Here is a 72,089-nt window from a genome sequence, read left to right as displayed (position 1 = left end):
ATATGCATAATTAACTTGATTGGAACGACACATAAACAAGATAATGTCAACACGATAGGTTGTAAACCTCAAGTCGTGTGCTAGTGATGTTCGACAAGGTTTATTTTGATTTGTTCTTGAACCCTTTCACGACCATTAAGACTCCCACTGACTCCTTGACATATAAGATTCTCTTGTCAATAAACATTTCTTGACAAACAAATATTCAAGAGTTAGTGTGGATTTTATTAACACTTCACAAAATCGGTCCTCGTTGGTCTTTGTCTAATCCAAGACATCACAACTTACCAATTTCAAATGTGCAAGAATAAGAAAACCTTTTCCCAAATTCTACATTTGATGAATGTTATAAACCTTCTTAAGACTTGTCACTCAATGTCACAATCTTAACTCTAAGACTTGTTTTGGAACGACGTATGATTGACTTCTTGATTTAACCATTTCTCCAATTCTTGATTCCTCTTCTCAGACATACAATTGTACTAAGACTCACTTAGAGGATCAACTGAGATATGGTTCTTAATCATTAACACCTATCACAAAACATAATAAAAGGTACTCTCCCTTCTTCTTAGAATAGAGAAACTTTTATCTTTCTGCCTACTTGATTCTTCTTATTCGTTCTGCTATTGATTTAAACTTTTTTAATCAATTCAGAATTACACTTAATCTTATAAGTATAATCATATTTACTAAAACTTTTAGTAAATCATGACGAATATCTTTGTTACTTTTGTGGTGGACTTGATCAACACACAACTTTGTGTACTAGATCTCTTAGTCCTTCACTTGACACTTTATCAATGAATTAGTCTAATTTCCAAATATGAAATTTCTCATTCATCGTGCAACCAAGTTGCATGATTCCAAGTTTCTGTCCAATTGAAACTTGGGCGATGAGAAACTCTCCCTATTTGGTAAATTCTCGACATTTCCACAAATAACATAATTAAGAATCAAATCCATTATTGCTAATAATAGAAACCTTCAAACATCAATTTTTCATGCATGCCATTGTAAGGATAAATAAATAATATAAAAAAAAATTATTTTATTGCGGAAAAATTTGTCCTTATAATGCAACTCATCGAAAAACTATGTTAATACATATTTCTTAGCAATCTTTTCTAACTCTAAGTAGTAGCTCAAGAATCCAATCTTCAAGCAATGCGATCGAAATCCATTTCTTCACGATTAGATTCCGCTCACTTCTTCCCTTAAGCTTTCTCTCTTTTTCTTTGATCCTATAAAACATCAATTGTAATCTTATCACATCATGTATTAAGAATCTAGAATAGGAACTTAAAAGAGTTAGTTCATGGATTTTACCTAAAGCAGAGCCATACGTTTTGACTCTCCCATGTCTTAGATCTCTTAGGTAAATAGGGCAGCTTCGTCTCTAATGCCCCTTCTCTTGGCAATAAAAGCAAATTGACTCTTTTGGAACAGCACATGGAACTACTTCAGACTTTTCCTTTCTCTTATGATCAAACTTTTTGATCATGGCATGTCTTTCGTTGCCATTGCCTATATCCATAGAGGTCTGTAAGTCAGATTCACCAATCAACTTTGCTTTTCCAGTGCGCCAAATCATTGCTGATTCAACAGCAATAAGCATGTAGGTGAGATCTATAAGGGTCACGTCGTGGTTTACATTATAGTACTTTCTTACGAACTCACTATATGAATTTGGAAGTGACTGAAGAACCCAGTCAACAGCCAACTCCTCACAGACAACGGATCCCAACATTCTTAGCTTATCAATGTGTGACTTCATCTCTAGGACGTGTGCACACATCGACTTTCCTTCTTCATGTTTACTTGCCAAAAGGGCTTGAGTGAGCTTGAACTTTTCAAGCCTTCGAACTTGTGGGTTAGGGAGAATAATTAGAGGAGGTGGAGGAAGTGAAGCATGATATCTTGTTCCTTGATCGAATTGTGGAATATCATCTTCATGTGGAAAGCTTGTTCCACGGGATTTGGGAATACCATAGTTTTCATACATTGACATCTACAGAATGGGAGAAAACAAATTCAAGTTAGTTGATTAGATTCCTCGATGTGACACCCAAATGAAACATCGAGGCTAGGATCCAACACAATACAGTACAACCTAGGAAGGGATGCCGTAATCTAGTTGCAAAATATTTGAAGGTAGGTAAATGACGATTTACCGATTTCCACCATGAAAAACGAAAAAGAAATTTAAGTTTTAAATCTATTGAAAATTCCTAGATCTTTTGAGATTCATTGAACATTTCAATGGCATGTTTAAATCTCGATATGCCCCTCTAGTTTGTGACTGGGATACCGAGGATCACAAAGCGGGTGTGAATAACCATGCAAACTTACATGGTGCCCCCACATGTTACAATTACCTATTTGATGTGCCAGTTAACCACACACGCTCCACCGAACTATGACAAACATTAAGTCACCATTTGCTACATTTGCTTAGAACCATTTAGTGTGCCGGTTAACCACACACGCTCCACTAATATCTTCGCAAGGGCACGAAGTCTAATTTCATGGGATTGCATCAATTCACTTTTGCCTAAAGTAACTAAGATTGGGAATTTTATAAAAACATTTAGTTACTTTTGTATTTCATTATACTTATAATGGAAGGTTTCTGTCCTATCCTACCCGTTCGGCTAACGACCCTCCACTAGTCAAGAGTGCGGTGGGTAAGAGTGGATACCCATTCAATCTCCATTTTATAGGCAATTTCCTTAAACACCCCTTATAGAGCAGCTTCGTGAATGAGGTCTAATAACAGTAAGACTGACTTTTACTCATACATATATAATATTAGACTTTTAATGTTATATATAGTATAGGGTGTATTTTACACTTTTAAAATACAAGGTGGTCAAATTTAATAATTTTACTTTTAATTTAATTAAATGTAAACCAAAAACTTTATGGATTTATTAAATCTCTTTTAATTATACACTTTAATTAATTAATAAAACCATAAGGGTGTGATTTGAACTTTTCAAAACTATACTAGGGTTTTAGAATTTAACATTTCTAAATTAAACTTTTAATCAACTTTTAAATTCCAAAACTTGAGGGCAAGTTTTGAAACATTTCAAAACATTAGGGTTTAACTTATTTAAATTTCAAAAACAAAACTTTTGAGTTTAAATTTAAACTATAAAACCTAAAGGGGAAAATTGAAACTTTTTCACAAGATAATTGAAATCTAAATTACAAATAATCAAACTTTATCTAATAAAACAAATGATTATCTAAATTTTGACAATTATCTTCTATTTTGGTAAGGATAATCACCAAATATTGATAAAATTCGGATTTTATTACAAAAACATGTTTATGGTAATTATCCACAGCTAAAACAGGAAGAAAATCGCGAAAACGAGCTGTCAGACCCTTTGACTCGTCGAGTACAGCTGACTCGGCGAGTTCACCAAGTGACTCGGCGAGTCAAATACTCAAAAGCAAAAAATTTCGATTTTCAGTGATAATTTCGATCAAATAAGCATCAATACAATAGAAACCAATCAAGGCTCTGATACCACTGATGGGTTTTAAACATAAGAACAATCATGTGTGCTCTTTCAAACCCTAATGCTTGAATCTAGGTTTCTCTATTGTACATGCAATGTATCCAAGTCTTACAATCTTAGATCTAACATATTTTAAACTGAAATTAGGGTTTAGAGAATTATCTTTGATTGTTATGTAACAATAACAATCTCAATTCCTCCTTACAATGACTTTAGAAAGCTTAGAGTCACAATTGTCACTCCTCTAATGGCTCACAAACACCAAGAGCAAGAGGATGAAGAATAAGGAGAGGGGAGGCTGCCCAAAACGTGTGGAAACCCTAGTGAATAAGTACATCACGTTTTTGAGTCTCAAGGGTCCTTTAAATAGTGAGGCTATTAGGGTTATCTAACAAGGAAACCCTAATTTGGATGCTTAGTCCCTAAGCAACCGATGGACTCCCTCCTTAGAGGCCTAGGACGATTTCTAATGGGTTTCCCCATAGAATTCATCCACCCCCTCTAATATGGAGTCCATTAGCGCAATATTCAACTATCACACAATTGACAGTTATAGTCCATTAAGTTTAATTAATGTCTTTTAGCCACAAACTTAATTCTTATTAATTCTTGACTAATATTAATTAAACAATATGATTTCTCCTTTAATATATTATTCTCATAATATATTAATAAATCATAATTAATCTTCTCTCTCCATAATTCATCCTATCAAGTTGCTTTGGTGAAGGCAACCCAAAAGGACCATGCACCATCGGGTCAAGTACATACCAAAATAGTTATGGACTTAGATACTAATCCAACATGAATTGGATAAAGCGTGCTTGTGGCATTGTCGTCTTGAACATGACAGGAAGAAGCGCATAGGCCAACTCAAAAAGGCTGGAGTTTTGGAGTCATTCGACTTAAGGTCGGATGACACTTGCGAATCTTGCTTACTTGGAAAGATGACCAAGTCACCCTTCACTGGTACTTGTGAGAGGGGTGAAGGTTTGTTGGATCTCAGACACACTAATGTGTGTGGGCCCTTTAGAACCACCACAATGGATGCTAACCGCTTTTATATGACATTTACTAATGATTACAACAGATATGGCTATATCTACTTAATCAAGCATAAGTCAGAAACCTTTGAGAGATTCAAAGAGTTTAAACAGGAATTGGAGAATCAGCTGGGCAGGAAGATAAAATGCTCCGATCTGATCGGGTTGGTAAGTATCTTAGTATCGAGTACCTTGACTATCTTAAGGAATGTGGAATTGTTTCACAGTTGACGCCACCTAGGACACCATACCTTTATGGTGTGCTTGAGAGGCACAATCAAACCTTTTTGGACATGGTTCTTTCCTTGATGAGTCGAGCTTTGTTACCAATCTCATTCTGGGGTTATGCCTTAGAGACTGCCGCCCATATCCTGAATCTAGTCCCTACCAAGAAGGTTGCCAAAACATCTCACGAGATGTGGACTGGGAAGGCTCCCACATTGAACCACATCAAGGTTTGGGGTTGTGAAGATTTCATGAGACGTGACACTCATGACAAGCTCAAACCTCGAAATGAGCGGTGTATATTCATCAGCTACCCACATAAATACTTTGGTTATCTCTTCTACAAACCGAGCGACAACGTTGTCTTCGTTGCGAGGAGATGAGTCTTTCACGAGAGAGAGCTCATAGGTCAAGGAGATAGTGGGAGGAAATTGACCTTGAAGAACTTCAAGAGTCAAGCGGTGAAGGAACCTCAAACACTAGCGATCAACCTGAGGAGGAAACTCATTTTGAGCCAATTGACGAGTCTGTACCTCTGAGGCGTTCCAGTAGAGTTAGTGTTCCACCTGAGTTCTATGGTTTCCATATTACTCCAGAAATTGATACATTTATCAGTGATATCACAATGGTAAATTTGGATGAACCTAACAACTACAAGGAAGCCATAGCATTCCATGATTTCTGCTAAATGGAAAGAGGCTATAGACAGCAAGATTCAGTCCATGTATGATAATCAAGTTTGGAACTTGGTTGACAATGTACCGGATCGTAAGACAGTCGGGTGCAAATGGATGTTCAAGAAGAAGAATGACATGGATGCGAAAGTACACACTTATAAGGAACGACTAGTTGCGAAGGACTTTACTCTAAAACCGAGAGTTGACTATGATGAGACCTTCTCATCTATAGCGAAGATTAAGTCTATTAGGGTTATGCTAGTCATTGTTGCATTTCATGATTATGAAATATGGCAAATGGATGTCAAAAATGATTTCCTTAATGGAAAGTTTGCTGAGGATGTTTACATGAGTCATCCATAGGGTTTTGTCGATGCAAAGTACCCTAATAGAGTGTGTAAGCTGGAGAAATCCATTTATGGATTGAAACAAGCATCTTGTAGATGGAATCTTTCTTTCGATGAAAAAGTCAAAGAGATTAGCTTTTCGAGGAGCGAGGATGAGTCATGTGTACTTGTCAAAGCTAGTGGGAGCATAGTTATTTTTTTGTTATTATATGTGGATGACATACTACTCATAGGAAATGACATCCCAACCTTGCAGGAGGTTAAGTCTTGGCTTCGAAAGTGTTTCATTATGAAGGACCTCAGAGAAGCTGCCTATATTCTGGGGATAAGGATATTGAGAGACAGGAGTAAGAGACTAATTGGACTTAGTCAAAGTACCTACTTCAATAAGGTGTTGAAAAGATTCAGCATGCAGGATTCCAAGAAAGGTGACTTACTGATCCATAGCAATGTCAAACTGAGTAAAACTCAGAGTCTGAGTATAGAGGCCAAGATAGATAAGATGAGTCATATACCATATGCTTTCGCAGTTGGCTCGATCATGTATGCCATGACTTGTATTCACCCTGATGTGGCCTTTGCTTTGAGCATGGTCAGTAGATATCAAGGGAAGCCTGGCAAGGCTCACTGGACTGCGGTAAAGAACATTCTCAAGTACCTGCGGAGGACTAAGGACTGGGTTCTTACCCTCGGTGGGAGTGATAACTTGAGAGTGGTGGGGTGTAGTGACGCCAACTTTCAGACTGACAAGGATAATTTCCGGTCTCAGTTGGGCTGGGTCTTTACCCTAAATGGAGGAGCAATAACTTGGAAAAGTTCCAAGCAGGAGAGAATAGTTGATTCAACTTGCGAATCAAAGTGCATAACAGCAAGCGAGGCGTCGAAGCAGGTAATATGGCTGAAGAACTTCTTAGAGACCTTGGAGTTGTACCAACTATAAAGGAGCCTATGGAGATTTTGTGTGTCAGTGAGAGTGCAGTTTCCTTAGCCAAGGAACCAAGGGATCATGGCAGATCTAGGCACATCGACAGAAAATACCACTTCATTAGACATCAAATAGAAGAAGGAATCCTCGTGGCAAAGAGGGTATTATCATATGAGAACCCAACAGATCCCCTCATGAAGGGACTGAGTAGGGTTAACCATTTACAGCATGCGAGGCGCATCGGGCTGAATGATGATATTAGTTTTAATGATTTGATAACTTTCAAAACTTGTAATAGTTGAAATGTAATTGACATTTGATGCTTAAATAAAAGGTGCTTTTTATTTACTAGTATTATATTGTCTTGTGTCAATCATTTATTATTGTTTCATTTTGCATGTTTTGAATTCCAGAAAAATTATGTTATTCAAACTATCCACAATCGATCATACGTTGAAAGTAGGTATTGAATCAAGACTATCATGAATTTGGCTTGCAGATTTGTCTTAATTGTATTAGACATAACAATTGTTGTTGCAACATTCATGAGTGATCATAAGGTCTGAGTATTGGATCCAACCCACGCTCACTTGTATCAATTCATGGAATTTATCTTGAGTGATTGTGAGACGATAATATCATATAAGTCTTCAAACCAAGAGACATGAGTTGGTTGTGCATTGATAGTACGTAACCGCTCCAGTAACTTGATGCTATAAAACGTGTTGTGTACAATTTGATGAGTAGTTAGTACAAGCATATGAGTCGAAGTTTATCTGTTCCTTTTAGTCCTTGGAGGATTAAAAGCGATATCTTGGGCCCCTCGATGATTTTGATTTGACTTATGTGTCGGGCCCGGTTAGAAATAAATTGATGTCTTCAATTAAGTTCTATCTCAAACAAATCGGAAATCGGGAAACAAATTGCTGGAAAATAAGTATGATGTTGTTCCATGGATTTGTTCAAATGATATCTTGAGAACCGAGGATTATATGATCACTTATCTAAAATGGAGTGTCTTAGTTCAACAAAGGCTTTTAAGAGCTACGATTGCTAGTCGGTGTTTTAAGTCGTACTTGCAGTCATATTTATTAGACTTATCCAAGTGGGAGACTGTTGGATTTAGTGTCTAAGCCCATAACTATAACCGGTATGTACTTAACCCGAGAGTAGCATGGTCCATTGGGTTGCATGGCACCGGAACAATTTGTAAGGATGGACTTATGAGGAGAGGATATTTATGATTTATTAATATATTATATGTTCTAATATATTAATATGAAATCATATTATTTAATTAGTATTGATCAAGAACTAATTTGGAAATAAATTTGTGATCAAAAGAGACTAATTAAATATATGGGGATTGATTGTGTGAATTGTTCATTCTTATAAAGTATGATTATGATCCATAGTTATTTATGTTGGGCTAAACCCATGTGGTGACCCATGGATACTCCATTGAGGTTAAAGCCCATGGAGCCTAAGGAATGTGGAAATTCATGCACATTAGGGTTTGTGTCACACTATATAAGGAGCCTTATTGTCACACATCGCTAAAGCGGAAACATGAGGCGTGGCAATATAAAGGGTTTGATAGCAAAAGTTAAAAGACAACACCAACCATAGTATTAAAAATCATTACCAATTTACAATGGGTTTGAACAAATTTTAAAAGAAATTACAATGTAAATCGAAATACAACACATATGAATGCTCCTAACAGTGATGTATCTCTAAGTGCCACATACTCGATGATTCCTGAAAATGCATGTAAAACGAGCGTCAACTATAAAAATAGTTGGTGAGTACTCACAGATAAACAAAATAATATTGGTTCCATAAATTGAAATCACAGTTTTGTGTAGAGTCTATGTATTGTAAAAGTCGAAGTGGTTGTTTCTTTTGTAGTTTCGCATATTAGTTATTTTACTAAGTCACAATTTTATGCGAAGCGTATTGTAATAGACTTAGTATATTTTTTGTACACTCAGGTTTCCTATAAATAGGGGTTGAGGATAGAAGTAGATAGAACTTTTGAACTCGAGTATTCTTTCTGCTTAAAGCATTGTAATCAGTCTTCATCAATATAAGATCTGATTAATATTTACTCTTTGTGTTCTTACTTTTCAATCATTCAATCATAATTGCTTTCATAATCTCGATAACAATTCTCTTCAATTGGTATCAGAGCAGGATTCAAACTGCATCGATCTGATTTTCGTGTTAGAATCATCTGCTTTTTGAGTAGTAACTTTACTCAAAATTTTCCGTGCATTTTGGTTTTGAAAATCACATTTGATCTTCAGATTTGAATCGATTTTGCCTTTGAATTGTTTAGTCGAGTGATCAATAGCAATTTGTGATCATTTCAGTTGGTTAATTCTCAAATTCATCAAGTTTTTCAAGTTTTCTGAAATTTTTGTGTTCATAAATGGCGAACTTCAACATGAATACAATGACTTCTTTCTCTCATTTGCTTGGTTCTTCAACCAAAATTCCGATGTTAATCCCTGAATACTATGATCAATGGGCCGATAGAATGGAGGATTACTTAAATGGAATAGATGAAGAACATTGGAATTGTATCAATGGAACAGTTCAAGCTCCTGCTAATGTTCAGTCAATTGGATCATCTACTACTTCTGTTGAAGTTGCTTAACAACAAAATCGTTTCAAGAAGAATGAAAAGAGATGCATGAGGGAACTAAGAGGTGCTCTACCTCCTGTGGTTTACAATTACATCCGTAGTTGTAAAACAGCCAAGGAGATCTGGATCACTCTGAAAGAGAAGTATCAAGGTAGCGAAAAGACGAAGATCAACTCTGTGAAGCAATGTCTTGTTGAACTGAAGGAATTCAGACAAAAGGATGCTGAAACTCTTGAAAGTTACTATGATCGTCTGAATGAGCTTTGGTATCGATGCAATAGGTATGGAATCACTAGGTCTCTCATGGATTTCAATTTAACATTCATCATGGGCCTTCACAAAGAATGGTGAAGTGTGAGTATGATGATTAAGAATCAACAGAGTTTTGATACAACCAGCTTGAATGATCTCTACAATCAGCTAAAAACACACAAAAGTGAAGTTTCAAAAATGTATGAAGAATCAAAACAAAGTATAGGAGGACCTTTGGCCCTTGTTTCAAAGGTATCAGAAGTTGAAATTAATGAAACAGATGGTTCAGACAATGAAGGTTTCTTAATGAACTCTGATGATGAAGCTGTGGCATTCTATGTCACACCCCCGAACCAGACGGCGGAAACGTCCGGGGGCTGTCGTGACTCAATTGAATACCATAACATTGAATATATGAAACATAACAACATTCGTCACCATGCATTAATATAGTACAACCAGTAGAATTTACATGAAGTATATTGTTTGAACATTACATTCCCAAAAATAAATTGTTCGATTCGTACATCAATACACTGCAAGCCATCACTGAATATGATTTCCTTTGGTTCACTGGTTCCCTGAGAATACAAGTATTTTGAAAAACGTCAACATATGAAATGTTGGTGAGTTCATAAGTAGTGTTTGAAATCCAATGTTTGTATTGTTTGAAAACCACCAGAAAATCCGATATTTTCTGAAAAGAAAAAGCTTTTGAAAACGTTTGTGAAGATCCATAGGTATGCTTGTTTGTTTCTATACTTGTAAAAAAATTTTTTCATTGAAGTTGTATGCATTTCAAATCTGTATGTATTGAAAACCCTAGGAAAACCCGATGTTTTCCTAATTCCTTGAATTACATGAAGTTACATTGAAACCATTGCATAGCGTATAGTGTCAGTCCTAGGCGACGTTCGATTATTTTGAGCATGATTAGTTGCTACAAACACGCATTACACAAACGACCAGTTTATAGCTATACTAACGATCCCATAGGCGTCGTCCGTACTAATCACGTTATCCAACCGCCCTGACTATGTGTAGTCCCACATCCGAAGAGAAAGAGGACACGAAGACCTCTATGACTCTATTAACCGGTTGGGGATAAAATGTGTACGAGGGGTCCCCGACCCGCCTTGCAAAAAAATGTAGACTTTACTAGCAATACCAAAGGACCCTTGGGGACCAGTAGTATACAAGCCATTGAAAGTCCCTCTACGTTGTGCCAAGTCGGTGAAACCCAACACTTCGTAGAAAAAAAAATGTCTTCGGGCCTTAAGATCAGGTCGTTGGGCTAGCTAGGCCCAACAAACAAGATTTTACACTTTTGGGGCCCAAAGATGGTGCGTAGACGTCTGTGCACACTCGCATGTAAATTGAGTTCCCAAACGTTATTTGTATGTATCGTAGTGTCGCCATGTTAGTAGTTTCGGATTTTCATTGGTTCGAGACCGAACCAATTCGTTTTACAACGATTTTGGTATTGTAGTGTATTGTATTTCATCGATAGTTGCGGTACCATTGTTTGATCAAATTGCATGTATTGAATTAGCCTTGAAAGTTTTCTGTTTCAGCCCCTCATTGTTTGTAAAATTTACTTTTTCACCCCTTTAATTGAATACTTTCCGGTTTGGTCCTTAAATCAATTTTCTTGAGATTTTAACACCAAAAATTATTGAAATTAATATTTTTCAGCATATTTTTCATAGAAAACAGTTTAAGTCCCTGAAAATGCAATTTTCTCGGTTATAACCCTTCTTTTTCGCAACTTTGACAATTTTGGCCCAAATTGTAAGATTTTTGCAATTTTGGTCCTTTTTAAATTTAAAAGCATTTTAAACCTTTGAAAAGGACTTGGGACAATTATAGTCCACTGTTTTACAGAAAAATACAGTTTTGACCCTCCAAAACAGGAAATCTCGCATAATGGGCCTCATTGGGCCGAAAATGTCATTTTTAGCCCATTAAGCTTGAAATTTATGTTTTTAATCCTCTAAATGAGTAAATTTCCAGAAATTGTTTTATTGAAACTGTTTTGGCACACCTCATCCATCAGAATTCGTGGTATGTCAATTTGGGCCCTTAATTTTGTATTTTTCACATTTTAGGCCCAAAATTTGTGTTTTTAGCCCAAAGAAAATTGTTACTACTACTTAGCTATTTTCTTGAAACACTTTGTATGTAGAAATATATTTGATGCTAAAATCATTTAACATAAGATATATCTCGGTTTTGAGGGGTTTTATGGCTAGATCCAACATTATAACACACAAAAGCATACATGTAAGCATGGAAATCATACAAGGCATACAAAAGACATATAGATCTACACTTTCACTTGTATTCCCCCCCCCCCCCCACAAAACTCATAAAAACATAAAATAGGGGGTATGAAGCTCACCTTAGGGTGTGATTTTCGGTTTTTGGAAGAAAAGATGGAAGAAAACTTGGTGATTTTTGGCCTTAGCACCTTTCCTTGGTAGATCTCGAGTTTGAGATGGTTCTAGGATGCAAGATCACGATTTTTGCATAGATTAGGAAGGGATTTTGATAACAAAAAGAATCTAAATCATAGATCCATGCATAATCTTACCTTAGATGAAGAATTTGTGGAAATTTCTTCTTGAATGCTTCCTAAAACTCGAGATTTTTGAGTGGAGAGGGGGGGGATGTTCTTGAGAGAGTGTGAGAGATTTTTGTGAGTGTGTGTGGGTGTATGGCCGAGAGTGAGAGAGATAGGAAGAAGAGATGTGATCTTTGAAGTGATATGCTCCTAGAAGTATGAGTTGTGCATGGAAACATGTTGGATATTAATGAGGTGGCAAGCAAATAGTCAACTCTTCCATTTCTTCTTGGACTTGGGCCTTGGGCCGAGAATTTGAAAGGGAAAAAGGAGGAATTTGGGCCTTTGCCCCTAAGCCCAATATTAGAGTTAATTTGGGTGAATTTTCTCATAAAAGAATATAGTATGATTTTTCCATTTTTGTTGAACTAGTTTAGGGTATTCATGGATCAAAGCTTTCAATTCATTTCATTCTAGACCCAATATGGCCCAAAATGTTGAAATAAATTAGTGTGGGTCCAATTAGAGCCCAATTAGGGTTCTAAGCCCATAGTCTAATTGGAAGCTTATTGGTCCATTTGGATCCAATAAGGGAGTCCTAGTCCAAAGTGGACTTAAACAAGGACTTCTAGGGTTTCCAATTGTTTGGTGACTATTTGTAGTACTTGTATAATGTATTTGATTGATGTTTTTGAAGTCATAATCATAGGTGTTACACATGTTCTTAAGTTTTTGATTCACATTAGCTTGAATGTATAGATTACATAACACAAAATTTCCAGTTGTGACATCATCCCCCCGTTAGAGGGAATTTCGTCCCGAAATTCTGGTTGAAAGCTAGATTTGAGAATTGCTAGAATAGGTGAGGGTACTTTTGCTTCATTTGATCTTCGCGTTCCCATGTGAATTCTGGCCCACGCTTTGCGTTCCACCGTACTTTCACGATCGGGATGCGACTTTGCTTAGTACGCTTCACCTCCCTGTCCATGATTTCGATTGGTTCTTCGACGAACAGGAGATTCTCATTGATTTCGATTTCGTCAAGAGGAATGACAAGGGTTTCATCTGATAGGCACTTCTTCAGATTAGAGACATGAAACACGGGGTGTACATCGTTTAGCTCCGCGGGTAGTTGTAGTCTGTATGCTACTGGGCCTATTCGTGCGACGATTTCGAAAGGTCCAATGTATCGCGGGTTCAGCTTTCCCCGTTTTCCGAAACGTATAACCCCTTTCCAGGGTGAGACTTTCAACAGTACTCGATCACCGACCTGGAATTCTAAGGGTTTTTGCCGTTTATCGGCGTAGCTCTTTTGCCGGTCACGCGATGCTTGCAATCGAGCTCTGATCTGAACGATCTTTTCTGTGGTTTCGCGAATGATCTCCGGTCCTGTTAGTGCCCTGTCCGACGTATGCGTTCTTGCTAGTTGGGTGTCACCTACTTCAGCCCAACATAACGGTGATCTACATTTACGCCCGTACAGTGCTTCGAAAGGAGCCACCTTGATGCTCGAATGGTAACTATTGTTATATGAGAATTCGATCAACGGTAGGTGGGTATCCCAAGACTTTCCAAAGTCTATCACACATGCATGAAGCATGTCTTCAAGTGTTTGAATGGTTCGTTCACTTTGACCGTCCGTTTGTGGGTGATATGCGGTGCTCATATCGAGATGAGTTCCCATTGCCTTGTGGAGTGATTGCCAAAAGCGCGATGTGAACCTAGTGTCCCTATCCGAGATGATAGATTTTGGCACTCCATGGAGTCTTACGATTTCTCGTAGGTACAACTGCGTCAGTCTTTCCATCTTGTAGGATTCTTTGATTGGCAGGAAATGGGCAGATTTCGTCAGTCGGTCGATTATTACCCATATGGTGTCCAGTCCATCTGACGTCTTGGGCAGCTTGGTCACGAAATCCATAGAAATCCCCTCCCATTTCCACTCAGGGATTGCCGGTTGCTGTAACAATCCGGAAGGTTTCTGGTATTCGACCTTTACTTTGGCGCACGTAAGGCACTTACTAACATAGGTTGCGATTTCCGCCTTCATGTTAGGCCACCAATAGTGTTGTTTAATGTCCAAATACATCTTGTCCGAACCGGGATGAATGGAGTATCGTGTCTTGTGGGCTTCCTTCATAACGGTCTCCCTAAATCCTCCGATTTTTGGGACCCAAATACGGTTCGTGAAGTAGTATACCCCATTCTCTTTTGCTTCTAGGTTCTTCTCCATCCCGCGCAATGCCTCGCTAGTTCTATTTTCCGCTTTCATAGCCTCTGACTGGGCTGATGCATTTTGAGTGGCCAGATGAGACTGAATGGTTATCGAGTGCGTTTTCGTATGGCGATTAGTGTACTCCTTCCGACTTAATGCATCAGCTACCACGTTGGCCTTACCTGGATGGTACTTGATCTCGCATTCGTAGTCGTTTAGCAATTCCACCCATCTTCGCTGTCTCATGTTCAGCTCCTTCTGATTCAAGATGTGCTGGAGGCTCTTGTGGTCTGTGAAGATGATGCACTTTGTACCGTACAGGTAGTGCCTCCAATTTTTTAGAGCAAAGACCACGGCTCCCAGTTCTAGGTCATGGGTCGTGTAATTTACTTCGTGCGTCTTTAGTTGGCCGGACGCATATGCTATCACTCTTCCACGTTGCATGAGAATGCAACCTAAGCCCTGATTCGACGCGTCACAGTAGACTACAAAATCTTCCGTTCCTTCAGGCAGTGATAGTACAGGAGCGCTACAGAGAGCTTGCTTCAAGGTTCGAAACGCAATCTCTTGTCGGTCTGTCCACTTGAATGGCACGCCCTTTTGCGTAAGCAAGGTAAGCGGCTTGGCGATCTTAGAGAAGTTTTGGATGAATCTCCTATAGTAGCCTGCTAGGCCTAAGAACTGACGAATTTCTGTGGGCGTGGTCGGAGTTGCCCATCCTTCCACAGCCTTGACCTTAGAGGGATCCACATGAATTCCATTTTGGCTAACTACGTGGCCTAGGAAATTCACACTCCGGAGCCAGAACTCGCACTTGGAGAGTTTGGCGTAAAGCTTTTCCGTTCGCAGAGTCTGTAGGACTTGTCGGAGATGTTGGCCATGCTCCTCTTTGCTTCGAGAATAGACGAGGATGTCATCGATAAACACAATGACGAAGTTGTCAAGAAACGGTCGACAGATTCGATTCATTAGGTCCATGAATGCGGCAGGTGCATTTGTTAGACTGAAGGGCATTACGACGAATTCATAATGTCCGTAGCGGGTTCGGAAAGCGGTTTTAGGAATATCCTCTTCTCGGACTTTGAGTTGGTGGTATCCAGACCGTAAATCTATTTTAGAAAAATAACTAGCTCCTTGGAGCTGGTCAAATAGATCATCGATTCGTGGGAGTGGGTAGCGGTTTTTAACAGTGAGCTTATTTAACTCTCTGTAATCGATGCACATTCTGAAAGATCCGTCCTTCTTTTTGACAAAGAGCACCGGAGCTCCCCATGGCGAGTAGCTAGGTCGGATAAACCCCTTGTCCAGAAGCTCACTGAGTTGGCTGGACAATTCCTGCATTTCAGCAGGAGCCAACCGATATGGTGATTTAGCGAGAGGAGTTGCTCCTGGAACGAGGTCGATTCGGAACTCAACCTGTCTCTCTGGGGGTGCTCCTGGAAGATCTTCAGGAAACACGTCCGGAAATTCACACGCTACCGGAATATCTTGGATGTTAGTTTCTTCTTTGGTCTTGTCCACTATGTGAGCCAAGAACGCCAAATTGTTCTTTCGCAGATGTTTTTGTGCTTTGATGCACGAGATAAGACGAAGATTCGTGCTAGGTTTGTCTCCGTAAATTACTAGAGTTTCGTGATTCGGGAGACGAAGGCGAACGGCCTTCTCGTGGCACATAATCTCAGCATGGTGGGGGCTTAACCAATCCATGCCGATAATCACATCGAAACTCCTAATTGATACTGGCATTAGGTCTATTCGAAAAACGTGTTGGTTGAGGGTTAGGGTACATCCGATGTAGATTTCCCTAGTGGATTCGGTTTTCCCATTGGCCATTTCCACCGTATAGGTTTCATTTAGCTGCCGGGGTTGTTGTTTTAATAAATGTTTAAACTTCTCGCTTACGAAACTTCGCTCCGCTCCGATATCAAATAAGATGCATGCATAAGTGTGGTTTAGGGGAAACGTACCGGTCACAACTGCGGGGTCCTGAACTGCATCACTCTGACCCATAGTCAGCATTCTTCCTGCTCCCCTGTTTCCTGAGTTGTTGTTAGGGCAATCCCGGCGGAAATGCGCCGTCCTTCCGCACCCGAAACAGGTGTGGCTAGGCCCTGCATTGTTGCCGCCGGCATTGGTGTTGTTGTTATTGCGGTGGTTGTTGTTGTTGTTGTTCTGATTGTTTCCCTGACTCTGATTTTGGGAAGGATAAGTCCTGCAGAACCTTGCAGTGTGTCCCCTTCGGTTGCAACTGGTGCAATGGAACTCCCTACATTCTCCATGGTGATGGAAACCGCACTTGTTGCACTTGGGAAAATTACCGGAATAAGGTCTTGAAGCATTTGAAGCAGCTGAGGCTGGAGCATGTGGTGTGGCTGGAACCGGTGCGGTGACAGCGTTAACTGCCACTGTCTGCTGCTTTTTAGAGGCCTCGGGGCCCTGACGCCGCTTTCTCTTGTTGTTCCTCCCTTTCTTGCCATCACCTTCCTTTTTCTTCTCAGCCTCCACTGGCTTCTCGCCCTTTTTGTTGTTATGATCATACAACCTCTTCGCCTATCTCTTCGCACTGTCAAACGTTGTAGGGTTCGCAGCTATCACATTCCCTTGAATGAGAGGTGTCAGTCCCCAGATGAATCGTTCAACCTTCTTTCCTTCTGATGTGATCATACCTGGGCACAACAGAGATAGTTCGCTAAATCTCGATATGTAGGCATCGATGTTCGCATTCTGCACAGTGAGGTTCCATAGTTCCTGCTCCATCTTTTGTATTTCGCCTCGGGGGTAGTACTCAGCCATTAACATTTCTTTCATTTCTGCCCAGGGGATAGAGTTGGCGACAGGGAGCGTCATAGCTTCCACGTGTCCGTTCCACCAAGTGAGTGCTTGGTCCACCAAAGTGCAGGGCGCGAACTTCACTTTCATCTGCTCGGGGCAATCACATATCTCGAATACCGACTCTACCTTCTCGATCCATCGCTTCAGAGTGATCACTCCTCCAGTGCCGTTGAAAGTTCGTGGTTTGGCGTTTGTGAAGTCCTTGTAGGTACATGTTTTGGTAGGTCCTCGATTCATCCCGTTGTTCGAACTTCCTGCCCCTTGCCCGTTGCCTCCTCCATTATTCCCCTGATGGAGTTGTGCCATAGCTGCGGTGACCGCAGCAGATACGGCTGCCTGGAATGTTGTGGAGTCAACTTCGGGTGGAGTTGGTCCTGGGTTTCCGCGAGTAGGTCGGAGAGGCATCTTCTTGTCACGAAACGGAAAGATGTTGAGTGTACGTGGTTTCGGTGAGGTTGTGATCCTACTAACTAGGGGTATGGTACGGACTTAAGTACTTCTATCATTTAGCACACAATCCTAGATTCGCAACACATAGCAAACACGTAAAAGTTCACTAATATTATCCTATGTCTCTTCCACTATTGCAGACTAAACATACGTTCTCTTTTTGGTGTTAAGGGGTATAGTTTTAGGTTCCCTAGCTATCCTGATCTCATCAAGACGTGTGTTAGTTTTACTTTGGAGAGAATGTAGTTGATCAGGCTACATTCACTCCTTGGTATCACTAAGTACAGTCCCGAATTACCCGGGATACCAGCATTGTTGTGTTTGGTTCGGCGTTAGGTCTTTATTCCTAATGCAAGCAGGTGTGTTTTATTTACTTGTTTTGTTCAGAGTCATGTTAGTCCCTCTTTTGGTTTATAGTTGCATATCAATGTGTGGCTCGACATGCTAGTTCACTATAAACAAAGCTCTGATACCAACCTGTCACACCCCCGAACCAGACGGCGGAAACGTCCGGGGGCTGTCGTGACTCAATTGAATACCATAACATTGAATATATGAAACATAACAACATTCGTCACTATGCATTAATATAGTACAACCAGTAGAATTTACATGAAGTATATTGTTTAAACATTACATTCCCAAAAATAAATTGTTCGATTCGTACATCAATACACTGCAAGCCATCACTGAATATGATTTCCTTTGGTTCACTGGTTCCCTGAGAATACAAGTATTTTGAAAAACGTCAACATATGAAATGTTGGTGAGTTCATAAGTAGTGTTTGAAATCCAATGTTTGTATTGTTTGAAAACCACCAGAAAATCCGATATTTTCTGAAAAGAAAAAGCTTTTGAAAACGTTTGTGAAGATCCATAGGTATGCTTGTTTGTTTCTATACTTGTAAAAAAAAATTGTTCATTGAAGTTGTATGCATTTCAAATCTGTATGTATTGAAAACCCTAGGAAAACCCGATGTTTTCCTAATTCCTTGAATTACATGAAGTTACATTGAAACCATTGCATAGCGTATAGTGTCAGTCCCAGGCGACGTTGGATTATTTTGAGCATGATTAGTTGCTACAAACACGCATTACACAAACGACCAGTTTATAGCTATACTAATGATCCCGTAGGCGTCGTCCGTACTAATCATGTTATCCAACCGCCCTGACTATGTGTAGTCCCACATCCGAAGAGAAAGAGGACACGAAGACCTCTATGACTCTATTAACCGGTTGGGGATAAAATGTGTACGAGGGGTCCCCGACCCGCCTCACAAAAAAATGTAGACTTTACTAGCAATACCAAAGGACCCTTGGGGACCAGTAGTATACAAGCCATTGAAAGTCCCTCTACGTTGTGCCAAGTCGGTGAAACCCAACACTTCGTAGAAAAAAAAATGTCTTCGGGCCTTAAGATCAGGTCGTTGGGCTAGCTAGGCCCAACAAACAAGATTTTACACTTTTGGGGCCCAAAGATGGTGCGTAGACGTCTGTGCACACTCGCATGTAAATTGAGTTCCCAAACGTTATTTGTATGTATCGTAGTGTCGCCATGTTAGTAGTTTCGGATTTTCATTGGTTCGAGACCGAACCAATTCGTTTTACAACGATTTTGGTATTGTAGTGTATTGTATTTCGTCGATAGTCGCGGTACCATTGTTTGATCAAATTGCATGTATTGAATTAGCCTTGAAAGTTTTCTTTTTCAGCCCCTCATTGTTTGTAAAATTTACTTTTTCACCCCTTTAATTGAATACTTTCCGGTTTGGTCCTTAAATCAATTTTCTTGACATTTTAACACCAAAAATTATTGAAATTAATATTTTTCAGCATATTTTTCATAGAAAACAGTTTAAGTCCCTGAAAATGCAATTTTCTCGGTTATAACCCTTCTTTTTCGCAACTTTGACAATTTTGGCCCAAATTGTAAGATTTTTGCAATTTTGGTCCTTTTTAAATTTAAAAGCATTTTAAACCTTTGAAAAGGACTTGGGACAATTATAGTCCACTGTTTTACAGAAAAATACAGTTTTGACCCTCCAAAACAGGAAATCTCGCATAATGGGCCTCATTGGGCCGAAAATGTCATTTTTAGCCCATTAAGCTTGAAATTTATGTTTTTAATCCTCTAAATGAGTAAATTTCCAGAAATTGTTTTATTGAAACTGTTTTGGCACACCTCATCCATCAGAATTCGTGGTATGTCAATTTGGGCCCTTAATTTTGTATTTTTCACATTTTAGGCCCAAAATTTGTGTTTTTAGCCCAAAGAAAATTGTTACTACTACTTAGCTATTTTCTTGAAACACTTTGTATGTAGAAATATATTTGATGCTAAAATCATTTAACATAAGATATATCTCGGTTTTGAGGGGTTTTATGGCTAGATCCAACATTATAACACACAAAAGCATACATGTAAGCATGGAAATCATACAAGGCATACAAAAGACATATAGATCTACACTTTCACTTGTATTCCCACCCCCCCCCCACAAAACTCATAAAAACATAAAATAGGGGGTATGAAGCTCACCTTAGGGTGTGATTTTCGGTTTTTGGAAGAAAAGATGGAAGAAAACTTGGTGATTTTTGGCCTTAGCACCTTTCCTTGGTAGATCTCGAGTTTGAGATGGTTCTAGGATGCAAGATCACGATTTTTGCATAGATTAGGAAGGGATTTTGATAACAAAAAGAATCTAAATCATAGATCCATGCATAATCTTACCTTAGATGAAGAATTTGTGGAAATTTCTTCTTGAATGCTTCCTAAAACTCGAGATTTTTGAGTGGAGAGGGGGGGGATGTTCTTGAGAGAGTGTGAGAGATTTTTGTGAGTGTGTGTGGGTGTATGGCCGAGAGTGAGAGAGATAGGAAGAAGAGATGTGATCTTTGAAGTGATATGCTCCTAGAAGTATGAGTTGTGCATGGAAACATGTTGGATATTAATGAGGTGGCAAGCAAATAGTCAACTCTTCCATTTCTTCTTGGACTTGGGCCTTGGGCCGAGAATTTGAAAGGGAAAAAGGAGGAATTTGGGCCTTTGCCCCTAAGCCCAATATTAGAGTTAATTTGGGTGAATTTTCTCATAAAAGAATATAGTATGATTTTTCCATTTTTGTTGAACTAGTTTAGGGTATTCATGGATCAAAGCTTTCAATTCATTTCATTCTAGACCCAATATGGCCCAAAATGTTGAAATAAATTAGTGTGGGTCCAATTAGAGCCCAATTAGGGTTCTAAGCCCATAGTCTAATTGGAAGCTTATTGGTCCATTTGGATCCAATAAGGGAGTCCTAGTCCAAAGTGGACTTAAACAAGGACTTCTAGGGTTTCCAATTGTTTGGTGACTATTTGTAGTACTTGTATAATGTATTTGATTGAAGTTTTTGAAGTCATAATCATAGGTGTTACACATGTTCTTAAGTTTTTGATTCACATTAGCTTGAATGTATAGATTACATAACACAAAATTTCCAGTTGTGACATCATCCCCCCGTTAGAGGGAATTTCGTCCCGAAATTCTGGTTGAAAGCTAGATTTGAGAATTGCTAGAATAGGTGAGGGTACTTTTGCTTCATTTGATCTTCGCGTTCCCATGTGAATTCTGGCCCACGCTTTGCGTTCCACCGTACTTTCACGATCGGGATGCGACTTTGCTTAGTACGCTTCACCTCCCTGTCCATGATTTCGATTGGTTCTTCGACGAACAGGAGATTCTCATTGATTTCGATTTCGTCAAGAGGAATGACAAGGGTTTCATCTGATAGGCACTTCTTCAGATTAGAGACATGAAACACGGGGTGTACATCGTTTAGCTCCGCGGGTAGTTGTAGTCTGTATGCTACTGGGCCTATTCGTGCGACGATTTCGAAAGGTCCAATGTATCGCAGGTTCAGCTTTCCCCGTTTTCCGAAACGTATAACCCCTTTCCAGGGTGAGACTTTCAACAGTACTCGATCACCGACCTGGAATTCTAAGGGTTTTTGCCGTTTATCGGCGTAGCTCTTTTGCCGGTCACGCGATGCTTGCAATCGAGCTCTGATCTGAACGATCTTTTCTGTGGTTTCGCGAATGATCTCCGGTCCTGTTAGTGCCCTGTCCGACGTATGCGTTCTTGCTAGTTGGGTGTCACCTACTTCAGCCCAACATAACGGTGATCTACATTTACGCCCGTACAGTGCTTCGAAAGGAGCCACCTTGATGCTCGAATGGTAACTATTGTTATATGAGAATTCGATCAACGGTAGGTGGGTATCCCAAGACTTTCCAAAGTCTATCACACATGCATGAAGCATGTCTTCAAGTGTTTGAATGGTTCGTTCACTTTGACCGTCCGTTTGTGGGTGATATGCGGTGCTCATATCGAGATGAGTTCCCATTGCCTTGTGGAGTGATTGCCAAAAGCGCGATGTGAACCTAGTGTCCCTATCCGAGATGATAGATTTTGGCACTCCATGGAGTCTTACGATTTCTCGTAGGTACAACTGCGTCAGTCTTTCCATCTTGTAGGATTCTTTGATTGGCAGGAAATGGGCAGATTTCGTCAGTCGGTCGATTATTACCCATATGGTGTCCAGTCCATCTGACGTCTTGGGCAGCTTGGTCACGAAATCCATAGAAATCCCCTCCCATTTCCACTCAGGGATTGCCGGTTGCTGTAACAATCCGGAAGGTTTCTGGTATTCGACCTTTACTTTGGCGCACGTAAGGCACTTACTAACATAGGTTGCGATTTCCGCCTTCATGTTAAGCCACCAATAGTGTTGTTTAATGTCCAAATACATCTTGTCCGAACCGGGATGAATGGAGTATCGTGTCTTGTGGGCTTCCTTCATAACGGTCTCCCTAAATCCTCCGATTTTTGGGACCCAAATACGGTTCGTGAAGTAGTATACCCCATTCTCTTTTGCTTCTAGGTTCTTCTCCATCCCGCGCAATGCCTCGCTAGTTCTATTTTCCGCTTTCATAGCCTCTGACTGGGCTGATGCATTTTGAGTGGCCAGATGAGACTGAATGGTTATCGAGTGCGTTTTCGTATGGCGATTAGTGTACTCCTTCCGACTTAATGCATCAGCTACCACGTTGGCCTTACCTGGATGGTACTTGATCTCGCATTCGTAGTCGTTTAGCAATTCCACCCATCTTCGCTGTCTCATGTTCAGCTCCTTCTGATTCAAGATGTGCTGGAGGCTCTTGTGGTCTGTGAAGATGATGCACTTTGTACCGTACAGGTAGTGCCTCCAATTTTTTAGAGCAAAGACCACGGCTCCCAGTTCTAGGTCATGGGTCGTGTAATTTACTTCGTGCGTCTTTAGTTGGCCGGACGCATATGCTATCACTCTTCCACGTTGCATGAGAATGCAACCTAAGCCCTGATTCGACGCGTCACAGTAGACTACAAAATCTTCCGTTCCTTCAGGCAGTGATAGTACAGGAGCGCTACAGAGAGCTTGCTTCAAGGTTCGAAACGCAATCTCTTGTCGGTCTGTCCACTTGAATGGCACGCCCTTTTGCGTAAGCAAGGTAAGCGGCTTGGCGATCTTAGAGAAGTTTTGGATGAATCTCCTATAGTAGCCTGCTAGGCCTAAGAACTGACGAATTTCTGTGGGCGTGGTCGGAGTTGCCCATCCTTCCACAGCCTTGACCTTAGAGGGATCCACATGAATTCCTTTTTGGCTAACTACGTGGCCTAGGAAATTCACACTCCGGAGCCAGAACTCGCACTTGGAGAGTTTGGCGTAAAGCTTTTCCGTTCGCAGAGTCTGTAGGACTTGTCGGAGATGTTGGCCATGCTCCTCTTTGCTTCGAGAATAGACGAGGATGTCATCGATAAACACAATGACGAAGTTGTCAAGAAACGGTCGACAGATTCGATTCATTAGGTCCATGAATGCGGCAGGTGCATTTGTTAGACTGAAGGGCATTACGACGAATTCATAATGTCCGTAGCGGGTTCGGAAAGCGGTTTTAGGAATATCCTCTTCTCGGACTTTGAGTTGGTGGTATCCGGACCGTAAATCTATTTTAGAAAAATAACTAGCTCCTTGGAGCTGGTCAAATAGATCATCGATTCGTGGGAGTGGGTAGCGGTTTTTAACAGTGAGCTTATTTAACTCTCTGTAATCGATGCACATTCTGAAAGATCCGTCCTTCTTTTTGACAAAGAGCACCGGAGCTCCCCATGGCGAGTAGCTAGGTCGGATAAACCCCTTGTCCAGAAGCTCACTGAGTTGGCTGGACAATTCCTGCATTTCAGCAGGAGCCAACCGATATGGTGATTTAGCGAGAGGAGTTGCTCCTGGAACGAGGTCGATTCGGAACTCAACCTGTCTCTCTGGGGGTGCTCCTGGAAGATCTTCAGGAAACACGTCCGGAAATTCACACGCTACCGGAATATCTTGGATGTTAGTTTCTTCTTTGGTCTTGTCCACTATGTGAGCCAAGAACGCCAAATTGTTCTTTCGCAGATGTTTTTGTGCTTTGATGCACGAGATAAGACGAAGATTCGTGCTAGGTTTATCTCCGTAAATTACTAGGGTTTCGTGATTCGGGAGACGAAGGCGAACGGCCTTCTCGTGGCACATAATCTCAGCATGGTGGGGGCTTAACCAATCCATGCCGATAATCACATCGAAACTCCTAATTGATACTGGCATTAGGTCTATTCGAAAAACGTGTTGGTTGAGGGTTAGGGTACATCCGATGTAGATTTCCCTAGTGGATTCGGTTTTCCCATTGGCCATTTCCACCGTATAGGTTTCATTTAGCTGCCGGGATTGTTGTTTTAATAAATGTTTAAACTTCTCGCTTACGAAACTTCGCTCCGCTCCGATATCAAATAAGATGCATGCATAAGTGTGGTTTAGGGGAAACGTACCGGTCACAACTGCGGGGTCCTGAACTGCATCACTCTGACCCATAGTCAGCATTCTTCCTGCTCCCCTGTTTCCTGAGTTGTTGTTAGGGCAATCCCGGCGGAAATGCCCCATCCTTCCACACCCGAAACAGGTGTGGCTAGGCCCTGCATTGTTGCCGCCGGCATTGGTGTTGTTGTTATTGCGGTGGTTGTTGTTGTTGTTGTTCTGATTGTTTCCCTGACTCTGATTTTGGGAAGGATAAGTCCTGCAGAACCTTGCAGTGTGTTCCCTTCGGTTGCAACTGGTGCAATGGAACTCCCTACATTCTCCATGGTGATGGAAACCGCACTTGTTGCACTTGGGAAAATTACCGGAATAAGGTCTTGAAGCATTTGAAGCAGCTGAGGCTGGAGCATGTGGTGTGGCTGGAACCGGTGCGGTGACAGCGTTAACTGCCACTGTCTGCTGCTTTTTAGAGGCCTCGGGGCCCTGACGCCGCTTTCTCTTGTTGTTCCTCCCTTTCTTGCCATCACCTTCCTTTTTCTTCTCAGCCTCCACTGGCTTCTCGCCCTTTTTGTTGTTATGATCATACAACCTCTTCGCCTATCTCTTCGCACTGTCAAACGTTGTAGGGTTCGCAGCTATCACATTCCCTTGAATGAGAGGTGTCAGTCCCCAGATGAATCGTTCAACCTTCTTTCCTTCTGATGTGATCATACCTGGGCACAACAGAGATAGTTCGCTAAATCTCGATATGTAGGCATCGATGTTCGCATTCTGCACAGTGAGGTTCCATAGTTCCTGCTCCATCTTTTGTATTTCGCCTCGGGGGCAGTACTCAGCCATTAACATTTCTTTCATTTCTGCCCAGGGGATAGAGTTGGCGACAGGGAGCGTCATAGCTTCCACGTGTCCGTTCCACCAAGTGAGTGCTTGGTCCACCAAAGTGCAGGGCGCGAACTTCACTTTCATCTGCTCGGGGCAATCACATATCTCGAATACCGACTCTACCTTCTCGATCCATCGCTTCAAAGTGATCACTCCTCCAGTGCCGTTGAAAGTTCGTGGTTTGGCGTTTGTGAAGTCCTTGTAGGTACATGTTTTGGTAGGTCCTCGATTCATCCCGTTGTTCGAACTTCCTGCCCCTTGCCCGTTGCCTCCTCCATTATTCCCCTGATGGAGTTGTGCCATAGCTGCGGTGACCGCAGCAGACACGGCTGCCTGGAATGTTGTGGAGTCAACTTCGGGTGGAGTTGGTCCTGGGTTTCCGCGAGTAGGTCGGAGAGGCATCTTCTTGTCACGAAACGGAAAGATGTTGAGTGTACGTGGTTTCGGTGAGGTTGTGATCCTACTAACTAGGGGTATGGTACGGACTTAAGTACTTCTATCATTTAGCACACAATCCTAGATTCGCAACACATAGCAAACACGTAAAAGTTCACTAATATTATCCTATGTCTCTTCCACTATTGCAGACTAAACATACGTTCTCTTTTTAGTGTTAAGGGGTATAGTTTTAGGTTCCCTAGCTATCCTGATCTCATCAAGACGTGTGTTAGTTTTACTTTGGAGAGAATGTAGTTGATCAGGCTACATTCACTCCTTGGTATCACTAAGTACAGTCCCGAATTACCCGGGATACCAGCATTGTTGTGTTTGGTTCGGCGTTAGGTCTTTATTCCTAATGCAAGCAGGTGTGTTTTATTTACTTGTTTTGTTCAGAGTCATGTTAGTCCCTCTTTTGGTTTATAGTTGCATATCAATGTGTGGCTCGACATGCTAGTTCACTATAAACAAAGCTCTGATACCAACCTGTCACACCCCCGAACCAGACGGCGGAAACGTCCGGGGGCTGTCGTGACTCAATTGAATACCATAACATTGAATATATGAAACATAACAACATTCGTCACCATGCATTAATATAGTACAACCAGTAGAATTTACATGAAGTATATTGTTTAAACATTACATTCCCAAAAATAAATTGTTCGATTCGTACATCAATACACTGCAAGCCATCACTGAATATGATTTCCTTTGGTTCACTGGTTCCCTGAGAATACAAGTATTTTGAAAAACGTCAACATATGAAATGTTGGTGAGTTCATAAGTAGTGTTTGAAATCCAATGTTTGTATTGTTTGAAAACCACCAGAAAATCCGATATTTTCTGAAAAGAAAAAGCTTTTGAAAACGTTTGTGAAGATCCATAGGTATGCTTGTTTGTTTCTATACTTGTAAAAAAAAATTGTTCATTGAAGTTGTATGCATTTCAAATCTGTATGTATTGAAAACCCTAGGAAAACCCGATGTTTTCCTAATTCCTTGAATTACATGAAGTTACATTGAAACCATTGCATAGCGTATAGTGTCAGTCCCAGGCGACGTTGGATTATTTTGAGCATGATTAGTTGCTACAAACACGCATTACACAAACGACCAGTTTATAGCTATACTAACGATCCCGTAGGCGTCGTCCGTACTAATCACGTTATCCAACCGCCCTGACTATGTGTAGTCCCACATCCGAAGAGAAAGAGGACACGAAGACCTCTATGACTCTATTAACCGGTTGGGGATAAAATGTGTACGAGGGGTCCCCGACCCGCCTCGCAAAAAAATGTAGACTTTACTAGCAATACCAAAGGACCCTTGGGGACCAGTAGTATACAAGCCATTGAAAGTCCCTCTACGTTGTGCCAAGTCGGTGAAACCCAACACTTCGTAGAAAAAAAAATGTCTTCGGGCCTTAAGATCAGGTCGTTGGGCTAGCTAGGCCCAACAAACAAGATTTTACACTTTTGGGGCCCAAAGATGGTGCGTAGACGTCTGTGCACACTCGCATGTAAATTGAGTTCCCAAACGTTATTTGTATGTATCGTAGTGTCGCCATGTTAGTAGTTTCGGATTTTCATTGGTTCGAGACCGAACCAATTCGTTTTACAACGATTTTGGTATTGTAGTGTATTGTATTTCGTCGATAGTCGCGGTACCATTGTTTGATCAAATTGCATGTATTGAATTAGCCTTGAAAGTTTTCTTTTTCAGCCCCTCATTGTTTGTAAAATTTACTTTTTCACCCCTTTAATTGAATACTTTCCGGTTTGGTCCTTAAATCAATTTTCTTGACATTTTAACACCAAAAATTATTGAAATTAATATTTTTCAGCATATTTTTCATAGAAAACAGTTTAAGTCCCTGAAAATGCAATTTTCTCGGTTATAACCCTTCTTTTTCGCAACTTTGACAATTTTGGCCCAAATTGTAAGATTTTTGCAATTTTGGTCCTTTTTAAATTTAAAAGCATTTTAAACCTTTGAAAAGGACTTGGGACAATTATAGTCCACTGTTTTACAGAAAAATACAGTTTTGACCCTCCAAAACAGGAAATCTCGCATAATGGGCCTCATTGGGCCGAAAATGTCATTTTTAGCCCATTAAGCTTGAAATTTATGTTTTTAATCCTCTAAATGAGTAAATTTCCAGAAATTGTTTTATTGAAACTGTTTTGGCACACCTCATCCATCAGAATTCGTGGTATGTCAATTTGGGCCCTTAATTTTGTATTTTTCACATTTTAGGCCCAAAATTTGTGTTTTTAGCCCAAAGAAAATTGTTACTACTACTTAGCTATTTTCTTGAAACACTTTGTATGTAGAAATATATTTGATGCTAAAATCATTTAACATAAGATATATCTCGGTTTTGAGGGGTTTGATGGCTAGATCCAACATTATAACACACAAAAGCATACATGTAAGCATGGAAATCATACAAGGCATACAAAACACATATAGATCTACACTTTCACTTGTATTCCCCCCCCCCCCACAAAACTCATAAAAACAGAAAATAGGGGGTATGAAGCTCACCTTAGGGTGTGATTTTCGGTTTTTGGAAGAAAAGATGGAAGAAAACTTGGTGATTTTTGGCCTTAGCACCTTTCCTTGGTAGATCTCGAGTTTGAGATGGTTCTAGGATGCAAGATCACGATTTTTGCATAGATTAGGAAGGGATTTTGATAACAAAAAGAATCTAAATCATAGATCCATGCATAATCTTACCTTAGATGAAGAATTTGTGGAAATTTCTTCTTGAATGCTTCCTAAAACTCGAGATTTTTGAGTGGAGAGGGGGGGGGATGTTCTTGAGAGAGTGTGAGAGATTTTTGTGAGTGTGTGTGGGTGTATGGCCGAGAGTGAGAGAGATAGGAAGAAGAGATGTGATCTTTGAAGTGATATGCTCCTAGAAGTATGAGTTGTGCATGGAAACATGTTGGATATTAATGAGGTGGCAAGCAAATAGTCAACTCTTCCATTTCTTCTTGGACTTGGGCCTTGGGCCGAGAATTTGAAAGGGAAAAAGGAAGAATTTGGGCCTTTGCCCCTAAGCCCAATATTAGAGTTAATTTGGGTGAATTTTCTCATAAAAGAATATAGTATGATTTTTCCATTTTTGTTGAACTAGTTTAGGGTATTCATGGATCAAAGCTTTCAATTCATTTCATTCTAGGCCCAATATGGCCCAAAATGTTGAAATAAATTAGTGTGGGTCCAATTAGAGCCCAATTAGGGTTCTAAGCCCATAGTCTAATTGGAAGCTTATTGGTCCATTTGGATCCAATAAGGGAGTCCTAGTCCAAAGTGGACTTAAACAAGGACTTCTAGGGTTTCCAATTGTTTGGTGACTATTTGTAGTACTTGTATAATGTATTTGATTGAAGTTTTTGAAGTCATAATCATAGGTGTTACACATGTTCTTAAGTTTTTGATTCACATTAACTTGAATGTATAGATTACATAACACAAAATTTCCAGTTGTGACATCATCCCCCCGTTAGAGGGAATTTCGTCCCGAAATTCTGGTTGAAAGCTAGATTTGAGAATTGCTAGAATAGGTGAGGGTACTTTTGCTTCATTTGATCTTCGCGTTCCCATGTGAATTCTGGCCCACTCTTTGCGTTCCACCGTACTTTCACGATCGGGATGCGACTTTGCTTAGTACGCTTCACCTCCCTGTCCATGATTTCGATTGGTTCTTCGACGAACAGGAGATTCTCATTGATTTCGATTTCGTCAAGAGGAATGACAAGGGTTTCATCTGATAGGCACTTCTTCAAATTAGAGACATGAAACACGGGGTGTACATCGTTTAGCTCCGCGGGTAGTTGTAGTCTGTATGCTACTGGGCCTATTCGTGCGACGATTTCGAAAGGTCCAATGTATCGCGGGTTCAGCTTTCCCCGTTTTCCGAAACGTATAACCCCTTTCCAGGGTGAGACTTTCAACAGTACTCGATCACCGACCTGGAATTCTAAGGGTTTTCGCCGTTTATCGGCGTAGCTCTTTTGCCGGTCACGCGATGCTTGCAATCGAGCTCTGATCTGAACGATCTTTTCTGTGGTTTCGCGAATGATCTCCGGTCCTGTTAGTGCCCTGTCCGACGTATGCGTTCTTGCTAGTTGGGTGTCACCTACTTCAGCCCAACATAACGGTGATCTACATTTACGCCCGTACAGTGCTTCGAAAGGAGCCACCTTGATGCTCGAATGGTAACTATTGTTATATGAGAATTCGATCAACGGTAGGTGGGTATCCCAAGACTTTCCAAAGTCTATCACACATGCATGAAGCATGTCTTCAAGTGTTTGAATGGTTCGTTCACTTTGACCGTCCGTTTGTGGGTGATATGCGGTGCTCATATCGAGATGAGTTCCCATTGCCTTGTGGAGTGATTGCCAAAAGCGCGATGTGAACCTAGTGTCCCTATCCGAGATGATAGATTTTGGCACTCCATGGAGTCTTACAATTTCTCGTAGGTACAACTGTGTCAGTCTTTCCATCTTGTAGGATTCTTTGATTGGCAGGAAATGGGCAGATTTCGTCAGTCGGTCGATTATTACCCATATGGTGTCCAGTCGATCTGACGTCTTGGGCAGCTTGGTCACGAAATCCGTAGAAATCCCCTCCCATTTCCACTCAGGGATTGCCGGTTGCTGTAACAATCCGGAAGGTTTCTGGTATTCCACCTTTACTTTGGCGCACGTAAGGCACTTACTAACATAGGTTGCGATTTCCGCCTTCATGTTAGGCCACCAATAGTGTTGTTTAATGTCCAAATACATCTTGTCCGAACCGGGATGAATGGAGTATCGTGTCTTGTGGGCTTCTTTCATAACGGTCTCCCTAAATCCTCCGATTTTTGGGACCCAAATACAGTTCGTGAAGTAGTATACCCCATTCTCTTTTGCTTCTAGGTTCTTCTCCATCCCGCGCAATGCCTCGCTAGTTCTATTTTCCGCTTTCATAGCCTCTGACTGGGCTGATGCATTTTGAGTGGCCAGATGAGACTGAATGGTTATCGAGTGCGTTTTCGTATGGCGATTAGTGTACTCCTTCCGACTTAATGCATCAGCTACCACGTTGGCCTTACCTGGATGGTACTTGATCTCGCATTCGTAGTCGTTTAGCAATTCCACCCATCTTCGCTGTCTCATGTTCAACTCCTTCTGATTCAAGATGTGCTGGAGGCTCTTGTGGTCTGTGAAGATGATGCACTTTGTACCGTACAGGTAGTGCCTCCAATTTTTTAGAGCAAAGACCACGGCTCCCAGTTCTAGGTCATGGGTCGTGTAATTTACTTCGTGCGTCTTTAGTTGGCCGGACGCATATGCTATCACTCTTCCACGTTGCATGAGAACGCAACCTAAGCCCTGATTCGACGCGTCACAATAGACTACAAAATCTTCCGTTCCTTCAGGCAGTGATAGTACAGGAGCGCTACAGAGAGCTTGCTTCAAGGTTCGAAACGCAATCTCTTGTCGGTCTGTCCACTTGAATGGCACGCCCTTTTGCGTAAGCAAGGTAAGCGGCTTGGCGATCTTAGAGAAGTTTTGGATGAATCTCCTATAGTACCCTGCTAGGCCTAAGAACTGACGAATTTCTGTGGGCGTGGTCGGAGTTGCCCATCCTTCCACAGCCTTGACCTTAGAGGGATCCACATGAATTCCGTTTTGGCTAACTACGTGGCCTAGGAAATTCACACTCCGGAGCCAGAACTCGCACTTGGAGAGTTTGGCGTAAAGCTTTTCCGTTCGCAGAGTCTGTAGGACTTGTCGGAGATGTTGGCCATGCTCCTCTTTGCTTCGAGAATAGACGAGGATGTCATCGATAAACACAATGACGAAGTTGTCAAGGAACGGTCGACAGATTCGATTCATTAGGTCCATGAATGCGGCAGGTGCATTTGTTAGACTGAAGGGCATTACGACGAATTCATAATGTCCGTAGCGGGTTCGGAAAGAGGTTTTAGGAATATCCTCTTCTCGGACTTTGAGTTGGTGGTATCCGGACCGTAAATCTATTTTAGAAAAATAACTAGCTCCTTGGAGCTGGTCGAATAGATCATCGATTCGTGGGAGTGGGTAGCGGTTTTTAACAGTGAGCTTATTTAACTCTCTGTAATCGATGCACATTCTGAAAGATCCGTCCTTCTTTTTGACAAAGAGCACCGGAGCTCCCCATGGCGAGTAGCTAGGTCGGATAAACCCCTTGTCCAGAAGCTCACTGAGTTGGCTGGACAATTCCTGCATTTCAGCAGGAGCCAATCGATATGGTGATTTAGCGAGAGGAGTTGCTCCTGGAACGAGGTCGATTCGGAACTCAACCTGTCTCTCTGGGGGTGCTCCTGGAAGATCTTCAGGAAACACGTCCGGAAATTCACACGCTACCGGAATATCTTGGATGTTAGTTTCTTCTTTGGTCTTGTCCACTATGTGAGCCAAGAACGCCAAATTGTTCTTTCGCAGATGTTTTTGTGCTTTGATGCACGAGATAAGACGAAGATTCGTGCTAGGTTTGTCTCCGTAAATTACTAGGGTTTCGTGATTCGGGAGACGAAGGCGAACGGCCTTCTCGTGGCACATAATCTCAGCATGGTGGGGGCTTAACCAATCCATGCCGATAATCACATCGAAACTCCTAATTGATACTGGCATTAGGTCTATTCGAAAAACGTGTTGGTTGAGGGTTAGGGTACATCCGATGTAGATTTCCCTAGTGGATTCGGTTTTCCCATTGGCCATTTCCACCGTATAGGTTTCATTTAGCTGCCGGGGTTGTTGGTTTAATAAATGTTTAAACTTCTCGCTTACGAAACTTCGCTCCGCTCCGATATCAAATAAGATGCATGCATAAGTGTGGTTTAGGGGAAACATACCGGTCACAACTGCGGGGTCCTGAACTGCATCACTCTGACCCATAGTCAACATTCTTCCTGCTCCCCTGTTTCCTGAGTTGTTGTTAGGGCAATCCCGGCGGAAATGCCCCGTCCTTCCGCACCCGAAACAGGTGTGGCTAGGCCCTGCATTGTTGCCGCTGGCATTGGTGTTGTTGTTATTGTGGTGGTTGTTGTTGTTGTTGTTCTGATTGTTTCCCTGACTCTGATTTTGGGAAGGATAAGTCCTGCAGAACCTTGCAGTGTGTCCCCTTCGGTTGCAACTGGTGCAATGGAACTCCCTACATTCTCCATGTGATGGAAACCGCACTTGTTGCACTTGGGAAAATTACCGGAATAAGGTCTTGAAGCATTTGAAGCAGCTGAGGCTGGAGCATGTGGTGTGGCTGGAACCGGTGCGGTGACAGCGTTAACTGCCACTGTCTGCTGCTTTTTAGAGGCCTCGGGGCCCTGACGCCGCTTTCTCTTGTTGTTCCTCCCTTTCTTGCCATCACCTTCCTTTTTCTTCTCAGCCTCCACTGGCTTCTCGCCCTTTTTGTTGTTATGATCATACAACCTCTTCGCCTATCTCTTCGCACTGTCAAACGTTGTAGGGTTCACAGCTATCACATTCCCTTGAATGAGAGGTGTCAGTCCCCAGATGAATCGTTCAACCTTCTTTCCTTCTGATGTGATCATACCTGGGCACAACAGAGATGGTTCGCTAAATCTCGATATGTAGGCATCGATGTTCGCATTCTGCACAGTGAGGTTCCATAGTTCCTGCTCCATCTTTTGTATTTCGCCTCGGGGGCAGTACTCAGCCATTAACATTTCTTTCATTTCTGCCCAGGGGATAGAGTTGGCGACAGGGAGCGTCATAGCTTCCACGTGTCCGTTCCACCAAGTGAGTGCTTGGTCCACCAAAGTGCAGGGCGCGAACTTCACTTTCATCTGCTCGGGGCAATCACATATCTCGAATACCGACTCTACCTTCTCGATCCATCGCTTCAGAGTGATCACTCCTCCAGTGCCGTTGAAAGTTCGTGGTTTGGCGTTTGTGAAGTCCTTGTAGGTACATGTTTTGGTAGGTCCTCGATTCATCCCGTTGTTCGAACTTCCTGCCCCTTGCCCGTTGCCTCCTCCATTATTCCCCTGATGGAGTTGTGCCATAGCTGCGGTGACCGCAGCAGACACGGCTGCCTGGAATGTTGTGGAGTCAACTTCGGGTGGAGTTGGTCCTGGGTTTCCGCGAGTAGGTCGGAGAGGCATCTTCTTGTCACGAAACGGAAAGATGTTGAGTGTACGTGGTTTCGGTGAGGTTGTGATCCTACTAACTAGGGGTATGGTACGGACTTAAGTACTTCTATCATTTAGCACACAATCCTAGATTCGCAACACATAGCAAACACGTAAAAGTTCACTAATATTATCCTATGTCTCTTCCACTATTGCAGACTAAACATACGTTCTCTTTTTGGTGTTAAGGGGTATAGTTTTAGGTTCCCTAGCTATCCTGATCTCATCAAGACGTGTGTTAGTTTTACTTTGGAGAGAATGTAGTTGATCAGGCTACATTCACTCCTTGGTATCACTAAGTACAGTCCCGAATTACCCGGGATACCAGCATTGTTGTGTTTGGTTCGGCGTTAGGTCTTTATTCCTAATGCAAGTAGGTGTGTTTTATTTACTTGTTTTGTTCAGAGTCATGTTAGTCCCTCTTTTGGTTTATAGTTGCATATCAATGTGTGGCTCGACATGCTAGTTCACTATAAACAAAGCTCTGATACCAACCTGTCACACCCCCGAACCAGACGGCGGAAACGTCCGGGGGCTGTCGTGACTCAATTGAATACCATAACATTGAATATATGAAACATAACAACATTCGTCACCATGCATTAATATAGTACAACCAGTAGAATTTACATGAAGTATATTGTTTAAACATTACATTCCCAAAAATAAATTGTTCGATTCGTACATCAATACACTGCAAGCCATCACTGAATATGATTTCCTTTGGTTCACTGGTTCCCTGAGAATACAAGTATTTTGAAAAACGTCAACATATGAAATGTTGGTGAGTTCATAAGTAGTGTTTGAAATCCAATGTTTGTATTGTTTGAAAACCACCAGAAAATCCGATATTTTCTGAAAAGAAAAAGCTTTTGAAAACGTTTGTGAAGATCCATAGGTATGCTTGTTTGTTTCTATACTTGTAAAAAAAATTGTTCATTGAAGTTGTATGCATTTCAAATCTGTATGTATTGAAAACCCTAGGAAAACCCGATGTTTTCCTAATTCCTTGAATTACATGAAGTTACATTGAAACCATTGCATAGCGTATAGTGTCAGTCCCAGGCGACGTTGGATTATTTTGAGCATGATTAGTTGCTACAAACACGCATTACACAAACGACCAGTTTATAGCTATACTAACGATCCCGTAGGCGTCGTCCGTACTAATCACGTTATCCAACCGCCCTGACTATGTGTAGTCCCACATCCGAAGAGAAAGAGGACACGAAGACCTCTATGACTCTATTAACCGGTTGGGGATAAAATGTGTACGAGGGGTCCCCGACCCGCCTCGCAAAAAAATGTAGACTTTACTAGCAATACCAAAGGACCCTTGGGGACCAGTAGTATACAAGCCATTGAAAGTCCCTCTACGTTGTGCCAAGTCGGTGAAACCCAACACTTCGTAGAAAAAAAATGTCTTCGGGCTTTAAGATCAGGTCGTTGGGCTAGCTAGGCCCAACAAACAAGATTTTACACTTTTGGGGCCCAAAGATGGTGCGTAGACGTCTGTGCACACTCGCATGTAAATTGAGTTCCCAAACGTTATTTGTATGTATCGTAGTGTCGCCATGTTAGTAGTTTCGGATTTTCATTGGTTCGAGACCGAACCAATTCGTTTTACAACGATTTTGGTATTGTAGTGTATTGTATTTCGTCGATAGTCGCGGTACCATTGTTTGATCAAATTGCATGTATTGAATTAGCCTTGAAAGTTTTCTGTTTCAGCCCCTCATTGTTTGTAAAATTTACTTTTTCACCCCTTTAATTGAATACTTTCCGGTTTGGTCCTTAAATCAATTTTCTTGACATTTTAACACCAAAAATTATTGAAATTAATATTTTTCAGCATATTTTTCATAGAAAACAGTTTAAGTCCCTGAAAATGCAATTTTCTCGGTTATAACCCTTCTTTTTCGCAACTTTGACAATTTTGGCCCAAATTGTAAGATTTTTGCAATTTTGGTCCTTTTTAAATTTAAAAGCATTTTAAACCTTTGAAAAGGACTTGGGACAATTATAGTCCACTGTTTTACAGAAAAATACAGTTTTGACCCTCCAAAACAGGAAATCTCGCATAATGGGCCTCATTGGGCCGAAAATGTCATTTTTAGCCCATTAAGCTTGAAATTTATGTTTTTAATCCTCTAAATGAGTAAATTTCCAGAAATTGTTTTATTGAAACTGTTTTGGCACACCTCATCCATCAGAATTCGTGGTATGTCAATTTGGGCCCTTAATTTTGTATTTTTCACATTTTAGGCCCAAAATTTGTGTTTTTAGCCCAAAGAAAATTGTTACTACTACTTAGCTATTTTCTTGAAACACTTTGTATGTAGAAATATATTTGATGCTAAAATCATTTAACATAAGATATATCTCGGTTTTGAGGGGTTTTATGGCTAGATCCAACATTATAACACACAAAAGCATACATGTAAGCATGGAAATCATACAAGGCATACAAAACACATATAGATCTACACTTTCACTTGTATTCCCCCCCCCCCCACAAAACTCATAAAAACAGAAAATAGGGGGTATGAAGCTCACCTTAGGGTGTGATTTTCGGTTTTTGGAAGAAAAGATGGAAGAAAACTTGGTGATTTTTGGCCTTAGCACCTTTCCTTGGTAGATCTCGAGATTGAGATGGTTCTAGGATGCAAGATCACGATTTTTGCATAGATTAGGAAGGGATTTTGATAACAAAAAGAATCTAAATCATAGATCCATGCATAATCTTACCTTAGATGAAGAATTAGTGGAAATTTCTTCTTGAATGCTTCCTAAAACTCGAGATTTTTGAGTGGAGAGGGGGGGGGGATGTTCTTGAGAGAGTGTGAGAGATTTTTGTGAGTGTGTGTGGGTGTATGGCCGAGAGTGAGAGAGATAGGAAGAAGAGATGTGATCTTTGAAGTGATATGCTCCTAGAAGTATGAGTTGTGCATGGAAACATGTTGGATATTAATGAGGTGGCAAGCAAATAGTCAACTCTTCCATTTCTTCTTGGACTTGGGCCTTGGGCCGAGAATTTGAAAGGGAAAAAGGAAGAATTTGGGCCTTTGCCCCTAAGCCCAATATTAGAGTTAATTTGGGTGAATTTTCTCATAAAAGAATATAGTATGATTTTTCCATTTTTGTTGAACTAGTTTAGGGTATTCATGGATCAAAGCTTTCAATTCATTTCATTCTAGGCCCAATATGGCCCAAAATGTTGAAATAAATTAGTGTGGGTCCAATTAGAGCCCAATTAGGGTTCTAAGCCCATAGTCTAATTGGAAGCTTATTGGTCCATTTGGATCCAATAAGGGAGTCCTAGTCCAAAGTGGACTTAAACAAGGACTTCTAGGGTTTCCAATTGTTTGGTGACTATTTGTAGTACTTGTATAATGTATTTGATTGAAGTTTTTGAAGTCATAATCATAGGTGTTACACATGTTCTTAAGTTTTTGATTCACATTAGCTTGAATGTATAGATTACATAACACAAAATTTCCAGTTGTGACATTCTATTCAAACAACAGAGTTAAGAAATTTTTCAAAAAGCCTTTTAATCCAAAAGGAAAGGAAAATGATGCGAAAAGTTGAGTCGCAAAAGCTGGAAGAGATGAGAAGAAGAAAATGGAAAAAGTTGATGAAAAGCAAAAAGATGCGAAGGATGTGAAGAAACTGAAAGGTGATTCGGGAATCTATTATCACTACTGCAATGGAGCAAATCACTTCGCAGTTGACTGCATGTTGCGAAAGAAAGAGGAGAAAAAGAACAAAGTAAAAGATGAAGCTTACTATTCAGAAAAGATTGAAGAGTTGCGTGCAAAGACAAAAGGAATGTCACTAGTTGCGAAGGGTGAGTCTGATGAGGAAGAGAGTGGAACATATCATATCTGGTGTTCAGGATCTGATGACGAAGAAATGAGGCATCCAACTCATGGAGCTATGTTCGCAAGCTTTGAAGAAAATTGCGAAGAGGATGTTTCAGGTCGGTGCTTCGTATCCAAATCAACAGACAAATCACCAATGACCACCAAGGTACATGCTATTCTTGAATCTTTTAATATTCCTTTATCTGCTTATGATGTTGAAATTACTTCTTTTGATGATACTGTTGCTTATTTTGATTCTGTTATTGTGTCTGCTAGTACTGAAGCTCAAAATTTAAATATGCAACTAGTTGAGACACGAGGAGAGTTAGAAATAAAACGAAGCAGAGTAGAAAAACTTGAACTACAAATAAAAAATGTAAATTGTGATAGGGATAATCTTGGAAATGAAGTTAGGTTGTTGCTAGCACAAAGAAATATATACTATAACTCTGCTAAGCATTTGTATGCAAAATTAACTACTTTACATCATTCATCTGACATTAGCAAAGAACAACATAGGAAACTTTTACCTTTTCTTGAATATGATCGTGAAAAAGTTGATGTTGTGTCTTATGATTGCGAAAACACAATTGCTCAATTTGACAAAATACCTGATGATAGATTCGCATATGGTATTGTCAAAATTGATGAATTTTTGAATGTTGATGAGTTGGTTAGTATTGTCAATGAAAGTTTGACAAAGAATGAACAAGTGAAAATCTTAAAGAAAACCGAAACCTCAACTCTTGATTCTCAACTCAATTATGCTGATGTCGATGACAATTCAGATAATGTGAGTGAAATCAGTGAGATTGAAGAGGAAGAAGAGGTTGATTGTTCTCAATTGTCAATCATTAATATCACATCTAAGATCAAAAGTAAAGAAATTATAGTTGATTCGATAGTCAAAGATGAAATTGAAAAACCCTCTACTTCGCAACATTGTAATTTTGATAATGTGGAAGTTGAATGCTGGAAGTCTGATGACACTGATGAAAACAAAGAAGATGTGAAGGATTTACATGAAATACCTCCACGAGTTGTGGTTGATCAAGTGTTTGGAGATACAAAAGAATTCGACAAAATTCTAAGTGACAAAGGTGCACATTATTTGGAAACTAACACTGTGGTTTATCCAAATTTTATATGCACTGATAACACCATTTTTCCAAATCAAATTTTTGTCACTACTGGGAATGCTGAGAAAATTAACCCTGAATTCAATAAAATGGTTGAAAAAGATAATCAAAGGTCAACTACTGAAGGTTTCTTCGCAAATCAAAACACAGTAAAAAACAAGTTAACTCAAAATTCTTATGTTTTTCAAAGACAAAAATCATCACAAAAATGGGTGGTTAAAGGTGAAAAAGCAAACAAAGTTTTTGAAAAAGTTGAAAAACGAAAGGTTGAAGTGATATTAAATTCTCATGAATTCAAATTGATGGTTGGAAATTATTCAACAGAAAATAATGTTTCAAAAAGAAAAACAAGAAAAGCAATCTTTTGGCAAGTTGTGTCCAATGATAAATCAAAAGTTGAAAAAGAACAAATTTCAAAGTCAAAATCATCAAAATTTCAAAGCATAAATAAACAAAAGGATACAAATTTTCATAAACCAATAAATTCTGTTAATAAAATTCCAATGAAAAATAATGATAAACTTGTTCGCAAATATGACAACAATCGAAAATTTGAGACTTCGCAAAAATTTGTGAAAAATCAAAAGTTTCATAATGTTGACAAATTCACGAATAATTCATCATCTTTGAATGTCACGACTCAAACAAAAATGATGTTTTCACCTAAACAACCAAATTTTCCAAATCCTTCAGTCTCAAAACCGACCAAAGTTTCGTATACAAAAGGAAAATCTGATGTATGTATGATCAAACGTTGGCTTGAAGGAAAAGGAAGACAATATCAAAATGGGAAGTTTTCAGAGCAACAAATAAAGAATGCATTTGACAAGTTCGTAAATAACTCTTCCATTGGTAGTTCATCATCTTATAATTCGCAAGTTCCGGTACAAAAATGGAAACCAGTTATCAAAGTTGCGAATGTTGTGAAAGATGAGATGAAACTCAATGAAAATCCAAAACTGTTGAACGACTATATTTCAATATCTTGATCTGATGATGTTGATATAATTGATAGTGTCACAGACAAAGTGAATACATGGTTTTTAAATTCAAAACATTTGTTCGAAAATACTAATGGAGGACCCAATAAGTCTTGGGTTCATAAATTTTTTCAATAAATGCAGGTGATGTGTGACGAGCAATATGATGCGAAATGGTATATTGATAGTGGTTGCTCTCGTCACATGACTGGAAGAAAGGAAAACTTGCGAGATTATCGAAGCTTGGAAAATGCAAGAGTAGTCAAATTCGGAAATAATCACAAATGTCGAGTGAAAGGCTATGGGAAAGTCAGAAATGGACAATTCACTGTTAACAGGGTTGCTTATGTTGAAGGTCTTCAACATAAGTTGATTAGTGTTTCGCAACTTGTTGTGGGTACTGGAAATCAAGTTATGTTTAATGAACAAGGAAGTATAATTTCAAATGCGAAGACAAATGAAGTACTTCTCAAATCCAAAAGATATGGTGACATGTTTACACTAGACATCAAGCCAATCGTGGGCAAACCTGCAGTGTGTTTACTATCAAAAGCTTCTAATGATGTTAGCTGGCTTTGGCATCGAAGATTGTCGCATTTGAACTTTCGCAACATTAACAAACTTGTCACTGAAGATTTAGTTCGAGGTTTACCTGTACTAAAATTTGACAATGATACTTTGTGTGCAGCTTGCGAACAAGGAAAACAACATAGAAAAGGTCATCCAATTGTGATAGATTCAAAAATTGTGGAACCATTGGAACTTCTTCACATTGACTTATGTGGACCGTCAACTGTTGCTACAATCAATAAAAAGCGGTACATTTTAGTTATTGTTGATGATTTTTCTCGATTCACATGGGTATTTTTTCTCAGGTTAAAATCTGAAGTTGCTCAGACGATGATTGATTTTATCAAACATATTGAGATTAGTCTTAAAAAGAGTGTTCGCAAAATTAAAAGTGATAATGGTTCTGAGTTTAAAAATCAAACACTTGATTCATTTCTCATAGGCAAAGGAATTCCGCATAGTTTCTCATCACCATATACTCCACAACAAAATGGAGTTGTAGAAAGAAGAAATCGATCTCTATGCGAAGTAGCCAGAACCATGTTAACATATGCGAATCTACCTCAATATCATTGGGCTGAAACAGTTTCTACTGCATGCTTTACTTAGAATCGATCATTCATTCATCGAAGATTCAGTGTTACTCCATATGAAATACTCAACAATAGAAAACCTAATGTCAAATTCTTTCATGTTTTTGGTTGCAGGTGTTTCATAATGAATCTCAAAGATAATTTGACAAAGTTCCAAGCTAAAGCTGATGAAGGCATATTCTTAGGATATTCGCAAAATTCAGTTGCATATAGGGTGCTAAACAAAGCGAACAAGAAAAGTTGAAGAAACTTTCAACTTAACTTTCGATGATTACTATCTTAAACAAATAGATAGTAAATTTGAAACTAAATCAATTCTTGTTAATTCAATTACTCAAATTGATAATTCTGAAATAAATGATTTTGATTATGACTTAATTTTCGGAATTCCTGACATGGCAATTGATACAGAAACTAATGCTCCTGAAAGAGCATAATTTGTGGTTTGAGCTAGGCATCATTTTGTATAGTTAATTGTGTCATTTTGTAGTGTTTTGTTTATAGTCGTGAACCAGGAAACTTTACGAGGGAAAGAACCATGGTGCCAGTAACGTATGTTCATAACAACAATAGAGGATCAACTTCAAACAACCAGTCTGCAAACATGGCAATGGTAGCTCAATCGTTCAACTGGGAAGATCAAGTTCAGGCCCTAAACATTTCAGAACCTGAAAAGACAAATCTTGCTCAAGTCAAGGATGCAAGTAAAGAAATGGAAGCAGATCCAGAGGATGAGATGATGAATTTGTAGTTTGCTTTCATGGTTCAGACCACTCCTGAACCAGTCAAATCTGAGGTTAGTGAATTCGGTTGTTCTCAATCTTGTATTAAAACTGTTAAGTTTTTGAGAGATCAAATTGAAATAATCAAGAGAGAGAACGAGGACTTGAAATATGAGGGATATACTCTTAGAAAAAATCAAAAGCCCTTAAAAACTCAATTAGAAAATAAAACAAAAGATTTTAAAAAATTGCAAGAGGATTACAGCAACAAATGCGAGAACTATGATCATCTCAAAAGAAAACTTGTTGCTGTAACCATGGAACTTGACACATTGAAAAATTGTTTTGAAAAAGCTGAATTTAATTTCAAAAAATACGATGTGTCAAATGAAAAGATTGCAAAATTAATTGAAGGTCAATCACACTGGAGAGATATCACTCATGGTAATCAAATAAAAGTTGGATTAGGTTATGAGAGTGTCCCTCCTCCCTTCAATCACAATTATACTGCTATTCCTCTGTCTTAAGAAGAAATTGACAAAGAACCTTGCATGGTGTATGGAAAGTCAGCTTCTGAGCAGGAAATACAGTCTAGTTATGAGACTTTTCATACTAATGTTTTTGCTTCAAGTGCAAATATATCAATAGTCCAGGGGGAGCATGCTGCTGTAAATTTTGAGTCAAATAATATTGTGATTGAGTCTGGTGTCAGTCATGAGTCTGTGTCAAAATCAAACACAAATGTTTTTGTGTCAGGTGGTATTTTATTTCAATCTGAAAATGATTCTAATAGTGTTTTTTCTGATCAAACTGCTAAATCTGATTTACATGTGTCTGCATATAACACATCTGTTACTAAATTCTATGATGGATCTTGCAAGTGTAATTGTGTTAGAAATGGAAAAGCTAAGAACAACACTGACAAGAGCAGTGCCAAAGTTTCTGATAACAAACAAATTTGTTTTAACTGTGGTACTGCTGGACACATTGCAAGAAACTGCATGAACTGGATGTTTGTATCTCATACAACAAAAAGAGGGGAGAATGAATTTCGGGGACGATCCTTGACTAGGAAAATTCCCAAAACTCATTCTAGAAATGGAGATTTGAATACAACTTTAAACAAAAAATTCAAAAGATTTCAAAAGAATAAACAGGTTTTTTGCAAAAACAACAAAAGTTTGCCAAAGTCAACTCAGGCCAAGCCTAAGTCGAATTTGTCAAAGAGCAGGACAGGATCTTCTAACTCTTCAAGTAAGAGATCCACCTGTTCAAAGCAAACTCACAAAATTTTGAAACCTAACTTTCAATGGATTCCAAAATCTCTTTCAGATCAATCTCCATTACTCTCCAATTCAAAAGCAAAGAAAGAATCAAATGAAAAACTTGTAAAAAGAAAAAATCAACCCAGGATTGTGATGACCTGGGTTCCCAAAACTAAATAATTCCATTCATCGTGCAGGGACAGTTGCGGAGGAATGTCGCCAGACCTTGGTATGTCGACAGCGGCTGCTCCCGACACATGACTGGAGACATATCCCAATTGCACGACATTCAAACTTTTAATGGGGGATATGTTTCTTTTGCGGGCGGAGAGGGTGGAAAAATTACTCAAACAGGAACTGTGTCCAATGGAGTGTTGAATTTTGAGAATGTTAACTTTGCTCCAGAACTGAAGCACAGCTTGCTGAGTGTATCCCAGATTTGCGACAAGGGCTACTCTACTCATTTCACAGATAAGGAATGTCTGATCTTAAAACCTGGCATTATTATCCCTGACGATTGGATTCTTGTAAGATCTAAACGGGATGGAAATGCCTACATTATAGACATGAATAGAAATTTCCCTGATGATGTTACGTGTCTCTTCTCCAAAGCTTCTGAACAAAGTGCGATGTTGTGGCATCGTCGTCTCGGTTATACGAATGCAAAGAACCTGAATCGGCTTGCGAAGAACGAATTGGTTCGTGGGCTACCCATCAAAGATTTCATTACTTTTGAGAAATGTGTTTCGTGTGCCCAGGGAAAACATCATCGAAAACTACACTTTCCAAAGCAGATAAACTCCATAAGTCATGTGCTCGAGTTATTGCATACAGATTTACTTGGTCCGATTAATGAGTTGAGCATCAATCGCAACACTTTCTGCCTTGTCGTGATAGATGATTACTCCCGTTTCACTTGGGTTTTCTTTCTATCTAACAAAGCAAAAATTCCTAACCTTATCAAAAGATTCATTGTGATGATCGAAAATCAGACTAACAATCAAGTGAAAGCGCTGCGTACTGATAATGGAACAGAGTTCAAGAACGCTGTTCTTGATCATTTTTGCGCTGAGAAAGGGATTGTGCGTCAATTCAGTTATGTTCGAACACCTCAACAAAACGGGGTTGCTGAACGTCAGAATCGAACTCTAAAAGATGCCGCAAGGACGATGCTCTATGATTCCAAGCTTCCTGTATTCTTCTGGGCAGAGGCGATTAACACTGTGTGTTATGTTCAAAATTGTGTGCTAATCAACAAAGCCAGAATGAAGACGCCGTATGAGATTTTATTTGGACACAAGCCATCTGTCAGTCATTTCCGAGTATTTGGCTGCCCTTGCACCCTTCTCCACTTGGAATCCAATCCCAAATTCAATGCCAAGGCCGATGACTGTTATTTTGTTGGATATGCTGCTTGAACTGCGTACAGGGTTTACAATAAGAAGACTAAATAGATTGTAGAATCATTTGATGTTCGTTGGCTTGAGGAAAAATGAGACAGATGCTAGAGTGGGTCCTGACTGGTTGTTTGACTACACATCTCTTTTTAAATCATTCAATGTGTCTTCAGATAATCAAGAAGGATCTACTTTCAATTCGAAGATTCCTAGTGAAGACGAAGAAGATGAAGTTGTTTATCGACCTCCATTGATTTCCACTAATGCTCCCTCGGTACCCCCTACTCATTTTGAATCTTCTGAATCTCCTCAACAACCTTCTCCTGATGCCATTGCTACTCCCTTAACTCCAATAGAAAAAGAGTTCATGAATCACGAGACTTCCGCTGTAACTTCAACTTTGATGGAACTTCTTTTTCCAGAAAATATTGCAGAAGAGTTTGTAGCGGATTCTTCTAACGAACCTTGTTCATCCTCTACAGACCATACAACAAATGATGGAGTGGTTAACATTCATAATCTTCCTGTTTCCGTCAATGATATTAGTTATCACATCCCTTCACGCATTCAACGAGATCATCCAATAGAGAACGTCATTGGCCAGTTGGGCGACGGGGTTCAAACGAGAAGTAAAAGTGGGGATGTAAATACATGTCTCTACTCTTGCTTCATATCTCAAATAGAACCTAAATCTGTCGAAATGGCTCTGAATGAGCCCAGCTGGGATGAAGCCATGCATGACGAATTAAATCAATTTGAGAAACTCGGAGTCTGGAAATTGGTGGAACTACCAAAAGGAAAGAAACTCTTGATACTCGTTGGGTATTTCGAAATAAACAAGACGATTCAGGTGTCATTGTGCACAACAAGGCAAGATTGGTGGTTCAAGGCAAGTTGCGTCCTACATAAACTTTACTGTATACCAAATGGACGTCAAGACGGCTTTCATGTACGACAAAGTCAAGGAGGAGATTTACGTTGACCAACCACCGGGTTTTGTTAATTCATCTCTTCCAAACCATGTTTACAAGTTAGACAAAGCTTTGTATTGATTGCATCAAGCTCCTCGAGCTTGGTATGCTACTCTTACTCAGCATTTGCTCAACCACGGGTATTCCCGAGGCACCATTGATCAAACCTTATTTCTCAAGCATGTTGGTCCAGATCAAATTCTGTAACATTCCGGAATAGCAAGAGTAGAGTTGAAGGGCTAAAAGTGTTATTTGGGAAAGAGCGACTCGGCGAGTCCATGGATGGACTCGGCGAGTAGAGTCGCGGCTTGGTCGCGTGTTAAGCAGCCGACTCGGCGAGTCGATGAGATGGACTCGGCGAGTAGGTACTGAGTGGAGAAAGCCCTAATTCTCGGGGTTGAGCCCTATTTAAAGAACATTATATCCTTCCCCCCAGCCTCTTTATTCCCTCTTGAAGTCCAGAAACCCTAGAAAGTGTGATTGAAGAAGATTGGAGCGTATTTGGAGCATTGGAGGAGTTTGTTGATGGAATCTTGTGAGATTGAAGGCTTGGGGCAAGGGGCTTTGCTTGGATTCGAATTTCATTGCAGTTGGGGCGTCCATTGGAGGTAATATCTCGTTCTTGGACTGATTGTATGTTGTTTCTTCATTTTGGGGTTTGTGGGATCTTGTCTATGGATGAAATTGGAAGTCTAGAGGTTAGATCTGAGGTTGCTACCTCAGATCTGAAATGGAGAAGAATCAGAGAGCATGAAAGTCCCTGTGTTGGACTGTTTAGTGAAGCTTGCATGTCCCAAACCTTAGTTATAAGTGAATAAGGCCTAGATCTCTTTGGATTCACGTAAAGTTTGCCACTTTAAGTGATGGATGAGTTGTATGAGACTAGACCTATGTTTTGGATCATTTGCATGGCCTGGAATGCTTCTGAGTGGATTCAGACCGGTGGTACTCGGCGAGTCACATGAGTGGACTCGATGAGTTGCTTAAAGATGAGCTGGGACTCGGCGAGTTGGAAGAACAACTCGGCGAGTTGGATGAAGATGGCCTGGAACTCGGCGAGTTGTATGAACAACTCGGCGAGTAGGTTGATGATAGTCTTAGACTCGGCGAGTCTGTTCTTGGACTCGGCGAGTCTTGTCGAAGAGTCCTGATATTCCCTGGTTGAGTCGAGAATCGGTGAGTCAAGGGATGACTCGGTGAGTTGTGTGCGAGTGGACTCAGAGTTGTTGGACTCGGCGAGTCTCGGAGTGACTCGGCGAGTTAGGTCGCGGATTGAGTGAAGTTCTGATTATAGGAACTCAGCGAGTCATAGGGTTGACTCGACGAGTAGGGTCAGCCAAGGGTTGACCGTTGACTTTTAGGGTTTGGTCAGCGATGTGGCCTTTGGGCCAAGAGAGGGGTAAAATATTTTTTTTACCCTTAAGAGGGTGCATTGAGAGGATTGATTCTAGTCTTGAGAGTTGTAGTCATGAGAGTTTTGCCTTACATGTTAGGCGGTGGCGAGTTCGAGATTCAAGTATGGAGATATCTGCTTTCTGCTTGCCAGGTGAGTCTTCTCACTATACTTTACCTTGAGTAGGTAATCAGAGCTATGTGTTAGTGTGTGTATATTATGTGTATGCTATGTGTTGTACTGCATTATTTCTATGTGATTTATGCTGTGCATGTTTGCAGAGTTGGAACCGAAGGGTTCCTAGAGTTGGAACCGGAAGGTTCACAGAGTTAGAACCTGAGGGTTCACAGAGTTTGGGTGCACGGACCCATAGAGTTATGGCCTCGAGTGGCTTATATGTGTTATGTGTGTGGTATTTTGGGGAACTCACTAAGCTTCGTGCTTACAGTGTTTTGTGTTATGTTGTTTTCAGGTTTCTTTCAGTATCACGGGACGGCACCGGCTGGATTGTACACACCAGAGAAAAAGTCATATTTTGGAGGATCCTGGTTTTCTATGCAAGTGAAAATGAAGCTATGTTTTGTAATTCAATTATGAATGAGATTTTAAACAAGTGTTCTAAGAATAAAATGATTATTTTAAATGAAAATTTTGTCTTGAAATTTACGGTGTTACAAGTTGGTATCAGAGCCTTGGTTTGAGGGATTCGGATGCGCCTTCGGGTAATTATGGACTCAAACTGAGGAAGAAGTGAGAAAGGTTTTCAAAGAAATAATTGTCTAAAGCGAATAAGAGTTCAAAGAGAAAACGAGAAAGAGCAGTGTGTACAATCAGCCAGAGCCCGAACGGTGATTTCCCAAAATACCCTTACTTTTGTGTTATGAGATATTTATGATGCACTTTTTGAGATATTATTGCATGCTAGAGACAGGCTAGGTATTCCATATATTAGGACTAGAGTGGCCTGATTTGTGATGCCTTAGCCTAGGAATTTCTGTGATATGCGATGTGCTTTTGAGTATGTGATGAGTGAGGATATTTGATTGGAATCCTTTAAGGGATTTGAGTAGAGGAGTAATCTAGGGGAGATACCAAGATGAGTACTGTGGTACTTGGAGAAAGATTAGTTAGAGCCCGCGAGGGGAAGAGTTGCAGAGTTCGGTGGTACTTCCGAGGAGGAGCAGAGCAAGCGGAGTTATCACCCAGAGTGAGTCATATATATTCTTCGATGCTCGAATGCTGCTTGCTTCGTGCTTTGTGGAACTCTCGATGATGGGAGTCAGCTACCAAGCGAATATGACGATATTCAGGAGGTAGATGGCTGGCATCATTAGGAGCTCTTCAGCAGCTGATGGCAGAGAAGTGTGGGAATCTGGGAAGAGCCTAGGGAGTAACCTTAGCCAGATGAGTGCACTGGCAGGGTAGAGAATTTCGCTAGGGAGCGAGCGCGCGACGGAATTGGTGAACTAGAAGGTCGAGCAGCTACTTAGGAGCTCCGGGATAGTCCGTGTAGAAAGTATGGGTAGATGTGGTAGGTAGTATGGGCCCGTACTACTGAAAGCAGAGGACCCATACTTGATACATGGAGTATTCTGAAGATTCTAATGAGCGTATTGAGGAGTGATGTTATGGTTCGAGTACCATCCATCGGAGCAGATTGAGGAGTGATGTTATGGTTGAGTACCATACATCGGAGCAGATTGAGGAGTGATGCTATGGTTCGGGTACCATACACCGGAGCATATTGAGAAGGGATGTCATGGGATGAGTACCATGGTTCGTAGTGAATGATGCTTGTGATTATCTTGTTATCCGGTCATGATTGATGAGGTAGAGATTGGACGCTATGGGTTTTAGGCCTGTAGGCCATGATTGAGTTTGGAGAGGCGTCCCTCGAGAAGGAAGTCGAGTGCCTATCAGAGTATTTTGGTAAGGAGTTAGAGGGAGAGGAGAATTTCGGTCTGAGTTGAGCAATCAGTCGATAGAGGAGAGGTCACCTTCTATGTGGGTGGTGCTATTTATGTTCGTGTGCAAGACACGAGGGGCCTGATGTTTTAGTTTTGGGTTTGGGGGTAAACCCTGCAGGTCGTTATCGGTGATGATTTCTCCCAGAGTATCAGGTAGCATGTGTGCCGCGAGGCAGTGACTTATCATGAGCAGACAGTCAGTTGGGACTGAGGTAGTCGAGGACCACACCACACCTATTTGAGAATAGTAGGATGTGTTGTAGTGGTATCAGTGGGGAGTTCAGTCGAGTTTTGCAGTGCAGAGAGTTTTCATCTATGTTGGGAGTGGGTCCCTGTCCTTGGGACAATTCCGGTGTTGGAGCGTTGGTTGATGAGTTGAGGTGAGAGGTACGATGATTTTGCGGTTCAGTCTATGAGCCAGGGATGTTATTGAGCAGTTGAGATTCTTAGTGCTAGATTGGTATGAGATTTGGAACGACTAGAGGCAGTCGTGATGAGAAGTTCTTGAGGAGTTCATCAGAGGTTCAGAGTATAGGGGGTTGATTGATTTCCTTAAGGGGGAATTATCGGGCGTTGTGTAGCACTTTCCTGGGGCAGGTGCGATTTCGCTGGTGAAAAAGAGTTGTGGGTTGGTTGTGTGCTAATTGGTGATGGTTCGAACCCTAAGTGGGGGAGAACCGGGTACAGTATGTAAGAAAGCAGAGATTTGTCAAGAGTAGTTATAAGTGGAGTATAGAGATATGCTGTAAGAAATCATGAGACCAGAGATGTCGGTGATCGAGGAAAGGGGTCAGAGTGAGTTAATGCGGGAAGTACTTGATGAGAAGGATGAATGTCTCCACGACAGGTGTTTGGTGTTGTTGCAAGTAGATAGAGAATGATTAGGCAGCCAACTCCCGGGTCGGTATGTGTATCCTTGTTTGAATTTTGAGCGGTGGAAATGGGTTCGGAGAATTATCAGTGTATTTAGTAGCGTTAGCGTTTTCTTGTATTTCAATTGAGAAATTGGATACACCGAGATTGCAATTTGGAAAATGCAGATCTAATTTTGGGGTTCAGAGGAAATGTATTATTGTGTCTATATGATGCTTGGGGCAGGAGATCAGTGGTTGTGGCAGGATCTTGTGATGTTCTGTTGGGTATTCTGAGATATCCGGGTATGATATCTGTATTTCGGAGTTACTCGTGAATCTTGAATTGAATCGACTTGTGGTATATCAAGTATCTATGGATCTAGTGGGAGCCCTTCGAGTATGGGCATCCAGGGAGATTATTTGAGAGAGTGGATTTTCGCAAGGGTGGGCATTTGTTATGTTGATTGCCTCCAGAGGCTGTGATGGATATTCGAGTCGAGTATGGGTAGCCACTGATGATAGACTGCGGAGCCCGAGCTAGTGGAGTCAGAGGGTGTTGTGATACTGCGGGGAGCCGTAGTACTCACTAGTCAGAGGGTGTTGTGATACTGCGGGGAGTCGCAGTACTCACTAGTCAGAGGGTGTTGTGATACTGCGGGGAGTCGCAGTACTCACTAGTCAGAGGGTGTTGTGATACTGCGGGGAGCCGTAGTACTCACTAGTCAGAGGGTGTTGTGATACTGCGGGGAGTCGCAGTACTCACTAGTCAGAGGGTGTGTGATACTGCGGGGAGCCGTAGTACTCACTATTCAGAGGGTGTTGTGATACTGCATGGAGTCGCAGTACTCACTAGATGGCAAGAGAATGTGATGTTGGAATGTTTTCCGAGCATTTTATGATATGGAAGAGTTTTGGGTTTGAGTAGCCCTAGTATTGAGTCTTTGGAGCCTGGATGTTGAATCGGGGGCGAGACGGGGGTCTCCGTCTCTGTCGGGAGATGCGGTGAGATGCCCAAGGGATATGCGCAGCAGAAACCGGAGATCAGAGCTGAGACGATCCTCGATTGGATCGTATTCTTCTCGCATGAGGAAAAGAGGATTTTGTGACTTGCGTGTCACTGGGCAAGGAGAGTGGTCACGGGGAAAAGGTTAGTGAGATGTTTGGATCATGTTATGGGTGACCTTTGGAGGCTCAGCGGTGGAGTCAAAAGCTAACCTGGTGCTCAGTCTCGAAGAGGGATATGAGAAATGAGCTAGAGCTTATCATGAGGTTGTCTGAGGACACTCCAGAGCGAGTGAGCGATTCAGACGCTCGAAGTCATGCTTCGGGCATGTGTATTAGATTTCGGAGGAAGCTGCGGCACGTAATTATCCCTGGTTGAGTTGTCCTATATCAACAGCCATCATTAGTGCATTGGTATGCCGCCCTTTGAGCTGTTGTATAGGAGGTGGTGTCGGACCCTCATTTGCTGAGGAGAGGTAACGCATGGACCCGAGAGTCCTTGCGAGCAGATCCAGAGCATGTGCGATACATGGAGTAGTGGCAAGGTTGTCAAGTGGATTTCCCTAGGTAAGGGAAGAGAAAGGTATGTAACCCCAGAGGGGGGGGGGGAAGTGTTGGTTCACGGAAGTGAAGGTAGTAGTGCGAATGGATGATTTAGAGTATGAGGGTTGAACGCTGTGTCTGTTACAGTGGTATGGAATGACATCATGATGAGATGTCTGCTGAGGACGCGGAAGGGATTCCGCGGGTGTAGAGCCAGGAGGCTCGGAAGGGATCCAGGGAGAGAATCATGGACTCTCAGTGTGATTCTGATCAGGGTATTGGGTATGTATCAGTGGTTCATCCTGGGGGGGGAATGTTTGAGGATATCATCAGTGTATCGGGACTTCCAACCTGTGGGTGTTGGGGCTAGTTCAGCATGTGTATGTGATTGCAAGAGGAGAACTCATGAGAGTTGCTCTGAGAGTGAGAATGGGTCTCTCAGTCGTTCCGGAATGGATAAAGTGGGCTTTGGATCGGGGATCCGGTGGTTCATGGTTTCCTAACCCTTATGGGTCGAGTGATCATTGAGATTTAGAACAGAGTTGCATCTTGGGTAATTCTCGGTTATTGAGAATGATGATCAGGGGTACAGTCGATGCCTGGTTCGAGATGGTGATCAGGACACCGTGAAGGAGGGGAAAGTATGTTCGAGTTTCGATATTTATGCCTTGAGAGACCTGGGCCGGTTAAGGCCCGGTGGAGCGTTGTGGGAATATCCTTGGAGTTGAGTTGTTGTAGGCTTCGAGGGCGAAGCCTAATATAAGTGGGGGAGAATTGTAACATTCCGGAATAGCAAGAGTAGAGTTGAAGGGCTAAAAGTGTTATTTGGGAAAGAGCGACTCGGCGAGTCCATGGATGGACTCGGCGAGTAGAGTCGCGGCTTGGTCGCGTGTTAAGCAGCCGACTCGGCGAGTCGATGAGATGGACTCGGCGAGTAGGCACTGAGTGGAGAAAGCCCTAATTCTCGGGGTTGAGCCCTATTTAAAGAACATTATATCCTTCCCCCCAGCCTCTTTATTCCCTCTTGAAGTCCAGAAACCCTAGAAAGTGTGATTGAAGAAGATTGGAGCGTATTTGGAGCATTGGAGGAGTTTGTTGAAGGAATCTTGTGAGATTGAAGGCTTGGGGCAAGGGGCTTTGCTTGGATTCGAATTTCATTGCAGTTGGGGCGTCCATTGGAGGTAATATCTCGTTCTTGGACTGATTGTATGTTGTTTCTTCATTTTGGGGTTTGTGGGATCTTGTCTATGGATGAAATTGGAAGTCTAGAGGTTAGATCTGAGGTTGCTACCTCAGATCTGAAATGGAGAAGAATCAGAGAGCATGAAAGTCCCTGTGTTGGACTGTTTAGTGAAGCTTGCATGTCCCAAACCTTAGTTATAAGTGAATAAGGCCTAGATCTCTTTGGATTCACGTAAAGTTTGCCACTTTACGTGATGGATGAGTTGTATGAGACTAGACCTATGTTTTGGATCATTTGCATGGCCTGGAATGCTTCTGAGTGGATTCAGACCGGTGGTACTCGGCGAGTCACATGAGTGGACTCGACGAGTTGCTTAAAGATGAGCTGGGACTCGGCGAGTTGGAAGAACAACTCGGCGAGTTGGATGAATATGGCCTGGAACTCGGCGAGTTGTATGAACAACTCGGCGAGTAGGTTGATGATAGTCTTAGACTCGGCGAGTCTGTTCTTGGACTCGGCGAGTCTTGTCGAAGAGTCCTGATATTCCCTGGTTGAGTCGAGAATCGGTGAGTCAAGGGATGACTCGGTGAGTTGTGTGCGAGTGGACTCAGAGTTGTTGGACTCGGCGAGTCTCGGAGTGACTCGGCGAGTTAGGTCGCGGATTGAGTGAAGTTCTGATTATAGGAACTCGGCGAGTCATAGGGTTGACTCGACGAGTAGGGTCAGCCAAGGGTTGACCGTTGACTTTTAGGGTTTGGTCAGCGATGTGGCCTTTGGGCCAAGAGAGGGGTAAAATATTTTTTTTACCCTTAAGAGGGTGCATTGAGAGGATTGATTCTAGTCTTGAGAGTTGTAGTCATGAGAGTTTTGCCTTACATGTTAGGCGGTGGCGAGTTCGAGATTCAAGTATGGAGATATCTGCTTTCTGCTTGCCAGGTGAGTCTTCTCACTATACTTTACCTTGAGTAGGTAATCAGAGCTATGTGTTAGTGTGTGTATATTATGTGTATGCTATGTGTTGTACTGCATTATTTCTATGTCATTTATGCTGTGCATGTTTGCAGAGTTGGAACCGAAGGGTTCCTAGAGTTGGAACCGGAAGGTTCACAGAGTTAGAACCTGAGGGTTCACAGAGTTTGGGTGCACGGACCCATAGAGTTATGGCCTCGAGTGGCTTATATGTGTTATGTGTGTGGTATTTTGGGGAACTCACTAAGCTTCGTGCTTACAGTGTTTTGTGTTATGTTGTTTTCAGGTTTCTTTCAGTATCACGGGACGGCACCGGCTGGATTGTACACACCAGAGAAAAAGTCATATTTTGGAGGATCCTGGTTTTCTATGCAAGTGAAAATGAAGCTATGTTTTGTAATTCAATTATGAATGAGATTTTAAACAAGTGTTCTAAGAATAAAATGATTATTTTAAATGAAAATTTTGTCTTGAAATTTACGGTGTTACAAATTCTCGTTCAAATTTATGTGGATGACATCATTTTTGGGTCGACAAGCCAGCAACTTTGCAAGGAGTTTGAAGCGGTGATGAAGAAGCGTTTTGAGATGAGTTCACTTGGGGAAATGACCACGTTTTTGGGGCTTCAGGTCGAACAATCTTCAACCGGAATCCTTATTCATCAAGCAAAATATGTGGAAGATGTACTGGAGAAGTTCGGGTTTCAAGACACGAAACCTGCTCTTACGCCCATGGCGGAACGGCCTCTTCTGACTCCTGATCTTGAGGGTGAATCCGTAGATCAAACTCATTATCGATCAATGATCGGATCACTCATGTATCTTACTGCTAGTCGCCCAGACGTCATGTTTGCGGTCTGTCAATGTGCTCGCTACCAGGCTAATCCTAAACTCTCTCATTTAATTGCTGTTAAAAGGATTTTTCGGTATCTCAAAGGGTGCCCAAAACTGGGTCTTTGGTATCCGAAAAATCCCGAATTTGATCTCTATGCTTTTGCAGACAGCAATTATGGCGGGTGTGAGCTTGATAGAAAATCGACTTCAGTAGGATGTCAATTTCTGGGAGATAGATTGGTGTCATGGCAATGCAAGAAGTAGCACACAGTCTCAACCTCAATAGCAGAAGCAGAATATGTTGCTGCATCTGCTTGTTGTTCTCAAGTCATCTGGATCCAACATCAATTGTTGGACTACGTTTTGAATTTTCAAGAAACCCCTATTTTTTGTGACAATGAGGCTGCGATTCAAAATGCCAAAAACCCGGTCTTGCACTAAAAAACCAAGAACATCGACATCAAAATTCATTTTATTCGAGAATGTTATGAACGTTTGCTTATTCGGCTAGAACAGGTCCGCTCTGATAATAATGTAGCAGATCTGTTCACCAAGCCTTTTAACAAAGCTCGATTCGATGTGCTGGTTAATTTTCTAAAAATGATTCGTTTTGAGGATTAATTTTTTTTTAAAAATAAATTTGTGCATTTCATTTATGCACAAATTTAGGGGGAGAAAAACCAAAAACATTAAAAAAGAGAAAATCCAAAATATTAGAAAATAAAATTATGTTGGTTATAGATTGTGTTTGAGGGACATAATTTGGGAAGTGATATGATAATGTGATAACAGGCAACCTGAGTCTACGTAACGTACCCGAAGTTGAAGGGTCTATGCTCTGGTTTGATGTGTCGGTAGGCACGAAAGATTCTAAATGGACATGACTAGACAGAATTGAACTTAGGAAATCAAATGACTTGACAAATTTTGACCTAGATAGTTCCGTTTAGCCTGACAATACAACGCTCGAATAGGTTGAGCAGGGAGATATATATGGGAATCTACTCGTCACATTAATTGAACCTGTACTTGGAACCGTGGTTTTACTTTTCCTCGATGTGCGGATTATGTCCTTAATTCCGGTTGGATGGGGCGATTGGTAAATTCCGATAAATTAGGTCTGTAGAATATCATTTTCTTTCTTTCCCTCTGTTAGTCATATGTTGTCTCCTTTGCGCGATCTCTAATCCGACCTGGTACACAACATATGCAAGTCTATTTCTCTGCAAGCTATACATATATATATATATATATATATATATATATATATATATATATATATATATATATATATAAATGTGTGAAATGTGTGAAAAACTTCTTATCTGTTAGCCATATGCTGTCTCCTTTGCGCGACTTCTAATCTGACCTGGTACATAGCATATGTAACCTTCTTATTCTCAACCCCTCTGAAGAATTCTGTATCTCTTCTCTCTCTGAATGGTTGTCTGCTCACCCGGTGTAAGGAGTACTCTGGAAGTTCTTGATGGCTGGGGCATATCAGGAAGCGGGAAACACGTTCTAGTATACTTAAAATTGAACACATACAGATTGTCTATAGATCTTGCTGCTCAATTTAGGTGGACAACAATATCCCTGGTCGTCGTCAGCTAATGGTCCTTAAGATATAGTATCTAGAAACTTAGGATCAGATATAATATCTAGGAACTTAGGATCACATTGTCTTGTCACTTATAGTATGTCCTAATTTTGTCACAATTTTTCGTGTTTAAGTGGACAACAATACCGACAATCGACCAGACAAAGATGTGAATATGAAAGGTACCGACAAGCAGATAACGGTCGTCTAAAAACTTTGATCCCTAATCCTCAACAGTTTAAAGGAATTTATAAAGGTTTAAATTGATTCTTGTCGATTAATAAATTTTTAAAATTTTATTTTTATTTTTATTTTTATTTTTATTTTATTTTTTATTTTTTATTATTATTTTATTTTTTAAAATCTTAGAAATTAAAAAATTATTAATCCTCAAAACAATTTGTTAAGAAAATTGTGTGCAGAAAGGGGTTTTGGAATAAATGTTTAAAAGACAAGGGGGAGAATGTGTAAATTCTGTGAATATATATAGCGTGTGTGCGGTGAGGCTTTTTCACCGTCATTTACTGTTGCCTCAACCGCACACACATATTTTCTCTCTCAATTTCTTTGGAAATTTCCTTCAAGTTTCAGTAAAAACAAACTCGTACTCGGTAATTCTTATGAATGCGGCTGAATTTTTCATCATTTTTCAAAAATTTATCCATGGTTTGCTGTTTGATTTTAATAAAAATGTTCATTTGAGTAACCGCACACTGTGTATGCGGCCGCACACATGAGTGTGCGACTGACCGTGTGCGGCCGCACACATGAGTGTGCGGCTGACCGTGTGCTGCCACACAAGCGTGTGCGGCTGACCGTGTGCTGCCACACAAGCGTGTGCGGCTGACCATGTGAGGTTGCATGATTTTGTGAATGTGCAGCTAAACATTTTCTTGTTGCCCTAATTTTTCATGTGTTTACTTTTAGATTAAAATGGGAGACCAGGAATTTGCTAAAGCTCATAATTCTGCAATTTTTCTTGAAGATCCTCCTGCAGCCCACAGAGACATGAAATTCATTGTGGATGGATTGAATAAATCATGTTTGGTTCATGCCTTAACAACAAGTCCTGCTATCTACCAGAGTTTGATCGAAGAATTTTGGAGAAATGCTGTCGTAAGGAAAAATGGTCAGGGTGACAAATTTGTTGAAGCAACAATTGAAGAAAAGAAAATTCAAGTAACGGAGAGCATCATAAGAGAATCCCTTCAAATATCAGACAAACCTGAGTATACCATGGAGATCGATCTTCATCAGACTCGGGATGTCTTGGAGCATATGGGTTATGAGGGAACATTTCTCCCTACAATCAAGAAGTTGCTTCCTCCGTGTTGGAAGTATTTGGCTCATGTGTTCGTGAGCTGTATTTCCGGCAGGAGATCTGGAGCTAACGAGATCTCTCTTGCTAACACTGGTGCCATTGCAGCATTGGCTGCAGGTTTTGAGTTTAATTCTCAAAATTCATTCTGAATGAAATGATCCTGAATCTTGAAGGGAACAAAAGAGACAAATTCTGGATGTATCCAAGATTTCTGCAAATCATCCTCAACTTGAATCACGGCGAGCTGCAGAGAGGAAATGATGTCTTGGATTTTAAATCCATTGGTCCTAGTGCTTTTGGGTAATGAAACAGAAGAGAGGCGGGAAATTTGTTTTTGAAGGAAAGTTCCATTGATAAAATTTGGAATCTTTAAAGAAGATGATAGAGACGAATCGGAAGAACAATCAATGCCAATGGAAAATGAAGATATTCATCACTCTCCCTCCGAGCCTGAAGTGGAGGAGATTCATCACTCTCCCAAAGCATGTGTAGCTGATGAACATGATTATCAGAAAACAAATGATTCAAAGTCTTCTCGAGGTGATGATGATGATGATATTTATGATGGCGTAGAGTTTTTGAATGAATTCGACTTTACTGGAATCAATGATGACATTCCAACTAACATAGAGTTTGATCTCAATGATGAACACTTTGATCCTTTTCTCGGTATCACCAGCAGCCGTGCAAATAAAGTCAATGAAGTTGTTTCTCTTGCGACCAAGACTAGAGTTGAAGAAGATTCTCTCAAAATTCTACTCTCCACCTCAAAGCCCTTGGAGGTCACAACAAGCCAAGGGGATGTGACATCAGAGATTCCTCCCTCTGTGTCACTTGTCTCTACATCAGCTCCAATCATTTCCGACTTCTCGGTACCTCAGACTTCTCAAACTTCCTTAACAACAAGTCAATCTCTTGAAAGTCTGGAGATTCCCGCTGTAAAAAGTGCTCCTCAAGTTACCTCAACAATCACTACAACCTTTGCTCACTCTCCTACAAAGCAGACTAATGAAGGTCCAATCACAATGTTCGAGACTGGTGGATCCTCTTATGTTCCAGAATATTCTCCAACTCGACCTTCTCTAGATGAAGCTTCTATCAGACTTGTAAGACATTTGGCTCAATCAAGTCCAACCTCTTCACGCGGGAAAGGAATATCATTTAACGAGGGTCGGACAGATGATGACAAATTCTCTTCATCTGATCTTCGAGAGGAAGTTGGAGTTCTCCGCCAACAGCTCATTGAAAAATCAATTCAAATGGATCAACTTTCTGCATATATCTTTGAACTCAGGGCAAAGGATGAAGAAAAGACCAAACAAATCAAAGATTTACAAACGAGTCTTGGATCAGTTCTAGCTAGTTATTTTAATCTCAAAAACGTATTGTATGATGCTTTTGGTGAAAAAGTTAAAGCCCTCTTCCAACAGCCTCATGGAGTAGTTGATCCTCCTTCTGCTCAATCACCTCCTACAACTGATGATCTTCCTGTTGACCCACCTGCTCCAAGAACAACTACCATTGTCGACAGATTTGAAAAAGAACCAGAAGGAAGCAGAGCTAGAATCACAATTAAACAGGGCAAAAGAGTTGTGACTACAAACCAACGCGAAGGATTTTTGTTTATGAAAAATACAAATGAAAATCGCAAAGCAAAAGAACCTGCCCTGAATGTAACAGATTTGAAAAAGAGAAAGTTTGGCGATATGTATGGTGACAGATCTGGTATCCGTATGTGGGCTTTTGATCCAAAAACGAATTTGTGGGTGGTGAAGCAAAACTCAGGAATATCTGAATGTTACAAAAGCACCCATGATTTCAATTCTTGGACTAAGACTGATCTAGCAGAATTATCTAGAGTTCCCTTTCACAATCCCTCGCAAGATCCAAGTGCATCAAACTTTAAGAGGTTCCTTGATAGGCAGGTCAAAGAAAATTTTCCCAGCATGAAGACTGCCAAAGCCATTTATCGAAAGGATAAGGATGTTATCGACCCAGAAACAGGTGAACCTATGAAGATTATATTATGGCCTGCTACAAAGAAGCAAAAAGAAATTCCAATCCCTCAGCATTTCTAGGAGGGATATCTTGACAATATGGAATTTTGGGCATACGATGACGAAACTGCAACTGCTGCCATCAAATTCAAGGATCAAGAACGTGTTTTGAGGCTGATCAATGCAAAAGATCTTCTTCATTTTAGAGAAAGGGACATACGGACTCTGGCTCGTCACCAGATAATCTGCAGAAAAGAAGTAATGGAAGCTGCCGCTAAAGAATACACTGCAATGGTAGCTACAATCATAAATGGAAGATTGTGGATGGATTCAATGGGGAGATCAGATCTGAGGCTGTTTGAGAAGCCTGCTGAGGAGCCAAAGGAATGATGACAAGTCTATGCTAGTCTCAAACCAAGGGGGAGACTGAAAGAACATAATTTGTGGTTTGAGCTAGGCATCATTTTGTATAGTTAATTGTGTCATTTTTCAGTGTTTTGTTTATAGTCATGTAATGTGTGCTGCCACACATGTGTGTGTGCGGCCGCACACTAGGTGTGCGGCAGCACACATGTGCTTGGCCGCACACTCTTGTGCTGGTAGGAGGAGTACTATTTATAGCATCTGAGGTGTGTCAGTTTGTACTTTTTGGCTAGAAATCAGTGACGTATGTATGTGTTTTTCCCAAGATGTACCTGACATTTATATGATATAAATGTGTGCATGCTTGATTCAGTTTTTTCTTCTTCTAAATCTAAATCTAATAGCAATTAACTTCATTGATTACTAAATTGGATCCTTAATTTTGGGGACTTACAGCTCCTGATAATCAAACATCAGAATCTTCAAAACATACTGATGATTCAACAATCACTACAAGTTCAATATCTTGCGAAAGTGTGCCTGAAGTTCGTATGGAGGGGGAGCATACGATTAACGATGAACACAGACAGCAAACTTTCAAGGGGGAGAATGAAAATATTGTTGGATAAGGTGTCTAAGTCCATAACTATTTCGGGTCAGTACTTGACCCGACCCGGCATGGTCCATTTGCGTTGCATGGCACCATGCAATTGAATAGACTAAATGAGAGTAATAACACTTGGAGATTATTAATATATTATAAGTTCTAATATATTAATAATATTATTTGATTATTTTGATCAAGAATTAATTTAGAATTAATTAAGTGATCAAAGGATAACTAATTAAATATATGGGTTGATTATGTAAATCATTCATATCTTGTATAGTGGGCTAAGAGGCTCCATGGATTATCAAGTTGGGTTCCACCCATAGGATGCTCCATGGATGCTCCATGGGAGTTACAAACCCATGGGTCATGGAAATGAAGATTCATGACACATTAGGGTTTACATGGTGTAACCCTAGATGTGTCAACACTATATAAGAGTCCCATTCTCCACCAAAATCGGTTACACATAAGAAACTAGAGGGCTTGGCCGATTTTAAGAAGTGTGTATTCTCTCAAAAGTCTTTCCAAGAGCATTTGGTGTTGTGTGAAGCATTTGAGGCATCACACTTGGGGTGCTAGGCTCACAAGGTTTCAAGGAACATAAGCAACAACAAGGTAAGCTATTCTATCTTTCATTCAAGTTAAAATTGTTCCCCATGTATGCTAGATAGGAATATAACCTTGGAAATTCAACTTTGCATGATAATTAGACAAACGTAGATCCAAGGTTATTAGGGTTGCATGTACACTTAGGAAGTGTTAGAATGCTCAAAACCCATCAGTGGTATCAGAGCCTAGGCTTGTTTGTTTGTTATTTGTGCTTAAAAGTTGAAAAAAGCCGAAAAACTTGCTGTCTGCCTGATGAACTCGCCGAGTCCATGGGGAGACTCGTCGAGTTCACTTGTATCTTCAACCTACTCGCCGAGTAGGTTCATGCACTCGGCGAGTAGGAGCCACAGAGTGCAGATTTTCGACTTTAGTTGCTGGAAATGGACTAGAAACATTACCCTAAACTGTTTTGGTACTTGAAAACTTGTTTTAGATGGTGTAATGTCTTTGCTATTCCATTTACAACAACTAGTTATCAAAATTACAAAGTTTTAAGTGTAGTTTTGATTCATGAAAGTGCTTATGTTCATGTTCTTGATCTTATGATGTTTAGATGATCATATGAATTATTTGTAACCTATGTGGTAGTTTAATTCTTGATCATAATGTGTTTTAATGGAGTCCATAACTTGTCCTCAAGTTATGGAAAACCAAAAGTCACTTGAGTTAAAAACCATTAAAAGAACACAAGAGTTAGAAAAATGAAGAGTCTTCATTTTTATTACTCTATTAAACTCATAAGTTACAAGAAATGAAAAGTTTTGAAAGTTTACAAAACTTACCCTCAAGTTTTGGAACAAGTAAAGTCATGCTAAAAACTTTATATATATGTATAAGAAAAAAGTCGTCTTACCGCTAGTACGCCTCATTCACGAAGCTGGTCTATAAGGTGGGTATAAGGTTGTTGCCTATAAAATGGCAACTTAATGGGTGTCCACTCTCACCCACCGCTTGCTTGACCGGTGGAGGGTCGTTAGCCGAACGGGTAAGACAAGAACTTATAAATTCTCATTAAAAGTATGATGAATATTATAAAGTAACGAAATGTTTTATTAAATTCCCAATCTTAGTTACTTTAGGAAAATGTGAATAAGGTGCTAATCCATGAAATTACACTTTACACTTTGTGTAAGTCGTTGGTGGAGCGTGTGTGGTTAACCGGCACACTAACTTGGACTTAACAAGGTAGGTAAAGGGTGACTTAAGGTTTATTATAGTATCGGTGGAGCGTGTGTGGTTTACCGGCACATCGATTGAGTGATAAACTTTAAGGGTACCAAGTGATTTGCATGGTTACTTCACACCTCGTTTTGTGATCCTCGGTATCCCAGTCACAAAACTTGGAGGGCACACTCGAGATTGAAACATGCCTTTGAAAAGTTCATTGAATCTCAAAGAATCTAGGAATTTTTAACAACCAATCAAAAACCTAATATCTAATATTTCGGTTTTCGTGGTGGAAATTGGTGAATCGTCATTCACCTACCTGTTAAATATGTTATAGCTTGGATTATGGCATACCTCTTCCAAGTTATAATATATTGTGATTGGATCCTAGCCTTAATATTACATTTGGGTGTTTTATTAAGGACTCTCCTAATATCTAAACTAATCTAGTCCATTTCTTTCAGATGTATTCAAACAATGTTGCTTCTGGTTCTAATCCTAATAGCTCCTTTACCCTTATGAACTTGTGTGGGAAAGTCACTTTTGATGGATCCAACTTCAATGAGTGGATCAGAAACATCAGGATGATTACCCGCTACGAGGACAAAGAATATTTCCTTGACAAGGAGCTTAAGGAGATTGATGAGACCACTGCAACTCCTCAGGAGATCGCTGACTTTCAGGCACATGAAAGGGATGCTACGAAAGTGGCATGCATCATGATGGCCACGATGACAGCGGAACTCCAAAAGTCTTATGAGGATTTCTACCCTTATGAAATGCACCAGGATTTGATGGAAAGATACCATCAAATTGCACGACAAGAGAGGTATGAAATCATCTGCTCCATGATAACAACCATGATGAAGGACGGGGAATTTGTCACGAGCCACATGCAGAAAATGCAAAGGTATGTGGATCGTTTGCTGAAGCTTAATGTGAACTTCCCTGAGGAGCTTGCAATAGATATCATTTTGCACTCCTTACCATCGTGCTATGATCAATTCCGCATGACATATCACATGAATAAGGAAGAGGTCACACTCAGCAAACTTCAGGGACTTCTCAAGACCGCAGAAACAGGTCTTAAAGGGAAGTCGGTTGTTAACACCCCTACTCCAAACTCTACTCCAGTTTTGGCAATCGGGAAAAGTCGAGGGAAGAAAAGAAAGAGCTCTTCGAAGGGTACCAAGGCTCGGACCCTTGATGGCTCTTCTTCAAGTGGAACCAAGAAAGGTTTCATCACTCCTTCTTCTGACCCAAAAGAGGCTGAATGCTTCTATTGCCATGAAAAATCACATTGGAAGCGGAACTGCCCAAAATACCAGCAAGATGTGAAGGATGGGAAAGTTAAACCCAACCATGCAGGTATTTACACTATCATTTCTAATAACTCACCCCATTCTAAATCTTGGGTCCTTGATACTGGTTGTGGTATTCATATTTGTTGTGACTTGCAGGGACTAAGAAGAAGTGAGAATGTGGAGCAAGGAAGAATAAACTTAATCATGGGGAATAGGAAAGCTTTACCTATCACCAAGATTGGAGTTTATACTTTATCGCTAAGTAGTGGGTTTAGTTTAGATTTGAATAAGTGTTGTTATTCGCCAGAAATGGCAAGAAATATTATTTCCTTTCATGCATTGTATAAACAAGGTTTCACCTTTTCATTTGATAATGAAGTTGGTTCGATTAATGCTTTCTTTAATAATGTTCTTTATTTTAAAGCATTACCTTGTGATGGCGTGTATGAAACAGTATCTGGGGTTGATAACTTAGGAAATAATGTATTGTGTATTGATTCTGTTAATAATAATAACTTGGATAAAGCATCATTATGGCATTGTCGTCTTGGACATATAAGCAAGAAACGCATAGGCCAACTCCAAAAGGATGGAGTCTTGGAGTCATTTTATCTAAAGTCAGATGATAGTTGTGAATCATGCTTACTTGGAAAGATGACAAAGTCACCCTTCACAGGTTCTTATGAGAGGGGTGAAGGTTTGTTGGACCTTGTACACACGGATGTGTGTGGACCATTCAAACATGCCACAAAGGATGCTAATCGTTATTATTTGACTTTTACTGATGATTACAGTAGATATGGATATGTCTAATTGATCAAGCATAAGTCAGAGACTTTCAAAAGGTTTAAGGAATTCAAATAGGAAGTCGAGAATCAATTGGGCAGGAACATTAAGATGCTTCGATCCGATCATGGTGGTGAGTATCTTAGTTCAGAGTTCCTCGACTATCTAAGGGAATGAGGGATAGTCTCACAATTGACACATCCCAGGACACCACAGTTGAATGGTGTGGCTGAGAGGCGTAATCGAACCTTGTTAGATATGGTTCGTTCCATGATGAGTCGAGCTTCGCTACCAATCTCATTCTGGGGGTATGCCTTAGAGACTGCCACCCATATCCTTAATCTAGTCCCTACAAAGAAAGTTGCCAAAACTTCTCACGAGATGTGGACTGGTAAAGTACCCAAACTAGACCACATCAAGATTTGGGGATGCGAGGCTTTCGTGAGACGCGAGACTCATGATAAGCTCGAACCCCGAAGCGAGAAGTGTATTTTCATCGGCTACCCACAACAATCCTTTGGTTACCTCTTCTACAGACCTAGTGAAAATGTGGTCTTTGTAGCTAGGAGGGCTTTCTTTAGAGAGAGAGAGTTCATAAGCCAAGGAAACAGTGGGAGGCAAGTTGATCTTGAAGAAATTCAAGAGTCAAGCGGTGAAGGAACTTTAAACCCTAGCACTCAACTTGAGGATGAAACTCCTATTGAGCCAATTGACAAGTCTGTACCTCTGAGGCGTTCCACAAGGGTTAGGAATGCTCCTGAGCATTACTATGGATTCCATATTACTGCAGAAGGAGATACACTTATCAGTGATGAGACACTGATAGGTCTGGATGAACCTAGCAGTTATGCGGAAGCTATGGCAGGCCCTGAGTCAGCCAAGTGGAAAGAGGCAATGGATAGCGAAATACAGTCCATGTATGACAATCAAGTTTGGAACTTGGTTGAGAATGTACCAGGTCGTAAGACAGTAGGGTGCAAATGGGTCTTCAAGAAGAAGACCGACATGGATGGTAATGTACACACATATAAGGCTAGACTGGTTGCAAAGGGTTTCTCTCAAATTCCTGGAGTGGACTATGATGAGACCTTTTCTCCAGTAGCCAAAATTAAGTCTATTCAGGTTCTATTAGCCATAGCTGCATTTCATGACTATGAAATATAGCAAATGGATGTCAAAACCGCTTTCCTTAATGGAAAGTTGGCTGAAGATGTTTACATGAGTCAGCCAGAGGGTTTTGTCAGCAACGAGTACCCTAATAGAGTGTGTAAGCTTGAGAAATCCATTTATGGATTGAAGCAAGCACCTCGCAGATGGAATCTTTGCTTTGATGAAAAGGTCAAGAAATTTAGCTTTTCTAGGAGTGAAGATGAGTCTTGCATGTATGTCAAGGCTAGTGGGAGTATAGTTAGTTTTTTGGTGTTGTATGTGGATGACATACTACTCATAGGAAATGACATCCCAACTCTGCAGGAAGTTAAGTCCTGGCTTTGGAAGTGTTTCTCTATGAAGGACCTAGGAGAAGCTACCTATATTCTAGGGATAAGGATCTTGAGAGATCGGAGTAAAAGACTAATTGGACTTAGTTAGAGTACCTACTTGGATAAGGTGCTGAAGAGATTCAGCATGCAGGATTCCAAGAAAGGAGAGTTACCCATCCAGAGTAACACCAGATTGAGTAAGACACAAAGTCCTAGCACTGAGGCTAAAATAGCAGAAATGAGTCGAATACCTTATGCTTCGGCTCTAGGATCGATCATGTATGCTATGACGTGTACTCGATCTGATGTAGCCTTTGCCCTGAGTATGGTTAGCAGGTATCAGGCGAACCCTGGCAAGGCACACTGGACTGCGGTAAAGAATATCCTCAAGTACCTACGGAGGACTAAGGATTGGTTCCTTACCCTCGGTGGGAGTGATGACTTGAGAGTTGTAGGGTATAGTGATGCTAGCTTCCAGTCTAATAGGGATAATTTCCGCTCTCAGTCGGGCTGCGTCTTTACCCTAAATGGAGGAGCAATTTCTTGGAAGAGTTCCAAGCAAGAGACAGTGGCTGATTCAACTTGTGAATTAGAGTATATTGCAGCTAGCGAGGCGGCAAAGGTGGCGATATGGCTGAAGAACTTCATTGGAGACCTTGGAGTTGTACCAGCTATTAAAGAGCCAATGGAAATTTTCTGTGATAGTGAACGTGCTGTTGCCTTAGCCAAGGAACCAAGGGATCACGGGAGATCCAGACACATCGACAGAAAATACCATTTTATCAGACATCGAATAGAAGAAGGACTCCTTGTGGCAAAGAGGGTATCATCGGATGAGAACCCAGCAGATCCCCTCACGAAGGGACTGACTCGGATTAAGCATCTCCAGCATGCTCGGAGCATAGGGTTGAAGGATGATATTAGATTTAGTAGTTAGATAACCCATAAATTTGTAAAGTGTAATTGACATTAGATGATGAATAAAAGGTGTTTTATTTATGAGTAAAGTGTTCCTATCTCTTGTCGATCGTTTACTATATTTCTTTTGCATGTTTTGACTTCCAGAATAATTTTGTTTGGTATAACATATTATTCAAACCTCCACAGTCGGTCATATGTCGGAAGTAGGTATGAATCAAGACTGTCATGATTGGTTGCAGAGGTCTAAGGTGTTGGACAAGGCTACAACAATCATGAGTGCTCATAAGTTCTGAGCATTGAACTCAACCCACGCTCACTGGAATCACTTCATGGAATTCTATCTCAAGTGATCGTGAGACGGTAATATCATATAAGTCTTCAAACCTAGAGATATGATTTGTTACTTACAAGTTGGTTATGCGTTGATTGTACGAAAACGCATTGGTAACTCGATGTTATAAAACGTGCTTTTGTGTGTAATTCAATGAGTGGTAGAACAAACATATGAGTCGAAGTTTATCTGTTCCTTCTTGGATTAGAAGCTGATATCTGGGCCCCTCGATGATTTTGTTTTGACCTATGTACCGGGCCCGGTCAGAACTAAGTTGATGTGTTCAATTAAGTTCTCTGTCAAACAAATCAGAAATCGAGAAACAAACTGCTGGACAATAAGTAAGACATTGTTCCATGTATTTGTCCGGCTGATATCTAGAACGGAGGATTATATGATCCCTTATCTTAAATGGCGTACCATCATCTTCTCAGTTCCGAGAGACCTTGAAAGAGCTACGATTGCCGGTCGGTTCCTGAAGTACTGGAGTTATAGTTATTAGACTTATCCAAGTGGGAGACTGTTGGATAAGGTGTCTAAGTCCATAACTATTTCGGGTCAGTACTTGACCCGACCCGGCATGGTCCATTTGGGTTGCATGGCACCATGCAATTGGATAGACTAAATGAGAGTAATAACACTTGGAGATTATTAATATATTATAAGTTCTAATATATTAATAATATTATTTGATTAGTTTGATCAAGAATTAATTTAGAATTAATTAAGTGATCAAAGGATAACTAATTAAATATATGGGTTGATTATGTAAATCATTCATATCTTGTATAGTGGGCTAAGAGGCTCCATGGATTATCAAGTTGGGTTCCACCCATAGGATGCTCCATGGGAGTTACAAACCCATGGGTCATGGAAATGAAGAGTCATGACACATTAGGGTTTACATGGTGTAACCCTAGATGTGTCAACAGTATATAAGAGTCCCATTCTCCACCAAAATCGGTTACACATAAGAAACTAGAGGGCTTGGTCGATTTTAAGAAGTGTGTATTCTCTTAAAAGTCTTTCGAAGAGCATTTGGTGTTGTGTGAAGCATTTGAGGCATCACACTTGGGGTGCTAGGCTCACAAGGTTTCAAGGAACATAAGCAACAACAAGGTAAGTTATTCTATCTTTCATTCAAGTTAAAATTGTTCCCCATGTATGCTATATAGGAATATAACCTTGGAAATTCAACTTTGCATGATAATTAGACAAACATAGATCCAAGGTTATTAGGGTTGCATGTACACTTAGGAAGTGTTAGAATGCTCAAAACCTATCAAATATGAATCTTCAAGTTGAGGGGGAGCATTCGCAATCTCACCAAAATCATCAAGTTGAGGGGGAGCATTCGCAATCTCAACAAAATCATCAAGTTGAGGGGGATCATTCGCAAATTCAACATGATCATCATTTTGAGGGGGAGCATAAAAATGAACATTATGTTGAGGAGCAACATGATACAACAGAGACAATTAATCTTGATGAGAATGATGAATTTCATGAATCAAATGATAATTTTTCTGTTGCAAGATCTGAGAATGAAGATGTGTACGAAGATGCTCCATTGGAATTTAATCCTGAGTTTCCACCACTTGAGAAATGGACAAAGACTCATCCCAGAGAATAGGTAATTGGGAATCCACAAGATGGTGTGTTGACAAGAGCTCAAATTCGTGCAAAAAATGAGGTACTGAATGCGAACCAAGAACTGTGTATGTTTAATGTCTTTATTTCGAAAATAGAGCCAAAGACAGTAAAGGATGCTATGGAACACTCAGATTGGGTTGTTGCTATGCAATCTGAACTGGCGGAATTTGAACGAAACAAGGTTTGGAGGTTAATTCCTAAACCTTCTGATGTTTCAATTGTCGGATTAAAATGGATTTTTAAAAATAAAACCGACAAAGATGGCAATATTATTCGCAATAAAGCTAGACTAGTTGTTAAAGGTTATTCGCAACAAGAAGGAATAGACTATGAAGAAACATTTGCTCCTGTTGCAAGACTCGAAGCAGTTCGCATATTTTTAGCTTATGCAGCTCACAAAGACTTTGATGTTTTTGAAATGGATGTTAACTGTGCATTCTTAAATGGAGAACTTGAAGAAACAGTCTATGTTGAACAACCACCAGGATTTATAGATGAGGAACATCCTGATCATGTCTACATTCTAGACACAGCAGTGTATGGGTTAAAGCAAGCACCAAGAGCCTGGTACGCAACAATTACAAATTTCTTGAAACAATCTAAATTTAAACAAGGATTAGTTGACCCCAGTTTGTTTCGCAAGAAAGTTGAGGATTATCTTATGCTTGTTCAAATTTATGTTGATGATATTATCTTTGGCTTGACTGACCCAGCATTGTCAATTGAATTTGAAAATCTAATGAAGAGTCAATTTGAAATGAGTATGATGGGAAAAATTAATAGTTTTCTTGGATTGAATATAAGACAGAACATGGATGGATTTTACTCAATCAAGAAAAATACACGAAGAACTTGCTTGAAAAGTTTGGAATGACCAACAGCACGAAACTGAGAGTTCCAATGGCAGTGGGAACAAGACTAACTCCTTCGTTAGATGCTCCTGCTGTTGATTTAACACATCATCGAAGCATGATAGGGTCTTTATTGTACTTAACTGCAAGTAGACCTGATATTATGTTTTTGGTATGTAATTGTGCTAGATATCAAGCTAATCCCAGAGAACCTCATTTAACTGCAGTGAAAATTTTTTTTTTGCTATCTTAAGGGGACAGTTTCGTTAGGACTTTGGTATCCTTCGAAATCAGGATGATTCATTCAAGCTTTTTCAGATTCTGATCTAGGAGGATGTACATTGGATAGGAAAAGTACAAGTGGTGGATGTCAACTTTTGGATGGAAAGTTCGTAAGTTGGCAATCGAAGAAGCAAACTTGTGTTGCTATATCAACTGTTGAGGCTGAATACATTGCAGCTGCTGCTTGCACTTCGTAAATCATTTGGATTCAGAGTCAACTTCGTGATTATGCTATCAATATGAAAAAGATTCCTTTGTATTGTGATTCTCAAAGTGCAATTCGCATTTGTCATAATCCAGTACAACACGCAAAGACAAAACACATAGCTCTTCGATATCATTTTATCAAAGATCATGTGGAAGATGGGAATATTGAAATTCATTTTGTTAAAACCAATGAACAACTTGCTGATATCTTTACTAAACCTCTTGATGAAAAATCATTTGTAAGAATTTTAGCAGGTTTGGGGATGATTGATGTGAATTCAGTTTCAAAATCAATAATTCAAGGATGAATGATCCGTTCAGAAGCTCTGAGTCGGAATTGTTCAGAAGTTACTGTTCATTCAAAGGCTTCGCATCGACATTTCTTCGCATTCGCACACATGACAACTAAGGTTAGGTTTACGGTTCATTTTGTGTTTTTAAATTTTTTTTTTAGAAACTTGAAAAATCAAAAATATTTTCTTTTGATTCATTTTCATTTTCAAAAAATCAAAAATCCAAAAAGATTTTATTTTGTTATGTTTTTGTTTTTGAAAAATTAAAAAAAAAAACACACAAATATATATATATATATATATATATATATATATATATATATATATATATATATATATATATTTTGTTCTTTAAGTATTGTGTGTTTTGAGTTTAGTCCAGGGCTTAATGCGAAGAGGTCATGCTTATATGTTTCTATGGGAAGGTATCAATTCTTTCAAATTTTACTAGTTAGGATGTCCCTAGAAGCATGCTGCAGCATGTTGACTCAAGCCTCATATGACTCTATGTGTAAGAAAATAAAGCCTTAATGAAATTATCACATGAAAATTTCTTCCCAATAAGGTTTGTGTTCGCATAAGTCAAAAGAGCTACCTTACTCCTCTCATATGAGTTAAGAGTTTTTTGTTTGGTCCAAAAATAACAGAGGTACATTCGATCTTATAACCAATCTTTTTCATCACAAAATTCTTCACACAAATCACACAAAAAGACGTATATCCGAGAGGTCTCTGATCAAACCCATCGAGACTTAGATATACAAAAATTTTGTGTTTATGATCTGACATCATGAGTCTATGATGAAAGTGAAACCCAAACATCCTAAACTTTGAGGAATTGACGGGGAAAATTGTTCCAGAAATTAATGAAACTTTTGTTTCTATACCACAATTCGAAACTCAAAATCATATTCATTTCGCATGCGTGGTCTTGATCAAGCATTCGCAACCTAGGATGTTTGTTACCCAACAAGATCCAGTACAACAAGTTTTTTTTTTTTTTAAATATGATTTCAGCGTGAGCTTCATTCGCATATCCTAGTCATGATAAATATTTTCAAAAGCAGACTTTTCACTGACTACACTGGTCATACAAGTAATTTCTGTTACAATTTCTCACCTTATGTTAAGGTTGATATGTAATGAAATTTTAATCCAACCCAACACTCACTTGTTAAAAGATGCCCTTTGATTCTTATCAAAAAGTATTTGATTGTAATTCACGGGAACATACACAAGCTGTTGATCATATCTCTTGATGATTAATGAAGCAACCTTTGCCTGGGGTTTAATTGCTTTCGTGTCAAATTGAATTTTTGACATCACAGAATTCCAAATTTTTGTTTATCTCTTGTTTCTTATCTTATTTCTTTGGAACACAGCACTCACGAAATCCTTGAGGTTCTGAGTCATACCAACTCAGGCTGATGATTTCGCAAGTCTGGCCTAGCCTCCATGCGAAGGATTCTAACTGTTATAATTCAATTAAGGGGGATAATGACAGGCTGTGTATACGTGACGTATGGAATTCTGCCCGATTTTCTAGGAGAAGTGATTGTTGCTTTTTGACGCATGGTTACCTTTTGCAGTAATGATCCGATTTTCAAGGTGCCACATCGCATTAAATGCATCCCGCTTTAATTTCAAATCGATTCGAGTTACCTATAAAAGGGGGTTCAAGATCATTGTATACTGTTACGCGAACAAACATATTCACTCCTAAATTTCTTCATCTTCTTCATATTCATCTTGTTCAAACCCTAAAAATGGCTGGTACTCAATCCAAAACTGATGAAGTTCTCTCACAATCACTCATGAAGATTCAAAGCACCAACTATCAAGTCGATCCTAATGTCTCATCGTACCCAGAAGGATTGAAGATGCTGATAGTTGCACTGAAAAGATCTCCACTGGCCACCGCCATGTTCAGTTCTTTCTTAGTTCCGATGACATGGTTGTCATTGGCAGC

The sequence above is a fragment of the Lactuca sativa genome, chromosome 2, assembly GCF_002870075.4.
Source record: "Lactuca sativa cultivar Salinas chromosome 2, Lsat_Salinas_v11, whole genome shotgun sequence".
Classification (NCBI taxonomy): domain Eukaryota; kingdom Viridiplantae; phylum Streptophyta; class Magnoliopsida; order Asterales; family Asteraceae; genus Lactuca; species Lactuca sativa.
Note: the sequence above shows the minus strand (reverse complement) of the source record.